At 37.4% G+C, this 72089-nt stretch overlaps 2 protein-coding genes across 2 annotated transcripts; both read right to left on the reverse strand.

Moving 5' to 3' along the window:
* Nucleotides 1-8757: 8757 nt before the first annotated feature.
* CCER1 (coiled-coil glutamate rich protein 1) lies at nt 8758-9984 on the reverse strand. The gene has a single exon (XM_047066397.1). It carries the CDS (start codon nt 9982-9984, stop codon nt 8758-8760), a length of 1227 nt encoding a protein of 408 aa, XP_046922353.1.
* An 8342-nt stretch (nt 9985-18326) lies between these two features.
* Nucleotides 18327-52375, reverse strand: EPYC (epiphycan). The gene is made up of 6 exons (XM_047064946.1): nt 52211-52375; nt 32005-32173; nt 26830-26988; nt 25044-25246; nt 23628-23723; nt 18327-18497 (listed from the first exon to the last, which is right to left on the reverse strand). Exons 1-6 carry the CDS (start codon nt 52373-52375, stop codon nt 18327-18329), a joined length of 963 nt encoding a protein of 320 aa, XP_046920902.1.
* Nucleotides 52376-72089: the final 19714 nt, after the last annotated feature.

Genomic DNA, 72089 nt, shown 5'->3' on the forward strand with positions numbered 1-72089 from the left:
TTGCCTCCTCTCATTCCTGATGCTTTCCTTATGGTGATACTTAGCTCTTACATTTGGACACTTCATTATACCCAAAGCTTTCAACTGACCTCCTGATATTGGCTACTGCCTGTATTTTTTTACACCGTATTCTATATTTTTCCTTAACCGTGGCTGCCATGTGGCAGCTCTTGGGCTCCTCCCCTGCCAGCAGCCAGCAATTTTCCATTTCCACCCACTTCCATTAGTGACAGCTGATTCCTAATTTAGAGAATGAAGAATTCTGCAATCAGAACGTGCTTTATACTTTCACCTTAAGAAGAAAGGGGAAAGGGGCCAGGAAATGGCTCTAATGATGTGAGGATTCTAGCACAACTTTGCACACTGTTTCTTTTCTCTCTTTAAAAACTTCTCCTCCCATAAATAATTTATCACAGAACCTTTGGACATCAACTACTGAGACTCAGCATTTTTCCAGGATGGTATTACAATATGCAGTATGACTGCAGAAGTTTGACTTTGAATATCCACTCTGAGTTATGTCCTTGACTAATCTGAGCTGCATTTAAAATTCCATCACACTCCCCTCCATTTCATGGAGTAGAGCAATGATACAAGGAAACAGACTGTGTGGCTTCCAACTTCAGTCACTTGTTAGCTTTGCAACCTTGAGTAAGTTGTTCAGTAGCTGTCAGCTTCAGCTTTCTCCCTGGGAAACTAAACCTATACTCAGGGCACAGGTCCTGGAACAGGGTAGGGACTCAGCCAATGTTAAGTTGAAACGTGGCAAAAAATAAGTATTTAAATTTCCAAACCTATTTAAATTGTAGAATGATAATGAACTTAAAATGTATTTTCAGGTGCACTTGAAGAGGAAGATCGTTGCTGTGGGCATTATCTAGGTGGCTCATATTCATGATTCTGTGGCCTAGCAAGCCTGAGTCAAGAGCTTCCTTGTGATTAAAGGACTTTGTGTTCAGTCCCTATACAGATCTGTTTTGTCCACAAGGATGTGCCTAGTGTATAACACAGAGCTCAGGGTGCGAGAGATGTTGTGCATCTGAAAGTGGTTGGTTTTAGTACACTCATCATGAATAAGTCACTGTGCTTCCCTATGAGAGCTACCTAATGATCACAGCTCATTTCATACATTTTGTTTCATTTTTTCAGAATAAATATTTTCAGAATATTAAAAACATTTATTGAGGGCTTTTTATATATAAGAGTCTGTATTGAAATAGAAAATCAGTTCCTTGCCCTGAGGGATTTTCTAGCTGGAGGAGAACCACAGAAAACTAGCTATAATTTTCAAAGGATAATGGAATTCTCGGTGAATTGAGTACCTGCTCTTTCCAGAGGTGCTCAGAGCAACTGATGCAAGTGTTATTAAGAAAGTTGTATACGTGGAAACTGCTTCTCAGGCTAAGGCAGAGCCAATCCTTAGCACTGACTTATGCTTCCAATAGAAGTGGTTAAGCAGCTGGAAAGAGCTGGAAATGGGACAGTAATAAAAATATTAATTATCCTCTGGATGCCAGACAAACAAATAAGCAGGGTTGTCTCTTTCCCTAACAAGTTGTGCTCTAAGGAGTGGCTGTGATCATTAATAAATGAAATGACGCTCAAGTCCCAGGAGGTAATTGACGATCACAAGTCCTGCATTTAAAACTAGGCCAAAATAATGTACCACTGCATGTCAGAGAAGTGGAATTAAAATAAAAACTTAAATTTTAGAAAAAAAATATAAAAATAAATAAAACTAGGCCAATGGGCACATAGTTTTATTTTTCAGGATTAAAGTATTAAGCATTATTTACTTTAGCAACTGGGAGTTAAAATTTAAGCATTGAAAAATAAATTCCAAATTTGTTAATTGTCTTCTCTGCTGTTGGTTTTAAGTCAAAACAAATATACTGTCAAAAATACATTGCTTGTATTAATTAGGGGTGTAAATCTCAAAAGGAATTCAAAATAGATTTATTATAGTAATATCTTTAGAGAAACTTATCAGCATAAAATTAGAAGTATAAAAATAATAATCCATGGAAATCCAAGAATCTTGTGGGTCTGTTTTCCTTCTTTCTTTTACAGTTTGATAGTTTATGTTTATGGCTTAGTTTCATAGGTCAAAAAGATGCTATTGTTAAACACCAAGATAGTTGGCAACATGTTCAAATAAATGATACAGACATCTTAATCAAGTCCTTGGGCCAGCACCTTTAAAATGTTCATCTTCTATGTATTAATATAGTATGTGTACCAGAAAAATGCATCTGTAAATACAACAGGAACGCCATGATCATTAGTTCGCATCTAAATGTTCAACCTTTGCCACTAGGTGGCACCTATATATTAATAGTGGTAGAGCATATGTCCTGCATCTGAAGGCAAAGTTGAGAGTATGTAAGAGAAAGGTAAGTTAGTTTAGCTTCGTTTTGTATTTAAATATTTGTGCTGGTATACACTTTGAGGTGATGGGTTTATTGCAGGAAATAATGTGGAATTCACAATTTTTTTTTCAGAAAAGGAAAACATTATTTTTTTAAAGAATAAATAAAAGATGAACATTGACTTTGGAAAATCCACTGGGGGTGGGAAGATGTACATCCACTTAGTCCTGACCTCAGCTTGTCATTTTATATTATCTCTCAGCTCAGTGGAATGTTACAATTGAAAGAAAGTTACAACAACAACAAAATATCCAATTATATATACCAGCATTATAATGTTGCTTTTGGTAGTGCTATTAATAGTAAATGTCGTATGAAGTCTAATTTAATAGTGATTTTTGTCAGAACCGGTAAATTAAATTAACATCAGTAAAAGGTCTTGAATTACTAACAGTGACGTGCTAAACTTCTAAATCTCTTCACAGGAGAGAATACTCAAATATTTCATGATAATAGAAGTATCAACCATTATAAAAAAGTCCAAATGCCACATGAAAACTACAGAAGATGCTAATATTAATAGTTTCTCTTTAAGAGTAACATAAGACAGAACCTTCAATGTTATAGTGTTATGAATGATATCCAGTATCTTAATACACCTACAAAATTACCTACAATTTTTGTGAATATTTTTCTATCATGAAAACATTGATTTTAATTATAGATGAGAAGCAATACAGTCACTAAAACTAAATTTTCTCAGTGAGGTGTTTTTTTTCCCACCAAATATGTGTATATTGACACGCACATGTATAAAATTATTAACCAACAGTGATCGTCATCATATGACTTACATAAGCTGTTAAACTAGTAGTAAGAATTATAACAGAGACAGGAATATTAGTATCTCTTCCTTAGGTGCCATTATCATCAACCCCACATCGAAGACAATATAATCTTTTGTACTCTCCTTGGAACTCAGGTCAAGGTTATTAAAGGAAATTTTGATTCTACCCAAGGTGTCTTAAATAAGACAATAGGGAGATATGTTCCAATAATACAGTGGGCCTATAACTTTAAACTCCAAACAGAGGACTTGAGTCCTGAAACATTTTACTTCTTTGCATTTCAGGCCCTTCATCTGTATAAGGAAAATAAAGCATTAGTTCACAGCGTGGCTATGTATTTCAATGTGATAATACATCTTAAGCATCTTGCATATGCTGGGGCGCCTGGGTGGCTTAGTTGGTTAAGTGTCCGACTTCAGCTCAGGTCATGATCTCACTGTTTGTGAGTTCGGGCCTTTCATCAAGCTCTGTGCTGACAGCTCAGAGCCTGGAGCCTGTTTCAGATTCTGTGTCTCCCTCTGTCTCTCTTGCCCTCCCCTGCCTCTGTCTCTCAAAAATAAATACACATTAAAAAATTAAAAAAAAATCTTGCATATGCTTACATGTTTTTTGAAGTATTAAGATCTCTGTTCTGAATAGTGTATGTTTTCCACCTAGGTGGCTTGTAGCAGGTATTTAATATTTATTGGAGTTTTCACTGTCTTAGGTGTAGCATAAGACAGAACCTTCTTCTTTAAGCATTACTATGCATGTGTTTTGATTTTGAAAAGATACATTGCCTCTCTGAAAAAAGAATGATCCTGACTGGGGTGGGTAGTTCTTAGCACTAGCCATTAGGGTATTAATGTCAGCCATAAGAAGGAAAGAAACATCACTGACCTGGCATTAGGGGGAGATAATAAAGAACAGAAACTTCTAGCTATATAGATTTGATTTTCGTAGTCCTGCACAACAGTAAGTACAGCTCAAAGTATGTATCTGATTACAATTATCCATGGGGAAACAAGGTAGTTAGTGAATCATTTTGTTACTTACCTTGTGGGGTTTTACATTTACAGTTGCTCTGATTACTAACAAGTGACTTTTAGACACCCCAGGATATGTCGATGGTCTCATCTGTGCATTTATTAAATACTTAGTATTATAACTAGTAGATATTGGATATCACTGTTCTGAGTGTTTGGTATGTATTGACCCATTTAACCTTCATAATCTCATTTAATCTCGTGAGGCAGATACTACAGATGAGGAGAATGAGAAGCCAAAATTTCAGTAACATGCCTGAGGTCACACAAGTAGTAAATAATAGAAGTTTTGAAGCTACAAAGTGCAGCCTTGATCACTAAATTCCCTTGAGGGCTCTCCAATGGCACAAAGCCCTCAACCACAAAGCTTCTAGGCCTTCACTGTGCAGGCATATCGTTTAAAGATCGTGCTACAAAGCAGATTCTAACTCAAAAGGTTTGGGTGGAGGCTGGGCATCGATAGTTCTAGCAAGACCGCAGGTAGACCCAATGCTGTGTGGTCCATGGACTACACTTTCAATAGCAAGGCACCAAAGCACTACATTTGCACACTATTTTACCAGAGCCAAAACCGAATTTCAAGGGCAGATTCGTTCATTCTTAGTTTAGTGATAACAACTAAAATATCTAGATATCTCAGTCCAACAGAACTGCAATGAGATGACACTTCATGAGCCTAGTTAATGAACGTAAACTGATCTCATGTTCAGAAATCGACATGATTTTTATGATTAGATGTAGTTTAGCGTCTAATTAATGGTGATGCAGGCTACACTGTACTTCTTAAATACTGGGTTATTTGATCTCCACAGTAGACTTGAGCAGTAATGGAGTATGACAAGTACCTTTGAGGAAACAGACCCAAGGAAAGTGGCTACTTAGGTACTCTTAGGCAGCAGTGACCACACACAGAGGCCCAAATTCTTCTCTTCCCTCAACTGACCTTGATGTCTGGCCGTGTTCCATTAACTGATAAAATGTAAATAGATGCAAATACAGAGTAAATGGATACAGAACAACAATAGTACCTGAAACAGGTAAGAGGCAGCCACATTCTGATTTTGGTTTAAATACACAGATAACCAAGGCCAAAGGAATTTGGAAGCATGAATATTGAGTAATTTTCTATTGTTATTCCATTCATATAAATGTAGCTAAATATGAACAACATAGCTGCATATATAATTTTATTATGCTGTTAAAATCAAAATTAAAGCTGTTTTCTTAGTCCTATTCACTCCCTCACCCCGAGACCACCTATGAGATGATATTTGTATTATTTCCTTCCCAGACTCTGTAGGTTTGGTGTAGCCATCAGGAAACTGGTTATTTCACCTTTTGTGTTAATTGTAATGGAACTAAATCTGTTGGAATTACTTTTTTCATAAGCAGATGTTAAAAATTTTATGAAACCATACTCAGAATTCAGAGTTGATCTCTAAATGTCAAACGTATTTACCATCCTTAGAAGACTAATATTTTCACAGAAAAAAAATCCCTTTGAGTTACTCTGGAGATGAAGTAGTGAAGATAAATCAAGAAATGCTGTCAGTCACTAGGAAAGGAAAATACCGGAATCTCTATATTTAAAAACACTTGCGAATAGACAGCAAAGATTCTTATCAAGCCTAGGCCTTCTAGACATATCTGTGATTTATAATGTTATCTTTCTTATCATTGGCAAGGGAAATAATACCTCCACTCTTGAGAGAATTGACTAAATGGCACCTCTTTATCGCCGTGTTCACGCATCAAGTTTGAAATGACTTTAAGAATGATAGACTTACTTTGGAAAATTGTATTTTCTTCGAGTGTACACTTAACTCTAAAACTAAAGACTAGATTTATTCTGAGTTCTTACTGATATTACTGAATCATCAAGTTGTACTGAACAAGCTGCGTAGAGGTTCCCCATGAGAATTGAGAACTACAGTGCTCCAAGCATGCTAAGCAACAACCCCTAGGATCCTGTCATTACATGGAAGTGGATGGGGAGAAGTCTGAGAAATGTAATGGTGGGGTATACTGGGGGCGGGGGGACTATCCCTCTTTCCCCCCCAGCATGATTTAATTATTTCATATTACCCTTTAGGATTAGAAAAGGGGCCATCACAACCTGGCTAATAAAACAAGAGTTCCCATAGAGAATCATCAGGTACTAATCATTTTCATCATTAATTTTTGCTGGTGTCTATTTCAGAAGATATGGGTTGCACAGAAATTAACAGATAACATAGCTTCTGCCTACCTCTGTCACTGTTCATTGGCTGCTCCTTTGGGACATTCTCGTATTTCTGTCCTCAGTCCCTTAAAGGCACCAAGCTCCTGCCAGCTCTCTGCCTTTACACTCATGGTTCCCTCTGCCCACAGTAAACATCCCCTTGGAAACCCCTGATACATACTTTGCTAGTGATGCATTTCCTTGGCATTGCTTGCAGAGTGACTAATTTGTCTAACTCCTCATTTAATGTGTCTTTTCTCCTAAACCATAAGCAACACGAGAGTACTGATTTTGTTTATTCACCATTGTATCCTTATCAGGATTTACATTGCTTGACCCCTAGGAGTGTTTTGAACAAAAGTTTGCGAAGTGGAGGAAATTCTTGAGGTTTACATCCTTTACAATGGCTAATGAAGAATGCCGCGTGCCTGTGGAGGCAATCATGTGTTAAATTTTTTAACGTAAAAGTAGAATCTTTTGTAGTAATAAACTGATAATTGTCCAGATGTGATAATGAAGAAATGAAATCCTAAATCCTTAATGAGAACATATTTATGACCCAGTGAATATTGTAATGTCTTGGACAAAGTATTCTATGAGCTTTGATTTGCAAGAATTTGTGGGTCAGTATCAGGAGCAAAACTCTTGATTTCCCTCTACAAATACATATTAGAATAGTAACAGTAATATGGCTGGCTGGTTATTTTTAAATTCCTTTATAGGTCACTCAGAAGCTGTATCTTGTGGAAAGTAATGATTTTTTAGAGTATTATTAAATGGTTGGTTATTCATTGCGACAGTTTGGAGTGTTGTCATTTTAAGATTCCTATAGTGTGTCGTTTCTTCTGTTCATCCTGTTGACAGCTGAAGTATTGCTGAATAGATTTCTGACATTAAATAATAAGTGAAAAGCCGAGGACTATCATTTAACACTTCAATTATTTTATTTTTCAAGAGCTTAAGCTTATCACCCCCAAAGCTATGTATGCTGGGATATGAGTAAAATTCAACATCCATGTAAGATACCACCATACAGTCTTCTCTTCATCAAATAAATACTAAATTGTGGTTCAAACTGGAGGTATAGTTTGTCAAAAAAAAATGTCATTTTTGAGAAAGGTTCAAATTCTTCATCTAGGGATATTCTGGAATATGCCATTGGTGGAACCTTTTATTAAGTTATTGGAATTAAGTGCCCAGAAGGAAATGTGTTACTACTTCCTAAAAATGTTTGAATAAAAGCTATTACTCTGAATAGTGTATTCTCTCCAGGTAATTGCTTAGACCTTAAAAAAACTAGCTCACATAGGCTTGCACTTACTCATCTTTGTTTTACTGTCTTTTGTAAGGAAGACAAACTGGGAAAGAAATAAAACATTCCACCCCCAATAGGCCAATAATCCTTTAAAAAAAAATCCATTGTGCAAAAACTATTTTTTCTGGCCCCTGTGAACTTATGACAAGGAATATATCCAGGAGCAAGGCTTCAAAACCTAAGCTATGTTCCATTGCTGGCCGTTACCTTGGATTTTAACTAGATGTACAAGTTGACTTCTGACCATGGGGAATCCTCTCCATGCATGGATTTATGGATTGTTGAGGCCATGGCAGATAACCAGTTCCACAGAAGCAACTCCATGTTCTTCTGAGGAAGATCCATAGCGCTGCGGAACAAGGAATATACATGAGCGATGCCACAAGACACTGCAAATGGGGTCATCAAAATACAACCCTCAAAAACGAACTCTGAAGGTGGAGAATCTACAAGGAAAAATATTTTTTGAAATGTAGGCATTTTTAAATGGTTTTAGTATTAAGAGCACTGATAGATGTTCACTAGCCATGGCATGTGCTTCTTAAACATGTAACAGCCAAAATATCTGTTGATTCCAAGTTTATTAAGTAGACAGCTGAATAAATTTGTTAAAAAAAAAAACCTTTCAGCATTGCCAGAATTAAGCAGAAAGAAAGAAAGAAAGAAAGAAAGAAAGAAAGAAAGAAAGAAACTTCCAGTGTCTAGAGAGGAAAACACCAAAAGAAACTATTCAAACTGCAGTAATAAAATATTTGGCCTTTAATCATTTCCAATTAAATTATATTTGAAAGCTCCCCCTCCCCCACCCAGAGTCATACACAAACACACCAATTTTTAAATGTTTTATAATGGTCAAAGGAGGGCTTTACATAGATACGTTTATTAATGGAACCCACTTTTTAAATTAGGTTTTAGTAAGTTGCTAATGCAGTTTAGCCTCAAATCAGTTCCATCTCATTCTCAATCCCTTTCCTGATGTCTAATAGTTAATGTCGTCTAACATGAAGAGAGCTTCCTGCGGCATTTTGGGAATTACCTGCGTGGGGCTTAAATAAGTACAGTTTATAAAGTTCTCTCTCTCTTCCTCAGCGCCCACTAGGCACGATAAAGGCATTTCCAGAGGTAAGTGATTCTCTTCCTCCCTCTGCTCCTCCCCTTCCACCCCCTCCTCCTCTTCTATTTCCTCGTCTTCTTCCTCTTCCGCCTCTTCCTCCTCCTCTTCCTCCTCCTCCTCCTCTTCCTCTTCCTCCTCCCCCTCATCCACACAGTCCGCCTCTTGGACCTCCTCTTCGTCTTCGGCCTCCGCCTCCTCCTCCTCCTCCTCCTCCTCCTCCTCCTCGCTCTCCTCTTCCTTCCCATCACACTCCTCCTCATCATACTCCTCATTTTTCTCCTCGTCCTCTTCCCCAGGCTGTGCTGTCGGAGACTGGTCCGGAGGGAAGACCAGAGGCGGGTTCTGCGCAAAGCTGTACAAAGTTTCCCGCAGCTCCGCGGCTTCTTCGCCGCCGCTGGGGGGCGCGTCGTTCCAGGAGGGGCCCTCCGGGGAGGCCGGGTCGCGCGCCTGGGCCTGCTGCGCCCGCAGCGCCTCCTGCTGGCGCTCCAGTTTCTCCTGCTGCCGCATGTCCTCGTAGATCTGGTTCATGATGAACTGGGTGGTGTTCCGCGGCGCCCGCATGCCGGGTGCCCGCCACCCGTACAGGTTGACCGGCCGGAGCAGCGTGCTCAGATCCACGGGCGGGCTCCTGGGGAAGGAGCGGCGAGGGTGGCGGCGCAGGCCGCGGCCCCTGCGGCCCCAGCGCTTCTTCCTGCCCGGGGGCCTGGCCCAGCGCGGGCTCCAGGGCCCGCGCCAGCAGGAGCAGCAGCAGAGGCAGAGCGGGTGCAGCCCGTACACCCGGATCACTTGCACTCGGCCTGGAGGCCTCCAGCATCCCTCTGGAGGTGGGCGCCAGGGCCCTCCCCAGCGCCCCCAGTTAGAGTACACCTCCCAGTGGGGCCGTCGGGGTGGTTGGAACCAGGGGCCCGGACCGTGCTGTTGCTTCCTGGGGGGCTCATACTCAGACTTGGGACCAGAGCGGTAGCGCCGCTTGTTTATTGGAGCGCCCCTGCGCCTTCGGTGCCAGGAAGACCAGGTGCCTAACGGGGCCGAGGATGTCCAGCCGCCGCCCAGGTTCAGAGGGTCCTCCCTTTTGTGGAGAGTCTGGGTCATCGTTCAGGGAGCTCCGGGAGGTCTAAATGGAAGCGTCCTGGTAGCGGTCAAGTTTGGCCAGATCCGAAGAGCTGAAGAGCCTCGTTAGTCTGCTCAGCACCACGTGCCTGCTCCTGGGATCACGCCTTTCTCTCCAAGAGGACTCCTCTTCTCCCTCTTCTCCGCTTGCTTGATCGCTCTTCCTTCGTAATCTCTTCGCACCCGAGTTGTCTTGCCCAGGTGGGTTGGGCGGGACTGGGGCTGGGTAAGGATGGTGGGGGAGGAAGGTGTTGGTGGGCGACGCACAGCGAGACCCGCTCCCGTGTCCCACACACACCCGCCTCGGCAGAGGCGCGGGCTGGGAACCGGGGAGGCAAGGGTTGCGCGTTACCTTGCAGCTCACTCCCAACCCAGGTGCTTCACCGTCGCAGTCCTGGTGGGACTGAGGGGCCGAGGCCAGAGGCAGCCTTTAAATACCGGCCGGAGCCGCCGCGTGCCCACCGCGTCCTTGGTTGCCCAGGGTGATAGCCAATTGGGGCCGAGGTCGTTCCCCTTGTGGTGGAGGGGGATTCCGGGTGGAACGAGGTGCCCTGTGAAGGTTCGCAGAGGGCTTGTGACGCAGTTTTTGAAGGAGGGTAAGAGGGCCCTAGGCTGGGGTTGTGCTCAACTCTGATAATATTTGATACCTTTGTACCCCCTGGACGTGCGAGCATATGGAAGCTGGACCGTTAGCTGAACCTCTTGGAAGGGGGGGCAGGGGGGTGGGGGCTTGTACATTGGAAAACTTATAAAGGGAAAGTGCCTAGAGTCAGAAAACTGGGCCCCACTCCTTCCCTTATGGCCTGTGCACACTCTTCTAACTCTTGAGAGTTATAGTGCGTCATGTGGGAAAACACTACCACGAACATTTATTGCGTGTGCCTGCAGCAAGCGTGGGCTCACGGCACGTAGCCCTCGCACCTCCCCTGTGAGGTAGGCATTGTTATCACACCTCACAGAGTAGGAAATTGAGAGGTTATTTTACCAAGGGGATTAAGCGCTTCGGGGCTGGTATTGAAACCTAGGTCTGTCTGGCCACAGAACCCACGTGCTTAACCATGTGACTCTCCTCAACTGCCCACCCTCCTTAAATAGGACTCTTGTGAGGAGTACATGAAATCCTATAGGAAAGCACTGTGCTAATTGTATCATAGCACGCGAATGTCCACTGATTAAATAAATAGTACCAGGATGTATATTCGTGAGAACACAAATATGCCAGTTATGTCTTTTCATATGTCCCTCTATCTGTACCAGAAAACCCATTCGTTGGGAGCGTTTATAACATTACATTGAAAATACGGGCTGTGATTTAAATTATCATGAATATACTCTGAGTGATGCTATAAGGGTGGATGTATGTCATTATGCATTCGTCCAAATCCATAGAATGGGCAATATCAAGACTGAACCCTAATGTGAACTATGGACTTTGGGTGATGATGATGTGTCACTGTAGGTTGATCGGTAGAAAGGAAAGTACCATTCTGGTGAGGGATGTTGGTAACGGGGGAGGCTCTGCATGAGTGGGGAGGGAGGTATATGGGAAATCTCTGTATATGGGAGATCTTAACACTCAATTCGAATGTGAACCTAAGCTGCTAAAAAACTTGAAATCTATTAAAAAATGTGCTTGAATTTCAATTTACCGATTATTAGTCTCTGTAAACCTCAGATTCCTTACCCATACCCAGAAAACAGTTATAATACCTATTCCATAGGGTTGTGTTAATGATTACATAGGGCACTTCATTAAAACAGCTAGTGCAGGGGCTCCTGGGTGGCTCAGTCGGTTAAGCGTCCGACTTCAGCTCAGGTCACAATCTCGCGGTCCGTGAGTTCGAGCCCCGCGTTGGGCTCTGGGCTGATGGCTCAGAGCCTGGAGCCTGCTTCCGATTCTGTGTCTCCCTCTCTCTCTGCCCCTGCCCCGTTCATGCTCTGTCTCTTTCTGTCTCAAAAATAAATAAAACGGTATAAAAAAAATTAAAAAAAAAAACAACAACAGCTAGTGCAGGTACCCATGAGCACTCAGTAGCTGTTAACTATCGTTGTCATACTAACTACTTGAGGATAAAGAAGTTGATTCAGTGTATGTAAAGATTAGTAACCCTGTGGGTAATGCCCAAATAGGTGTCCTTGCCCTGTGACTTTTTCTTGTTCCACTTTTCAGAAACATCAAGGAAATGCCCCGAAGCCTGATCCTAGAGAAAAACCATCTCGGAGTATATCCCTTTATTGCTTTCCTATGGTGGGTAGAATTGAGGAAAATGGAACGTTGCCCATTGGGAACCTGAATCTATACAAGCCCCCAGTAAATGGCAAAGAAGTAAAAAGGTGGAAGCTCCATGAAGCCTGCAGAGGTCATACAGGCTTTCCTGGTTGAAAACGGAGAACAGTGTGGGGATTCTTGGATCAGGACTTCAGCCATTGCCGTGGGACCTGCAGGCTCCACAGGCTTCATTCAATTTTGTTTGCTCTGTGGTTTGCTGAGACTACCCTGCTTGACTCAAAGTGCAGAATGCTGACACATTTAGCCTCCAGTGTGCCTTTCTGGATGTAGACCCAGACATTTGGCAGTTACTGTCCCTTTACTCTGCTTAATTCAAATTGGAATGGTGACACCCCAGATTTATTTTTTCTGAGGACCTATGTGGTATTAATTGGGAACTTTAGAAACTGACCATGGTGCCATACTGGAATTCTCACCAATGTCTTGTTTCAAAAAAGGTTAACTCAGATAATTAAGGACATTGTTTTTTGTACAATTGTTCCACGGTGACGTATACATTTCATATTAACTCTCCTTATTAAAGAACATTAATGTGGTATTGTTCTTGCCCCATCCTTCCTCTTCTTAAGAGAAACAGAAAATTATGATTTATGAGTTTTAGTTTTATCAAAAGATTGGCATTGTAATTCTGGCTGTTCATGTAATGGTAAATCACCCAAGAAAATTACTGCCTGAGTATGGTAAACACAGCTTTCAGAAGTGCAACTAAAGAATTTTTTAAGACATCTTTTAATGGCCCATGTTCTTTTTTTTTTTTTTTAGTTTTTTTTTTCAACGTTTATTTATTTTTGGGACAGAGAGAGACAGAGCATGAACGGGCGAGGGGCAGAGAGAGAGGGAGACACAGAATCGGAAACAGGCTCCAGGCTCTGAGCCATCAGGCCAGAGCCCGACACGGGGCTCGAACTCACGGACCGCAAGATCATGACCTGGCTGAAGTCGGACGCTTAACCGACTGCGCCACCCAGGCGCCCCTAATGGCCCATGTTCTTTAAATACTGTAATATGAGGTGTTCTAATTCATCATGAAAATATAATACACTTGCCATGGCTTAGTATGTTGTATTAGTTTTCTACTGCTGTGTAACAAATTCTCACAAACTCACTGAAACAATGTACACTTGTTACTTCAGACTTTTCGGGTGTTAGTTGGGTCCTCTGCTCAGGGTCTCACCAGGCTATGGCCAAGGCACTTGTCTGGCTTGGTTCTTATCTGGAGGCTCCATTTGGGAAAATGTTATTGGCAGAATTTGTTGTGGGTATACAAATTAGGACCCTGCCTTTAGGACCCTCCAGCTGTCTGTTGGACAGACAGAATTTTTTCTGGAGGATGCCCTGAGGTTTGGAGGCCACCCACAAGTCCTAGGGGTCAACAGCCATTCCTAGAGACCATTCTCACTTCTTTGCCATGGGAAGGCCTAGGCTCAATATGGCTATTCACTCCAATCAAGTCAGCAAGCCAGATCTCCCTGGTGCTTCCTAGCACAATGAATACACACACACGTACATATGTATCATAGCATGGGCTTGACATTGACATTTGTGACATCCATCATCTTTGTTATACTCTATTGGTTAGAAGCAAGACCCCATGTCTTACCGGCATTCAAGAGGAAAAGGTTCCACAAAGGCACGGATACCAAGAGGTGGGAAGTTAATTGGGGGATTACCTTAGGGTTTGTTCATCACATATACCAAGTAAATTTAGTAAAATATGTACTTCTTGGTAGCTAGTTATGATTTTATTTGGGAGACTTAATGACATTTTACATTTTGAAATTCCACTGAGTGCCACATGACAGCATGGGTTACACTAGGCTTTATGTACGCGAGACAGTATATTTTTAAGTTGAAAACACACTGCTATCTTAGTGTTGTTTTTTTGTGCATTTGTGTGAATTGAAAAGGATGAATTCAAACACTTGATGGCAGTAGTAACTCATTCAAAATTCGGTCAGCGAAAGCCCTGGTATACAAAACAAGCTATGAGAATATAGGTACTTCATTTTTATATTTATCACGAACACTATATTTAAACTATTCCAGTTTGCCAATATGAGTTACTAGATTTTAGCATTTTTTCAACTGGCTTTTAGAAAGCAAACCTCAGTTAATTAAACGTATAAAAAATTCTCTAGCTAGAAGTTGGATATACCTGATACATTTGGTCAGATAAATAAAATTCAACAAATATTTTTTAGATCCATCTTTGTAACCAATTAAGTTCTATGGCAAATGAAAAAACAAATAAATGGAACATATTTTATGCACTCTCAAGAACTTGCTTTTTGCCACCCTGAAGGTATCCATGCACAGGAAGTTGAAACCACAAGGGGAGGTGCCATCTATTGGTCTTAGAGGCTAAATGCAAAGTATTAAGACCAGCTTTCAAAGTGGGTGATGGGCATTGAGGAGGGCACCTGTTGGGATGAGCACTGGGTGTCGTATGGAAACCAATTTGACAATACATTTCATATTAAAAAATAGTGAGATACAAATTACTCATTGCTTTCCCCTGATAATTTGGGAAGTTCGGGGATAGTTGGCATATTGTGAGGCCTATTGTGCATCAAAGAATAACATTGTGGTGCTTTTCTACTTATGACTCCTCGTGTCATTTAAGTAAATTATGAAGAGAAAGTTAACTTTGTAATGAGATAACTACAAAGACAGTTTCTGCAGATTTAAAGAGAAGTAAGGATGGGAATTTTGTACTGGTAATCGTACTATGTGTAGGTATTATTTGTTATCACACTTTGAAAATATTACTAATCTTTTATTCACTCAAGATTTTCAGGGAATTAACCTGACGTACTGTAGTCATGACATCTGAAAAACATGTGTAGTCAGTAATGATTAATTAGGAATTATTAGCATGAAAATGTTTGTTTATAAATAAGTTTAAAGTACGCTGTATTGTGGGGCAACAGAATGAAGTGCCCCCCCCCGAAAAATGGCCTGTAATATTCGAGAAAAATAAACCTGTGTAGCAATTGAATAAAGAAAAAAAAGTTTATTAAAAAACACAGCATTTAATCAGGGGCCAGTTTTAGAATTAAAGCTTTCAATGAAGAATGTGACGTGTTGGAAATGGCCACTGAAAAATAGGATGCATTTACAAGGAATGCTAAAATGTTATCATCATATTGCATATTCCATATGAAATAAGGAAATATATAATCCAGGCTAGATTCATTACTGCATATTTATTATCATTATTATCATTATCTTGCTTTGTTTTATATTAACAGAATGAAGACATTTTTATAGGTCTCGAAAACCATTATGGGACTTTGGCAACTGTGAAATCCTTAGCTGAGAGCCTAATTGGTTCATGTAGGATTTCTGACCTATATAAACTGTGAGATAGTAAGATGCTAATTTTGTGCCAATTTTTTTAAAGCAATAATAGAAAACGAATATAGAGTTGCAAAGTTAGAATTCTACTTTTAGTCTGATTCAGAATCATGTATTGGAGTGTGTCTAAAAAGTCCAAACAAAAGCTCAATTAATTTCTAAATATCACTGTTTTATAATGATGGCTTGATGGTTATTCTTTTCTAAGGTTTACAACTTGGGGTATAGAAATTATGATTCACAGGGTGCATGATTAATTTTACCCCATATGTCTCAAGCAAATTAATATATATTTTTAATTATTACAGACATATTGGTATTTATACTTTTAAACTGAAACAAAGAAATGCTTACGCATCTACTGTGGAGAAACATAACAATTCTTTTCAATTGCTGAACTACAGAAGTTCTGGATTTAGCTATAATGTCTATAAATAATGGCATATGATGGATGGTATGAAATAATGAGAAAAATTTCAGAAAATATAGACGAAGAAATATATTTGCCTGAAAGAGATAGTTGAAAATAAAAATATATACTTTAAGTTTTTATTTATTTTTTATTTTAAAAATTTTAATGTTTATTTTTGAGAGAGAGAGAGAAAGAGCGTGAGCGGGAGAGGGGCACAGAGAGAGGGAGACAAGAATCCGAAGCAGGCTCCAGGCTCCAGTTTCTGGGCTGTAAGCACAGAGCTCGACCCCATGAACCATGAACTCATGAACCAGGAGATTATGACCTGAGCCAAAGTCAGACGCCTAACCTACTGAGCCACGCAGGCGCCCCAATATATTGTATGTTTTTAATTATTAAAGGTGTACTATTGCCAATTGTCTCTTTTTTTACTTTAATATATTAATTCAGAAATAGTTACGCAAGGGCGCCTGGGTGGCTTAGTCTGTTAAGTGGCTGACTTCAGCTCAGGTCATGATCTCACAGTTCGTGGGTTCGAGCTCTGTGTTGGGCTCTGTGCTAACAGCTCAGAGCCTGGAGCCTACTTTTCAGATTCTGTGTCTCCCTCTCTCTCTACTCCTGCCCCATTCACACTCTGTCTCTCTCTCTCTGTCTCAAAAAAAACCAAACAAACAAACAAAAAAAAAAAACAAAACAAAACATAAGAAACAGATTATGCAATGATGAAGAAGTTTGATATTAAAACATTTTTGTGAGGTATAGAGAATTGTGCACTCTCCCACACTGTTGGTGAAAGTATAAATGGGTGTAACATCTTTGTAGGCCAATCTAGTAATATTTATTAACATTTAAAATTATATGCTCTTCAACCCAGAATTCCACTTCTATGGTTTTATCCACAGATGTACTCTCACATGTACACAAAATTATTTTTGTTTACATAAGGCTAGTCCTTCCAATTTTAGTGTAAATAAAAGAACATAAAATGTATGCTCATGTAATGGGCTGATACGTGCTTTTCAGAATCAGTAGAGCCCTATGTGCTGATATGGAAAAATCATCGAGAAATATTTTTAAGTGAAAGAAGCAAGGTTTAGAATAGTGATTATTGTATTTAAAAATCCATGTTTACATGTATAGATGCATATATTATGGTGATATATATGTGTGTGTGGCACCTGCACGTGTATATTTGTAATAAAGAGGAGTAATTGCTTATGTACAAGTTTTTGTTTCTTACGGAAACTTTCACAAAAGTGCAAGAAACCATTGCCTGGTTTGTTCTTGGGAGTGGAACTTGAGGTTTGCAGCTGGAAGGAAAATCACCTTTCATTGTATAGTCTTTTGTCATCTTTCACTTTTTAACCATGTGCTTGTATTATGATCATACATTTCAGAAAGATCAACTTACCTTAGAAAGCATTCCTTAGCTTCTTCCCTAATGTAGCTCTCATATCATCCATTGTCTGTTTTCTAGTTTATAAACTTTATTTTGTTCACAGGCATAAAGATATACCAACAGAATGATTCGATAGTTATCTAGTTGTGTTCAAGGGATGAGACAAGCCTGAAGTCTTCCTACTACACCACCATCTTATGAGATATGCCAACAAATTTCCATTTAAGCAAGGTTCTAAAATGAGTTGATAGATCTTTAAGGTGATAAAACATTATTATTCAACAACCAAAGCCATGTGTTTTTTTTGTTGTTGTTGTTGGATATAGTTATTTGTATGTTGCATTATAGTGAATATTTGCCCACAAGGCCATTGTAGATTTCAAATACTTTTATTCTCTCTTTGATTTTCTTTAATAAATTTGGAAACAGAAACATGCTTTAGAGCAAAGAAAAAAAGGAAAAGGAAAGTTTAATTAAAAAATCTAAATCTTGACAATACACCTAAAGTGCTCATTTAAAATTTTTTCTTTATTATGTACTTAACTTGAAACTATATGGGACAGAAATCCTTAAAGCCTGCAAGTTACATGTGATTTTCAAGAATATCTGCGAAATAGATACATATTTTTTTTTCTCATTTGGTTTCACTCTTTCTGTACATCATTTGTTTTTATCCTTGACTTATCTGGTGTTTGCTTAAATTGATAAACTGTCATCATATCTTAAAACTTTTAGCTGTATTTTGTGAAATTATATCATTTTTCAGAACACTATTTGAAAGTATCATGCTGAGCTTTTGTTTCCAAAGAGAGCAGTAAGAATTGTTTCGTTATAGCAGGCATCATAATGCTAACCGTTATCCGCAATTAGACAAGACTCCCAATAGGCAAACGAGGTAGGCACATGTATGCTTGAGGAGTTTTGCTGAGATTGATAGGGTTTCCATCCAATCGAATATCCTCTAGCGCCTTACGGATATAAGTCAAATTTTTAACGTTGCAGAAAGTATCTTCATGCATCTCCAAAATGTTGTTATTCTAAAAGAGATGATAATAAATTATAAGACAAAATATAACATATGCCTAGTATTGATTAATAACAGTGCATTTTGCCTCACCCCCATTTTTATTCTTTTGTTCTTTCTCTTATCCAAAAATGCATGTTAGGGATCATTATGCATTGAACACTTTCTAGACAGTGGGGATTAAATCATTGAAGCACAAAGTAGACATGTGCTTGCCCTAATGGAGCTTACATTTCAGTAATAGAAATGTAAAATAAGAAAGCGAGAAAACAAATTTAAAGAAAATGTTATATCTAAAAATGATGAGTAGGGAAAAGGAAGGGTGGTCACTGTGGAAAGTCATCTTAAGAGGTAGCAATGGAGCTGAGAATGGAAAGAGCCAAGGTAGGAATATTGCAGGGAGAGAGAACACCATGTTCAATCTGAGTAATTACCATGGAATGTTCAAGAATGGGAAAAAAAGTCAAAATGGCTGAAGTCAATAAAGTGAGGGAGAGAGTGAGCAAATCTTAGGGAGATACGCAGGGCCCAGAAATATGTATTTAAAAATAGCTTTATTGGACATATTTTACATAACGTAAAATTCATTCACTTTAAGTGTGTGGTTCAGTGGTTTTTAAGATAGTCATGGAGCTATACAACCATCACCATAATTTAATTTAGAACACTTTAAACATCCCCCCAAATCCCATAGATGTTAGCAATTACTTCCCCCCCACCCCCCACCATTTTTCTCTATCTCTAGCCCCTGATGACTTCTAATCTACTTTTTGTTTTTATGGATGTTCCTACTTTGATATTTTATGTAAATGAAATCACATATCATCTTCTGTGACTGGGTTCTTTCATTTCCAATTGTATTTTAAGGTTTATGTATTTTGTACCATGTATCGGCACTTGTTTATTGCCTGATAATATTCCATTGTGTGGACATAACCACATTTTTACCAATTCATCAGTTACAGAAATTTGGATTGTTCATACTTTTGGCTTTTATGAATAATGCTTCTATGAACATTTGCATACAAGTTTTGTGTTGACAGATGTTTTCAGTTCTCCTGGATATATGCCTGGGAGTTGAATTGTGGGTCATACAGTAACTCTATGTTTAACATTTCAAGGAGGTATTGGACTGTTTTCCAAAGTAGCTGCACCATTTTAGATTCCCACCAACAATGTATGAGTGTTCCAATTTTCTCTGCATCCTAACCAACACTTGTAATTATCTGTCTTTTTTATTTTTGCTGACCAAGTGGATGTGAAGTGGTACCTCATTGTGGTTGAGTTCATTGCTAGTGTATTGAGCAATTGATATTTTATATTGATTTTATCACCTGCCACGTTGCTGAACTCATTTAAGTTCATTTTTTTTTAATTTTTTTTAACGTTTATTTATTTTTGAGACAGAGAGAGACAGAGCATGAGTGGGGGAGGGTCAGAGAGAGAGGGAGACACAGAATCCGAAACAGGCTCCAGGCTCTGAGCGGTCAGCACAGAGCCCGACGCGGGGCTTGAACTCACGGACCGCGAGATAATGACCTGAGCCGAAGTCAGACGCTTAACCGACTGAGCCACCCAGGCGCCCTGAACTCATTTAAGTTCAAATGGTTTAGTGGATTACTTTGACTTTCTGTATAAAAGATCTATGGATCAATTTGGGGATTATTTCCATCTTAATATTAAGTCTTCCAAACAATGAATATGGGCTATCTTTCCTTCATTTAGATCTATTTTTCCTCAGATAAAATTACATACATTGAAGGTATACAGCATAATGTTTTGATACATGTATACACGGTGAAATGATTACCACAATCAAGCTAATTAACGTTTCCATCACCTCATATGGTTACCTTTATGTGTGTTTCTGGTAAGAACACTTAAGATCCACTACTGTCAATAAATTTCAAGTACACAGTATAGTATTCTTAACTATAGTCACCATGCTGTATTACATTATATCTCCAGAACTTAATACATTCTGAATAACTAAAACTTTTTATTCTTTGACTAACATGTTCCCATATCCCCCAGCCCCCAAGCCCTGGCAACCACCATTCTACTCTGTCCTTTGAGTTAGACTTTTTTAGATTCTACATGTGACGTCTTATAATATGTGTCTTTCTGTGTCTGACTTATTTCCCTCAGCATAATGTTCTCACCCATGTTGTTGTAAATGGCAGATTTTTTTTTCTTTTTTGAATTTTTCTTTTTTTTTAAGTGTATTTATTTATTTATTTTGAGAGAAAGAGCGAGCTGGAGGGACAGAAAGAGAGAGAGAAAGAGAGAGAATCCCAAGCAGGCTCAGCACTGTCAGCACAGAGTCCGATGCAGGGCTCAAACTCATGAACCGTGAGATCATGACCTGAGCCAAAATCAAGTTGGAGGCTTCACCGACTGAGCCACCCAGGTGCCTGGTGAATTTTTTTTCTTTTTTAAAGAATTAATAATTACCCATTGTATACATATACCAAAATTTCTTTATCCATTCGTCCATTGAGAGACACCTAGGTTGCTTCCATATCTTGACAATTGTTAATAATGCTGCAGTGACCTTGAAAGTGCAGATACCTCTTCGAGATACTGATTTAGTTTCTCCCTTGAATATATATCTGGAAATGGGATTGATTGCTGGCTCATATGGTAGTTCTGTTTAACTTTTTGAAGAACCTCCATACCATTTTCTAGAATGCCTGTACCCCTTGCATTTGCACCAATAGCAGACAAGGGTTCCCTTTTTTCCACATCCTTGTCAACACTTGTTATCTTTGGTCTTATGGATAATAGCCATTCAACGAGGTGACATCTCACTGTGGCTTTGATTTGCATTTCCCTTATGATTAGTGATGTTGAGCATCTTTGCATATACCTGTTGGCTATTTGTATGTTTCCTTTTAAGAAATGCCTATTTAGGTACTTGGCCAATATAGTCGATATTTTATTGAGTTATTTGAGTTGTGCATATATTTTGGATACTAACCCCTTATCAGATGTATAGTTTGTAGATATCATCTTTCATTCTATAGATTATGTCCTCTCTCTGTTGATTATTTCCTTTGCTGTGCAGAAGTCTTTCAACAATATGTATTCCAACTATATATCTTGTACTTTTTTTGTGAAAATTATTCTTAGGTGTTATTATTTTGTGATTAATATAAAATGGAATTGTTTTCTTAATTTCATTTTCAAATTGTTCATTTATAGTGTATACATATACAATTAATATTTGTATATTGATTTTGTTACCTACTACCTTGCTTAAATCATTTATTGGATTTCTTTTTTAACTCATTGTTAATTAAGGAAAATGTTGTTAAATGTCCACATATTTGTAAATTTTCCCGATTTCCTTTGTTATTGATTTCTATTTTAATTCCATTATACTCAGATGTACTTTGCATAATTTCAATTCTTTTCAATTTGTTGTGGCCAGTTTTGTGGCCTACCATATGATCTATCCAGGGAAATGTTCTTTGAACACTTGAGAACCACGTATATTTTGCTGTTGTTGGGTAGAATGTTCTGTAGGTGACTGTTAAGTCTGGTTGATTTATAGATCAACCAGATGCTGCTAAGATCTTCTTGAACTGTTTCCTAGTTGATCTTATGACAGGCATTCTACCCATTATTAAAAGTGAAGTATTGAAGATCCAACTTCTTGTTGAATTGTCTATTTCTACCTTCACTTCTATTCATGTTTCACACAATTTGAGGCATACTGTTTATAATCATTATTATAATAATGTAATAATGATTAATAATAACATATAGGAATATATAATTATACATTGTTAGGTGCATATATGTTGATAATCATTTTATCATTCTGTTGAATTGACCCTCTTCTCATTACAAAGTGTCCATCAGGAATAACAGATTTTGTGCCTGTGTGCTATACTATTTTCTTTGATAGGTAATAGGTACCTGCTGTTAATAATAATTGTGCCTCACATGTAAGAACTTACCGTGTTCCTATAACTGTGGTGCAGGGAGGTTCAGCTATTTTATCCAATCTTTAGATAGTGTTGGGAGTAGAATTTCATCCTGGGGAATCTGCTTTTGCCAGAGCCTTCATTCTTAATTACTATATACATATATATATATATATATATTTGGCAAACATTTGAAATGAATCAAAATTGGAGATTTTTATATAAGCATTAAAAATAAATACAAATGGAAAACAATGTAAATTAAAATAGTTAGGAGTGTGTAGGTGGCTCTCTTCAAGCGTCTGACTTCAGCTCAGGTCAAGATCTCGTGGTTCGTGGGTTTGAGCCTCGCATTGGGCTCTACCCTGGTAGTGTGAAACCTGCTTTGGATTCTCTCTCTACCTGTCTCTCTGTCTCTTCCCCACTTGCATCCTCTGTCTCTCAAAAAAAAAAAAAAAACAACAAAAAACAACTTAAAGAAACACAGCTATATACTGCATGTTGATAAGGTGGTCATGAGAAGAGAAATGTTTTAAAGGGTGCACTTAATGATGCCCTTTTAAACCTTAGAGTAGGGTATGTGAAGCCAATTACTTTTTATTTTTTAATGTCATATTGTATATACAAATCCATTGTGTTTGAATGCAACATCAGAGACCCATTTACTTTGTAGGGTCAGTATTATCACAGGCAACAGTAATAATCTCTTAATCCAGAGAGATGGAAGTCTGTCATCCCTCAGCAGATAGGAATGTCCTAGGGTTGAATTTAATTCAATACATAAAACCTAAAATCAAGCGCTAAAATTGACATTTTTTTTCCTCCTGAAAGCCAGGAATTAAATTAAAAATTTCTTTCCGCCTTTTTCTCTTCCATTTCTAATTCTCACACATTTCTTCAGGAGATAAAGGTTTTGATTTTTTTTTTCAAAAGTAATTTCATGTGCCAGAAAGGTGTATTAGGATTTAATAAAGACTGAAAATCTTTAGAGACTATGGTTATCAGAAATAAATCAGTATAGACAGAAGCATGAATATACAAAGACCTTGCCCTCAGATAGAGAGTGAGAGAGTGAATAAAGGGAGAAGAAGAAGAAAAATGGTGACTGTGTGTCAACAGGACATTATAAACAGTTTTTGCATCCCAGCTTCCTCCTCTTTGCTTTTGTTTTCCATGGAGCTATTGAGCGTACCTTACTAGTAGAAGCTTACCTGGAGGTGAAGGGCCCGTAGGTTTTCTGGGAGTGGCAGAGGGATGTGGTCCAAATTGTTATCGGTGAGGTAGAGATGATGGAGATCATACATATCCTGTAAACATTCCAAATGTAGGGACTTAGTGGAAATTAGTGGTTTCACAGTTGTATTTTCCATTCCCTGTTCTTTCAACTACTTGTAAAATAACACATGCCCGTCCAGGTCTTGTTTTGCAAGGGTGAAGCAGATTAGTTCTCTAGTTGCTAGACAATTCAAATGAGTTTTGTAAGAATTAACTGTAAGCAAATCTTTCTTGATGAAAGTGTAAAGTGTTTCTGGATCTGTAGGAAGAACCTTGCTTTGTGCACTCTAACTTCTTCAGTTTAAGCAAGGCAGTGTCTTCCCATGGAAGATCTTCTGCAATAGGGTTTTGAAGATTTGGGTACGGTGTAGGAAGAAGGTCCTTTATTTTTTATGGATAAAGAAAAGAGTTTCTCTCCAACAATATCCTATTCTTTCTAGTTCAAATAACAGGAAGAGGGTAGCGTAACAAGATAAAAAACAAAAAACAAAAAACATTTAGACAATAAGAGGTCTACTCTAGCCAAATACTACAGAATAAACCGTGACTCACCATCACCCATGCCAACAAAAGCTGAATGGGGAGACTGAACTTTGACCCGTGGCAGACTACATACAATAAGGTGTCCTAACTCCAACGCCTACCAGGGTAATGTTATGGGAGAGCTAGTGGAGAACCATTTCGCCATTGCTTAGTGCTAATGGGTCCACACAGCTCTCTGTACTCTCCCTGGGAATAACATGGTGTCTCTTCAAATAGTATTTGAAATTTGTTTGTTTGGCATAGATTTAGAAGAGCAGCTTGAACAAAGAGAGGGTAAGAAAGCTGGTTGGTGAGTGTTCTCATACTCTATGCTGTTATTCTAGCCTCAGACTTGCTTCTTTCATTTAGAAAATAAAATTTCTAAGATTAACTGAATCCATCCTTTTTACAAGGTGATTTAGAAGACTTCTCTATTCAACGCAACTCCCTCACCCTGCACAAGTAGTTATCCTTTAAGCCATGTAAAATATTCACCTTGAGCGGAGTTCCTGGGAAATACAAATTGTCTGGCTTACACCATTTCTAGGTGCGCCTTGTAGACTGGTGTTCCAGGGAGCCACCAACTCTTTATTCTCACTCTGCTTTCTGTTCTTGTTGTTTGACTAGCCTCAGAACTTACCAGAACACAATATTTCCCCAAAACTTGATAAGTAGTACTTAGAGGTTTTGTTTGTTTGTTGTTTTGTTTTGTTTTTAGTAGTTAAAATCTCATAAAATTGACACTTTCCTTATGGAAATAAAAAAGCTAGTCAATGACAGCAAATGAAGTGGAAAGATTAAAGTCTTCCATATCCAAACTTAAAACTCACTTTAAACGCTTCTTGCTTTATTCCTTTCCTCCCCAGCCTATTGTTGCTAATATCAATAAATGTCAAAGTGTTTGGCAATTCTGGGAGCTGCCTTATTTTGTTGTCACGCAGGACAAGCTCTCGGAGTTGAGGTAGCTTTCTGAATGCATCCTCATCAATCTCAGATATTAGATTTGATGTCAGATCAATTCTTTTTAAGTCATCTAGAAGGAAAAATGAAAGAAGTAGTTAAATAGTGTTGAATATGTTGTGCTCGCATAAAAATATGAATATAAATTAACAATGAATTTAAATATCAATGGACAATTAATAAAATAATTATTTCTAACTACTTTACATACAAATTTAATTGCTTCCACCCAGTGCTATACATATTTCTTTATACACTTATAAGTAAGCATAACTTTAGGGGTGCCTGGGTGGCTCAGTCGGTTAAGCCGCGGCTTTGGCTCAGGTCATGATCTTGTGGTTTGTGAGTTCCAGTCCTGCGTCAGGCTCTGTACTGACAGCTCAGAGCCTGGATCCTGCTTTGGGTTCTGTGTCTCACTCTCTCTTTCTGCCCCTCCCTGACTTGAACTCTGTCCTCTCTCTCTCTCTCTTTCAAAACTAAATAAACATTAAAAAATTTTTTTAAAAAAGCGTAACTTTTTTTTTTTTATATTTTTATTTATTTTTGAGACAGAGAGAGACAGAGCATGAGCAGGGGAGGGGCAGAGAGAGAGGGAGACACAGAATTTGAAGCAGGCTCCAGGCTCTGAGCTGTCAGCACAGAGTCCGACGTGGGGCTCAAACTCACGGACTGTGAGATCATGACCTGAGCTGAAGTCAGACGCTTAACCGACTGAGCCACCCAGGCGCCCCCCCAAAAAAGCATAACTTTAACAAAAGTATTGACACATTATGTTTAAGATAACTTGTGCTTTCCCTATATTCTTCATAAGCTTTGTCTAGATTTTACCATTTAAAAGGTTTTCCTCACTGATGCCAGATTGCTGTATTTTCTAATAGTCATAGATACATTAGCATTAAAATACAAAGGCATTAAAAAGAAATTCTCAAATGATCAAACCACTTTATAAAGATACTTTATAAAACACTTTATAAAGTTTTGTAAAAACTTTTCTAAGTTGCCAAAATTATTAAGTCAGAATGTAGGCTTTTATGCATCAATCATAAAGCAACTGTGCTTTAATGGGAATCTATTCAAACAACCCAAATCCTAGTAAATATATGACCATGACATTTTATTCAATGTCATAACATGATAATGAATTTTAGCCTATAAAATATACACACTGATGATTCTATTTCTTGAAAATAGCTCATTTGAAAATATCAACTATATAGTTTCATAATGACCTTTAATTCTTCATCATTTTTAATATAATTAAAAATACCTTCAAATATTTAAATAAGAAAAGAGTTGTTTATGGGCCAATTTTCATATCCAAGGTTCATATTTATTTTTTTTTTTTTTAATTTTTTTTCAACATTTTTTATTCATTTTTTGGGACAGAGAGAGACAGAGCATGAACAGGAGAGGGGCAGAGAGAGAGGGAGACACAGAATCGGAAACAGGCTCCAGGCTCCGAGCCATCAGCCCAGAGCCTGACGCGGGGCTCGAACTCACGGACCGCGAGATCGTGACCTGGCTGAAGTCGGACGCTTAACCGACTGCGCCACCCAGGCGCCCCTCCAAGGTTCATACTTAGTACCAACATTTTATAGTGCAAAAATTTTGGAAAAGTCTGTAAAGAAGAAATGGTATTAATGCTGTCATCCATACTTAGGCTTGCAAAATCGTTTTTGTTGATCTTTTTAATTCTGTTGAAGCGGGAATAGAAATAAGCGGTGTTCTTGGGCAGCGGTGGAATAGCATCAAGTTCATGGTCATCACAGTATACGGTGGTACTTATACATGTACACAGAAGGCAGGTTGGAAAGTCTACAAGGTAGAGGCAAATAATTATGTGTCAGTAACAAAAGCAATTTCCAAGAAATAATGTGATTAGATGTTTGTTAAATAATATTAGGGTCTCATATAGACTACCCTGGGATATTTCATATTTTATCACATAGTTTTCTATAAATAGAAATTAAAGTCAAACGTACCAAGGAAAGCTGCCATGATAATTAGTATATTCTTTGTAATGTTGTAAATTTTATTTCAAATTACTGAGTGGATAAAGTGTGGTTGTTGCTTTTATGCTTATTAGAAATTCTCCTTTCGAATGTAAATAGTAAGACTGGTTTTCATAAAGTTAAAACATCACACATAATATTTTTATTAAGTCTTTGGTTTAATAATTAAACACCTCACTGAAACAAAATCTGCTTCAAGAAAAATGACACAGTAATGATCATTAATATTAATTCACTCAATATATTTATTGAATTCTTTCTATGTAAATGATACTATGCTAGCTGGTGAAATAGTGAGGAGCACGAGGAGACACAGTTCTATTTTATGATCTTCTATGTAAGATCATATATGTTTAATTTCCCTGCTGAAAACTTTCTGCTGGATACTTACATTTCCCTCTATTGTGTGCGTATCTGCATGTTTTTATTTGTAGCGTGCTCTACTACTCCTTAGAATGTTAGCTATGTGGTAAGAACATAATGTATTCATTTGAAGTATTGGCTTAGGATGTTAATCACACAAATAAATAAAATGGTAACTGTGAAAAATGTCATGAAATATATGAGCATAAAATAGGGGAATCTGACTCAGTCTGACAGTCATGGTTCTCTGAGGAGGTGATAACTGAGTTGAGATCTGCAAGAACAGAAGGAGTTAACCATCCAAGTGGGAGGAAAGAGTACCCAGGCAGAGGAAGCAGCATTTACAAAGGCCCTTCACTTTGGAGGGACTAAAAGATGGTCCATGTGTCTATAGCACAGACAACATTGAAATGTATGGGGCAGACCATGCAGAAGCCATATAGGCTGTGCTATTACAGGTTTTGTTCCTTATCCTAAGGATGGGCAAGTTATTACATGATCAGATTTGCACAGATTAAGAAAACACTCTGCTTGAAGTTGTCGTAGAAGACTGAGGGAGGGCAAGTGGACAGAGTGGAGATGACTTGCTGTCTAGATAAAAGATGATAGTTGCTTGGTTGGGGTCATGGTGACATGTTGAAAAGGCAACATATCCAAAAGGTATTTGTGAAGCTGCGTTATGTCTCAACACATTGATCTATATTTCTCTATCACATGTGCACACACACACACACACACATACACACACCCCTCCTTCACTCTCTGTTTAGTGGTCATGTAGAGGACAGTGAGCTTCAAAGGAAGACAGAAATGCAATGACCAGAAGGAAAGGAGCAAGATAAGATGGGGAGATATTATGGAGGCCAAATGGAGAGAGAGAGTTTAAAGGAAAAGGGAATAGAAAACATTCTAAAGCTGCTGAGATGTCAGGTAATTTAAGGACTGAAAATGTCTTTTGGGTTAGTTACTGCGGTGGTTATATACAACTTCAGTAACAGCTACAGAGTGATGGGGCTAGAAGCCAGATTAACAGCCAATTGAGGAGGGAGTTGAGGGTGAGGAAGTAGTTACATCAGATATAGACAATGCTAGTGAGATGTTTAACTGTGAAGGAGGAAAGAGAGATGGTGATAAGTATAAGCAAATATATATGCAGTGTGTAAATTGACTGAAGCAGGAGAAATTTGTAGAAAGAGATCCAAAGTAGAATTTGAAGATCAAAAGGATCCTGAGAGGGCGGTAAGACATGGACTCAAAGCCACAGTGGGCAAGATCGCATCCTGTATTTGAGAGGACAGTCTATCTGTTGTGAAAGGAGGACAGGGAGATAAGGTGTGTGCATGTCCATGTAGGTAAAGATTACATCTCAAAACAGAAAGACCAAGAGCTGCTGACCAGAAGATTGCATTTTCTCTGTTGAGCAAGAGGCTTGTCTCTCTGATGAGCTTGAAGAAAAAAGGGAGGAGGAGGAGAAGGGTGGTTAAGATGTGAGATGGAGAATGTGCAATAGCCATGAGAGAAACTAGACGAAAGTGATGGAAGAGCTTCCTTGCAATCGCTCAGTGATCAGTTCATCCCAGTTTAGCTGGGACTTTCCTGGTGTTAGCCTTGAAACCCCCCCACTATGGGACGCCTCACTCCCAGGCAGACCCGGACATTTGGTTGCCTTCGCGGAGGGATCTACTTGTGGTTTGTGATCAAGGATTATTAGTGCGCTTACTAAGGTCTTATTGTTATCATTAAGTAGGGAAATTATTTACAATAACAGCTCTGGGAATGAAAACTATTTTAGGAATGGAAATCTAGGAAAGAAAATTTAAGGGGAACTATAAAATATTGAACACTTGCTAATTTTCAATTCATTATAAATTAATATTTACCACATATATATCTTTTTAAAATAAGTATTTGATTCTTCTATATTTTCATTGCCTTGCTAATTTAGCAGTAACTGCTTAAGGTAATTTATATATATTCACACCAGTTACATTTTAATTCTAACTTTTCCACTCATAACCCAAGCCTATTTTATATGGCTTCAGAAAATTATTTTTAGAAATTTGTATTCATAGTAAAAAAAATGATAGTTTGATTAATACTCTAAATAGTTCCTTCCAAGCTATTGAGCTATGATGCATGTATAAGATTTAAATTTAATTTTAAAGTTTAGAATTTCTGGTGCTGATTTTTCTGTGGAAATTAAAATGTGAATTAAAATTTTAACTTCATCGCTTCTCAGCCTTTTGGCTAAGGTCAAGTGTAAAATTTTAACGTCATTACTCACCCTCAGACTACTTGGCAGATAACTTTTTTTTTTTTCTAAAGCCATAGATTTTTTTTTATGGGTTCAAACCTGACACTATTGAGCCATAATTTCAAAAACTAAACACAATTTTCAAAATCCAAAGCTTTTGGAAAGATTGGGCGTTATGTTTTTCTGTTGTTCCTGGCTTGGCCGAAAGACCTGAGTATAGGTAACAGTGCCAGATCAGTCAACGTCTGACGGATCTGAAATCACTTAAAAGTGAGTGACGTTCTATATATGTCTAATTTCCCTGCCGAAAACTTTCTGCTGGATACTTACGTTTCCCTCTATCGTGTGCGTATCTGCATGTTTTTATTTGTAGCGTGCTCTACTACTCCTTAGAATGTTAGCTATGTGGTAAGAATATAATGTATTCACTTGAAGTATTGGCTTAGGATATAGGGGTCGCTATTTGCATCTCAGCACAGCCAAGTACCACGGCCATGATCTTGCACAACTTTATCCTATGTTGGAGTTTTAGTTGTCCTATTTGTAAAGCGGAAATAATAATAGTACAGAGTATCATTCTGACTCTTCAAAGGGTTAATATACATAAAATGTTTTAGCGGTTGGCGTATAGGCAACATTTTACAAAAGACAATCTTTTACATCACTTACTGGTGAACAGTTAAAACCCGGTAGAGGCAGAGAGTAGGTTGGTGCCTACCAGGGGCTGGGGAGTTGCTGCTCAACACATGTAAATTTTCGCTTGTGCAAAATAAGTCAGCTGTTGAGGTCTGCTGTACAACATAGTGCCCATAGTTAGCAAACCTGTATTGTGCACTGAAATATTTGTTGAGAATTTTAAAAAATAAGCTCTTTTATCAATAGTGGAGTAACGAGAATAACATTTATTATGTTACTGTGGGTCAAGGCACTAAATTCATTCATTCAATTCTTACAACAACTCTACGAAGAAAGTTGTATTATTTGTTATCCCACATTTTGGATGAGGAAACTAAGGCAAAATATAGTGAATGTCTTGCTCAAGATTGTGTACCCAGCAAGTCCCAAAGCTGGGATTTGAATGCGCTCCCCTGCTTTCTCTCTCCATATGTTCTGTACAGCCTTTTGTCATATTACCTATTACACATTATTGCCTCTCCATTTGTTTACACGTCTGTCTCCCTGTACTGGACAAAAATATCCATGAAAACAGCAGTCCGTTTTAAGATAAGTTTCGTAGCTCCAGAAGTTTCAGTCCAGAGACACTCTCTGTACTAAATAAACCTTTGCAATGGGAACTCTGCTCATTTTTGTACACCCCCTCACTATGCCATTCTCTGTGTGTGAAACTATTCTGGTGTGAGTCCACTTGAGTGCCTCCAGGGGTGACATGGACGAATTCTAACAAGAAACATAGATCATAGAATCACATCTAGCCTCGGGAACTCCTAACGGCCGTGGCTTAGGTCACCCTCAGGCTGTACAAGATGGAGTTCAGGGCTATGGAATGCCTTCCTCTCTGCTGCTCCCTAGGACTGAGTGAGAGAAGAAGACTGTTCCAATAAGTACACAGACAAGAATCGAAACAGGCTTGCTTTAAACTCAGTGTGTGACACTAACAGCTGCATGATCTCCGACAAGTTCCTACCATTTTTGAGCTATTAACAATGAAAAGATTAATCCTCACACCTTTACACGCAGGTGGTGGTAGTCAAGTGAGAGAATATGAAGCGCTGAGCCTTATGGCCCACAGGTAGTATGTGCCCAGTCAATGTAAAATATTAGTATTATTGCCGTCAACCCAATCAGCTGTCATTACCTTATCACCCTGAACTGCTGTGGCCTCATCTGTCAGACATCGATTCTCATCTTGCTAACAGTATACTCTTTGTTCTAGAAATGCGTTCCACCACAAAGATTTTGAGTCACGATGCTAGGCGAATGTTTTCGTCCCCAGATTTGGCTATTTGATCATTTCTATCATGGCAAAGCTTATTTAATTATTAAATTAATTATCAAAACGGCTTTTTATGAATTATTAAAACTCCTTTACATTTGAATGCAAAATACATATCTCCTGCTTCAAACCTAGCCTGTAGCAAAACTTTCTCTGTGAGTCATGTGGACTGCCTATGGCCTTGGAGCTTGACGGTGTTGCGGTATGACCAAGTGGACTTCATTCACATCAGCTTTGATGGACCTGACCTTCATTGGTGTGTGGGCCCAGAACCCCAGTGAACTCAGGCTCCTGTGGGGAAGAGCCATCGATAAGTCTAGGGGTGGACTCCTCCTCCTCTTCTTCAGCCTCCTCTGGCTGTGGGGGTGGGGTGAGAAGCTCTCTGTTCCCAGAAGGCATCACTGTGGCTATTTCAATCTGGAAAAGAAACAAAATTTCACCAGGAAGCCTCAACCCCCCTGTGTGGTAGGGACCCAAATTTTAAATGTATCCATTTTTTTTGCCACAAGAGGGCACTGGTGTTCTGAAGTTCAACACTACAGGACAGCTTGCCAGGGAGGGCTCATGTGGTTCTAGTTACTGTTATTGTTGGGTTTAATTAATTTTGTTTCTCAAATCTTAGTAACAATTTCCAATGCCCATTTTTTGAGGGGGGGGGTGATTATCTTGCTCTTTAAAACATTCTTATATGATTATTTATTTTTTAAAAACCTCATTTATTGTTTTATAAATACATAGCATTGCAAGAATGCATTATTGTTGTGGAAGATTTAAATTAATCCAGGAGTGTGCAGAATAAAATCCCAAAGTCCCCTTCACCCTGAAGCCCCGATTCCACTCTGCTTGAAGATAATCACTATTAAGAAATTAATGTGTATGCTCCGGTCCTTTTCATCCTTAGTTTCCTAGATTCAAATATTCTGTTTCTTTACAATTTGCACTTCCAATAGTTTTACTGAGAAGTGTCCTTTCTACTAAAATGAAAAAAATATGTATGGATATATGAAAACGATATGATTTTATCATGTGCAATTTCTCATATACTTCCAATTTTAATTTGAGTAACAAGTATTACCAACAATATTTGGGTTTGTTAAAATTGGCCTTTGTGAGAGTTTTGACAATAGAAGGCATCTGTTAAAATGGAAAAAAAATACTCAAATATTTTTTCAGAGATTATATTTTAGATTATACATGGTGTTCTTTTCTTGCATATTTTAGGTAATGAGTTACTACTGCTTTTAAGGACACCATTTGCATTTAGAATAACCGCTTACTCTCAAATCCCTTCCCGTGTCTCAACGTCTATTCCTTTGCATTACTTAATAAATATCTACCTTCCTGACAATCTTATAACCTTAGGCAGGAAATCTGCTCAAGATAGTTCATTGGCAACATGAAGGACACACTTTGGGAGTCTACTTTCCTGATGGCATCCAGAAATCTCAGATTCTCCTTTTACTACCCTTATATGGCTGCTTGATTCTTCCCACCTTTCTTCTTTATTCACATTTATTAAATAAGCAAAAAAAAAAACCCACAAATTACCTTTTAATGTATTTAATGTCAAATGGTATGCACAATATTACTTTCATGTATGAAATAAGTATGTAATTAGACCAGATATTTTGGTATTTTAGATAGCTGTTTCAGGTAATCGTAATATACTTAAAATTAGATACATTTATTATTTAATGTTATTTTTAATAAATTTGAATGCGTGGCTTCACAGATGAAAATTAAAATTACTCTTTTAAAGGAACACTAAACTTTTTTGTCAGTTCACACTTCTGAATTGTGTCTTTTTCTGTTTCTGGAGAGTCTGTCCCTTTCAGCCCTTCTTCCCTGTATTGTAGTGACTCCACCAGTTTCCTGCCTATCCAAGCCCACTACATGGTACACTCTGAGTTACATATTTTATCTTTGTAACTCAAGGCTGTAGCATAATAGATGATCAACAAGTACTTATTAAATATAAGCTTGCTTGTCCAAACTATATCTAAGTCACAGCTTTATATTTAACTTTAGTGATTTTACTGAATGTGTTAATGCCCACTTTAATGCATTTTAAAGCATGAAATCAAACCAAAAGCGTCTCATACTGTATTTGGTGCATTAGGAAGCCATACGTGAAGATATTGTAACTCTTGGCCAGAAATCTCCACTTGAGAAGATTGGGCACACTTCCTTAAGCAGGGAGACATACGGTTTCCATCTGCAGAATCAGAATGAAGCAGATTTAGAAGGAATAGATCTGCAGAGACCAAAAGGAGGCTCCAGGAAGAGCGGAAATTGAGACAGATGTTTCATGGAATGGAGGCAGCCTAAAGGGAGAAACACATTCCAGACACGTCGCCTTGAATCTTTAGCTTTGTAGGAAAAATGTTTGCACATACTTTCTACAGATAATTGTTTTTCCACTGATTTGATGCGAAGCCGTAAGATCTCACTTGCCATCCGGTATAATGAGGCAAAAAACAGCTTTTGTGCTTATCAAAACCCGTTTTGTTCATGCTTACTTGCTAATAAAATGTGAACGTTGAACCATTTTGAAGACCAAGGGAAAGGAATGCCTTTTCAGTTCAGCAAAATTACAGAACTATAAACTCAAAGTGCTGTTCCTGGTAAGCTTTTCGCATTGCAGACACATTTATTCTCACTATTGAATAGAAATGATTTAAGCTTCTGTCTTTTTTCCCCCTTTCTTTTAACAATTTTCGTACTGCGATATGAAGTTGTGAGGCAATGCGTGCAAAGAAATGTGGCCAGGGAAGCACAGCCACCTGGCTCTCCATGTGGCTGACTTTTATGCTTATCCTGCAGAAACCTAAATTTGGGAATCAACACAAATAGCCAGAAAACATCCCTGCCCCTTTTTCTTAGGCTACAACTGGCAACACTCAAATGCAAATATAACTGAGCCTGTGATATAAATCTTCATTCTTCCCGAATGTTCCTCTGTTGTTTTTCCTTTTACCTCCTTGTTTTACTCTGACCTGTTGTTTTTGTTTGTTTGTTTTTCTGTTTTTTTTTTTTTTTACTGAATTCTTTTGATCTGTTTATTATGTTTACCTGGATTTTACAAACACAATAAATACAAAGGGTCACTCCTGCACATGGCCTCAAACTTAGCCACCACTGTGCTTGCATATCTTTTTTTTTTAGGTTTATTTATTTATTTTGAGAGAGAGAGAGGGAGACAGAGAGAATACCCAACCAGGCTCCACACTGTCAGCACAGAGAGCCTGATGTGGGGCTTGAACCCACGCCCTGTGAGAGCATGCTTTTCGCTGAAATCAAGAGGTGGACACTTAACCGACTGAGCCACTCAGGTGCCCCTATATCTTCTTGACATAACACCAGCAAGGCACGTCTCTGAGTTGACTGGGGTGCAGGAAGCTTTTTCTTTTTCTTTCTTTTTCTTTTTTTCTTTTTGAAAGAGAGAGAGCTCACACAAACTAGAGAGAAGGGCAGAGGGAGAGAGAGAGAGAGACAGAGAGAAGAGAGAGAGGGAATCTTAAGCAGGCTCCATGCTCCTCACAGAGCCAGACACAAGGCTTGATCCCACGACCCTGGAACTATGAACTGAGCTGAAATCAACAGTCAGATGCTCAACTAACTGAGCCCCCCGGGCGCCCCTAAGCTATCCTCTTGTTTACCTGGCTTTAGAACTGTAGTCATGGTGGACATAAACTATCTACATAAAAGAGTACATCTGTACCAGAGATGACAAATGCATAGCCCACAGGCAGTGACCTGGGTAGAGTGAAGTGTCAGCAGATGTCAGGTTAGAGCGATAACAGTGCCAAAAAGAGTCATCAGGCCTACCTTGGCCTCTGCACCTTTCACAGCCTTGACTCCATGTAAGCCCAATACAATCCCTGGGAAAAGGGGTCTGAAATAACTCGCAAGGGTCTTAGATGGGGTCCCTGCCCCCTGGAGACATAAGGACTCACAGTGAAGAATGATTCACTTACATTTCTTGGACCAGGTTATGTGTACTGAGACTTTTACCAGCAATATTTATCTCATTATCAATAATACTGTGAAAGATTTCAGACTTTCATTCTCCAATAATCAGAAGAGGTGTCCACAGAAAAATCTTCTAAAAGCACTCAGCACCATTTTAAGTGATAACATTTGGTTTTAAACAAATTTAATCAAATCCACTTGTCTCATCCCAAAGCACATCTAAATGACCTGGAGGAACATTGTTACCATTGAGTCTACTTAATGTATTTGTCTTAAGTTCATGGTAAAAATATGAAAAAAGAAGTGTGTTCGGAAACAAGAGCCACACTTCTCTTCCTAATTGCCTCCTTTGCCAGGAACCCCGTCACTACAGACTCTTGCTGAACATGCTGCTTATACTTGTTTAGGATGATGGAGAGTCATTTGCTGCTGCTAAGCATGTGTTTCAACTAAAAAAAACATAATGTATGTGTGTGTGTGTGTGTTTTAATATTTTGATATCTTTTGATCTCAGCACTTAAACTGAACTTAAGTTTCCAAAGAAGAACTTAATGAAAATGTCACTAATGTGTGATGGAAAGAATGCTATGAAAGAATTCAGGATACTCAATGGATTCCTACCTTCATGAATGGATGAAAAGATCACTGAATGAAAGAGTGAATTGTAAATGATGGAAGTTTTGCCAGTCTTTATGGTTACCTAATCAACCAGAATGAATGTCTATGCCAAACATTACATTTAAGTAATGATCATTATGTCCATTTTCCCTGTTAGTATTATTTTCTAAACATCTATCAATACCATTTTTTTTTCTATGTCTATCATTATGGCCAGAATCTAAGTTGCTACCTGTCTTGCCAGGAATACAGCAATAGTCTACTTACAGGAAGTTGGCATCTCCTCCATTATATGTTCACTCTCTAATGAGAATAAAAGCTCTTTAAAAGACAGAACTGATCACTGCCAACCTCTGCGTAAAATCTTTAAATGGCATTTTATTGTTCTTAATAGCCACAAGAACAGTGGCCTTGCAGAAGCAAGGTAACATATTGGTTTGACTGGATGAACTTGACTCTGGCCTATCTGTGAGATCTTGGGTGAGGGACTTTGCCTCCTAAACCTCAGTTTCTCTACCTGTAAAATCCTGGTATATATAGTATATAGTACAGCTGTGTTAGGATGAAAATGTTAATACACAGAGTAAGTGCCATGGAAATTTATTATTAATTGTATTTGCTATTTTTATTTTTGCTGTTTTTATTTTATGTTTGTTATTATTTTTTTAATTTTTAAAATGTTTTTATTTATTTTTGAGACAGAGAGAGACAGAGCATGAGCAGGGGAGGGACAGAGAGAGAGAGGGAGACACAGAATCCGAAGCCAGCTCCAGGCTCTGAGCTGTCAGGGCAGAGCCCGACGCGGGGCTCGAACTCACGGACTGTGAGATCATGACCTGAGCTGAAGTCAGACGCTTAACCGACTGAGCCACCCAGGCGCCCCTTATGTTTGTTATTATTAATAAAATAAATTCAAAACTCTCTGCCTCACAAGGTTCTGCATGGCTTTGCCCTTCTAGTGTTGCCTTCTTCCATTTCATACAAACTCTGATCTTTTTTGGCATTGCCCATCTTTAATTTCTTATGCTCCTTTTTCTAGAAGACGTTTGCATGTGCTAGTTGTTCTGCTTGGTATTCCCTCCATCCCTTAGCTTCCCCCCCCCAATATTATTTTATTTTATTTTTTAACAGCTTTATTGACACTACAGTAAATCCTGAAAGACAAAGAAAGCAAAAGCATGTGCACACTGAGATCCCTGGTGACTCATTGATATTCACTTAAGAATGAAGATATAATTGTTCCTATTGCAATACAAAAAAATAATGCATATTTTAGTGTAAATACTGATAGGGTCAGGGAGAGGGTCGCAGTGAGGTCTCCATTCCAAGAAGTCACTTTAGATTGTTCTCATGATATAAAACTGACCTTAAAAACGCGCAAGAAAAGACCGTTTCACCAAGGCTTTGAGAACAGCTTCCTGACTCTTGACTTTTTAGTGATCATAGTATAGCTAAAGAAAAAGTAAAATGAAGAGAGTGACAGCCTAAAAAAATCGAGTTCAGGAAAGAATGATTTGTTGTTGTGTCCAGCATTGTTTGGAGGAGAGAAATCTTAAATGTGTTGGCCATAAGCAGCAGTCACTAAAGAGATCATCTCTGGTATGGAGAAGAGAAGTTTTACTGGATCTCATAATCTGCTAGATAAAAATAACTGGCATGGACTGAACATTCACTCTATGTGAGAAACTGTTATGTTCTTCCCATTGATTCACATGTAATTATCAGAACAGCTCTTTGTAGAAGGTGCAGTAATTGTGCACATCTAATAGATTTGTAAACTGAGAATGGGAGATGGGAGGGCTAAAATGAATTGTCTGAGGTCACACAAATAGTAAGACCAGGATTTCAATCTAATTAGTCCTGCCACAAGACTGCTTGATTTACTTAATTTTGAACCTGTATTCAGCCAAATAAGTTTCTGCTGAATAATCTTGTTTCTTAGGAAACTTCCTTCTGAGAAAGAGGGGATCTGGATCAGGGAAGTGAGCCTTACCACTGGGAAATGGCTTCACCTTATACATTCATAAATGGACTATCTTGTCAAAATTTCAAGCCTCATGTAGTTTTTGCTGGGCATCATTCATCAACCTACAATCTGATTTGATCATCACTGATTATGTTAGTCAGTTGCTGATCCTGAAGGCGAAAGACAATACCAAGGCCACATTGCCCTGTGGGAGCTCTTGACAGTCATTCAATCCTCCCCTGAAATTGACAAGTGTGAGAAGCATCATATAATACCAACATAGGTGGATTGTAAAATTCAAGCAGCATTTATTGTAATTCTAACTTTTTTGAGAAATAGGTATTATGTCAGAATGAAGCTTTAGTCTGGTTAAACTTGATGGCTAAGACAATTCCATGCATTCACCACAGTTTCATTTTCCTCCTGGGCATTCAGCTAAAGTTCATTCTCTACTTTCCTTGACTCTAGATCGGGTCATGTCGTTCGTTCTAGCCAATTGAATGGGAAAAGAAGTAATGCACCACATCTGGTCCAAATTAGTGAAGCGCAAGTATACTTTCTCCATCTGTCAACAGAAGATACTAGTGTGACCTTGAAGTCCCAAGGTGAAGATGGTGAAGTTCTAGCATGAAGGAAGTTTGAATCCCTAAATAACTACTTGGAGGACAGTAAACCTATTGACCTGCATTGGACAGTCATGTCAGCAAGATATAAATTTTTATTGTGTAAAGCCACTGGGATTTTGGAGTTGTTTGTTACAGCTGCTAATGTAACTTGCCTTAACATAGATCTTTTAAATTTTTGTTTTCTTATCCATATCTTAATCATACTGAGGGAACAATTTTTAATATTGTTATGGGTTGATTTACCTGGCACAGATCACTGAAATTCGAAAACATAAACGCATTTTGTGTGCGTGTGTCACTCAATCCTCTCTGATTTCTTTCTTACAAACAACTGTTCTTTGATTTTGCTTATTTGGTAGAATACTTAATGAAATGGTATACTACCACATTTGAGTGAATTCACAATTATTTCAATTCACTTATTTTTAAAGCTCAGTATTTTATTAACTGGATTAAATCAGAGTTTATAAATATATATTATGAACAAATCTCTACAAGTCCAATATCAAAATTAGTTAATGGCTTTCTATTTACTTCAAAAAAGCATAAAATCATATTTGACATTGACTTGCTAGGATGTATTTATGAAAACATGTAAATTATTTCATGCTTTTAAAAAATCTATCCTAATAGATGGTGATTCATCATAAATTCATAACTCTGAATGGTAATGTTTCTTTGTATTTAATGCGATGTTTAGGTGAAAATTGTAATGCAAGAGAGATGAGAGTTGATGATTTGAGGGTTTCATTTAATAATATCCTCTCTAGTCTGTATCTCTTCTGGGACCACAGCATTTTGTTGTTCCCATGTTTATTTACTCATTTCCTTTCCTTATTGTCAGAAAGTGGCAATATTCCATTTTTAGTTGCCAGAAAAAAATTTCTACTTTACTTTTATCCCAGTTTATTAAGGACTCCATCCACCACCATTCCATTAGGCTCCAGAAAAACTTAATAGATTTTCAATATCTTAGTTCTCACAAAATGTATCATCTAGTTCTAATTGAATGTCTCCAAATAATATTGGAAGAGAACTTTGGCAAAGGCTTTAGAAACATTATCTAATAATAAAGTCAGTTCACATTCCCTTTCCCCTTACCTCCCTTATTCCCCAAGTAGGGATGCCAGAAGGACAATTTAGTGTAGGCTGAAATCAGTAATCTCCTGAGGATGGGGGGGGAGAGAGAGAGAGAGGTGAGAGAGGGAGAGAGAGAGAGAGAGAGAGAGTCAATCACAGTAATTGAAAACAAAGAAGTTGGACTGAAAACCAAGAGATTTGGAACCTTATAAACTCTAGCTTTTTTTTTTTGACAGAGCAATTTAGTAATATTTTAAGTTTTGATCTTTCCTATCTTTACACAAAGCAAATTATTCCTTCTAGCACAGACTCTATTGATTCACAAAGTATAATAAGCCATGCCTTTTAATACATAGAACTTATCTGCATAAAATTGCTATTCACTCATGGTGATGATGATGATGATGATGATGATGTATATATTACCAGAGGGTAATAATAGACATTTTGAATAGGAAAACATGTGCAGCAGGGAGGACCAGATAGCTAATAGCCAATTGCCTTTGAAATAGATAATTGTTATGTTATTTATTTCTACTGTTTAGTTCCAGTGGTAAAACCTTAAAAAATTTTTACAAATTTAGAAACCTGACTTTATCTTTTAGAGGCAGAATTTGTTTAAACAAATGCAAAAACTGAACTAGACCAGAATGCTAACCTGAAGGCACTTACTGCCACCAATATATCCCCTGTAGCCTCTGTAGTCTCACCTGGGAACCTAATCATGATCAAAAGATTGTTGTTGACCATAGCACCAGAACAAAAGACAATAGGTAAGCCAGCTTTGTAATAGCATAAGGCGAAGGAGGTGCTGTTTTTCTAGGGATCAAAATCTTTAAGTTTGTTGATGGCCATAAGTTTTTACTATTAGTTTCAGGATTGAATCATCCTGCCAATTGAAGGCTGTTAAGTAGTAGTTGATTGGCCTTGAAAATATTTGATTTGATGATCTTCCTTTCCTCTCTCAGTATCAGAATGTACTGATCCTTTTCAATCTCCTTTATCTCTCTCTATATTACAGATTCAGTATAGTTTTAGTAGGAGGATTTTTTTTTAATTTTAAATATCCTGGATTTGATTTCTTTCACATTTAATACTTTGATTCTCCAAAGATAACTTAATAAGATAACTTATGAGAAAATTTGATCCAGCCTCAATATCTTATATATTTATTTTCTTTGTTATTCTTCTCATATGTTAAGAAATGGAGTGTATAATATATATTTGCATCCATACCGTTTACCTCTTTAAAGCCCACACTAAATGTGAGCAGAGAGACTGGCATGATTCACTGTGATTACCCTTTAGATCTCACTTATTTGCATCTCATATTGGCTGAGTTGACATCAAAAGCTAGTAATTGTACAACCTAATGAGGGACAACATTACCAAGCGATAATTCTTGAACTATTTCCATGCCTGTGAGTGTGTACCTTAACAAACATAAGGTAAGCCTCTCTATTCCTAGCAAACTCAAGACCAGTTTAAGCAGGACTTGTCCATATGAATATAGGAAATTGGGGAAGATCTAGTGAAAATTAGGCATATTGAAAGAGAGCTAATCAAGACAAGAATAGGTCACTTTCAATCTCAGGTTAGAAATTAGTATGATGGGAGAACATGGTCAGGGTAGGATTACCCAACTCTAAAATATAAGATTTCCAAACTTTTTTTGAAAGATGTTATTTCTGGCATATTTATAATTTACTATTTTTTTTTCAACGTTTATTTATTTTTGGGACAGAGAGAGACAGAGCATAAACGGGGGAGGGACAGAGAGAGAGGGAGACACAGAATCGGAAACAGGCTCCAGGCTCTGAGCCATCAGCCCAGAGCCCGACGCGGGGCTCGAACTCACGGACCGCGAGATCGTGACCTGGCTGAAGTCGGACGCTTAACCGACTGCGCCACCCAGGCGCCCCACTATTTTTTTTAAATATATGTCATTATGTACGATGCCACAAGGCAAAATCTACAGGAGTATGTTAGAAAAGCAAAAGTTTGGACTGGAAAAAAAATGAGAAGGCATACATTGTATGGCACCAAAAATGTAAAATAATTTAGAAAAAGTAATTTAGAAAAAAATAATTTAGAAAATAATTTAGAACTATTAAAATAATTTAGAAAAAAAAAAAAACACCAACAAACCAGCAACTGATTCACACTTCCCAGCTGAGGGAAGTCAAACACTGGATCTGGGCCTATCCCAAGAGATTCTGATTTCAATAGTCTGGGGTGTGGCCTAGGCGTTAGGATTTCTAAAAGCTCTAGCAGTGATTCAAACATGTGGCCAAAGTTGAGAACCCCCACACTAAAGGGGAAATGTACTTCACTGAATAGCATGTAGGAGACAGAAATACTAATTAAGTCCTGGAACTTTGAAAGTTTAGTAAATTCTTGATGAGAATGTGGTAGAAGGATTGTTTTTCACTAGGCTCCCGGGGCCAGAAGCTTCACAAACATCCATGACAGTTCCAGTTCAAGAATCTGCTGAGGTTGATTCTCCAGCTGGGGAGAAAAAAAAAAAAAAAAAACTTGGGCAAGAAGGGAAAGGTCTCTGGGAGGTAAATTTCTTGAATTCCATAGCAGGAAGCCATGGATAAGCCACTGGCATAGCTTTCAAGCTGGAGAACACTACTGGCTGAAAATTCTTGTTCACAAGATAATCTGTCACCTGACAGAATACACAATGCAGAATCAGGTGCCAGAAACCCAGAATTTAGCAGGAAATTAGACACTCAAAGGCTTTGAGTATGCAAAAAGAGGAAGAAACTTTGATTGACCTGGTCACTGGGCCGGCCGCCATTGTATGTTTTAAAAAGATGCTGGAAAACAAAAATATCTCAAATGCTACTCTGAGAAAAGAGTCATTATTTTAGGGAGTGTTTCCTAGTTCAGTGCTGCTCAAACCACAGGTGCATCAGAATGACAGAGGAGTTAAAATCGCTGATTCCTGGCTCTCTCTAGAGTTTCTGACTCAGTAGGTCTGGGTTGGGACCTGAGAATTTGCATTCCTGACTAGCTCCCAGGTGATGCTGATACTGCTAGTTCAGAAACTACATTTTGAGAAAAGCTACTCTGAGAATGGTAAAACTGTGCCATAATTGAACTCCTGATGGAAGATTTCTCCCAGTGTTTGAGCTCAAAGTTGCAAACTAGGGACGATAAACATCAGCTGACCAACATCTGGATGAGGCTAAACCAAGGTTTTTTTGTTTTGTTTTGTTTTGTTTTTCCATCTCCTGATTTTTCTTAGGTAGCTCCAGGTTTCTTCTTGAGTATCTGCCAACACTATGTACTGGTCTGGGGGAATACCCTTTTGCTTGGAATAATTAATTTTGGAGACTCGGGATTAATTTGTTCTTTAAATCTGATGGGGGTTAGGGCCATTTTTGTGATAATACTGCATGCACACTTAATGCTTCATTCTCTTAAAATATCAAAGTCATGGGAGACTGTAGTGAGCTACTAGCAAAGTATGTGCTTCTGAAGGAACTACACCTGTATCTGGAAGAATTCAGTCATGGTGTTACCAAAAGAGTCCAGCTTGGCCCAGGTAAGATGAAGAGAAGCAAAAAGAATTAGGAAAAGGAAGTTCTTTGGCTTTTTCAATCAAGGTCAAACAATGCTGATTTTGTACTGTAATCTCTTTGGATTTAAACAAATTCAGACTTTAATTTGCAGGAGATGGATATTAATCTTCGGTCCTTTATTTTTCCACACAAGCTTCATAGAAGTAGGGGAAATATACACAGATTTGTGTTATCTTTATGTTTCTGGAATTTTTTTAATGTTTACTTATTTTGAGAGAGAGAGAGAGAGAGAGAGAGAGTCAGGGGAGGCATAGAGAGAGGGAGACACATAATCCAAAGCAGGCTTTACGCTTTGAGCTGTCAGCACAGAGCCCGACATGGGGCTCGAACTCAGGAACTGTGAGATCATGACCTGAGCCAAAGTCGGAGGCTTAACTGACTGAGCCACCCAGGCACCCTTGGAATTGTTTTACTGGAGTATATTTACTCAGAATTTCATTTCATTTCAGAGTCTTTCCTAAGCTCTATTATTAATGTGGCTTGATATAATTTTAGGTAGAACATACAAGTGAGAGTGAGATATCAATCTCAGGTGCAGGACGGCCTTTGAGATAAATTCACTGATGCTCTTGGATCATTTCAGAGCTTTTGGGATCAAAATCTACATTCTGCCATTCTGCCATACACGCCTAAGGGTACTGACTGTCATGGTGGTAGGTCTCATAAAGATGGGAGCGTGATTGTCCTAAAAATGGGAAAAGCTATCTTGAACTTAATAGTTAAGCCTAATGGCTTGAAGGCCACCATCCTGGGAGGTGAGTGCATCTTCTGTTGGCTCTTTCATTCACTCTTCCTGAAGAAGAATGACTAGGCTAATTGGTGGATGGCAGAAGATACTAGGACTGAGTGGTTCACCCTCCCTTTTGGGGAGAATTGTCTGCCTGTCAAGAACATACATTGCTTTGTCCCTCCATGCACTACGATTTACTGAATCAGGCACTAATATGACGACTGTGGTTAACCACAGTTTTGGGTTAATACCAAAGTTAGTGGTTTGTTACATTATTCTTTGTAGTGTGTGGTTTAATAATTTAAATGCCCAACCAAAGTCAGATTGGAAAACAAATGTCCTCACCTATGTATTCATTTTGATTAAGATCCTCACTCTGCCAGTCAATTCCTAACCAGTAAGTCCAGGCCTTCAGCAGAAAATATTTAAATTACAGATCTGCTTCTCATTAAAAAAAAAAAAAAAAGAAATCCAGAATGTTATTTGGATTTTCATATTTGCACAGAATAAGGTTTTTGTTAAACAGAATGGAATTTTAAATTTCTCTTTTCTCAAAATTGTCCCACATAGTTGATAAGAAATCTTGAAGCTATTCCTTGTTGTTACCATTATGTCAACAACTGGCTTCCAAAGGTGTTAAAAGGTTCTCATATATTCAGCCTGGGTTACTAGCGAAGCATTCGTAAGGATTTCATAGACTGGCATGTAGATATCTTAAGTGTGGTGGAATTCTCTAAATATCAGCCTGGTGTACAAATTGATTTAACTGATCCATATTAATTATCTAAAAGAATGTGACCATGGACACTGGCAATGAAAGCTGTATCTTATTTTCTATTTTATCTTGAAAATGGATGAGGAAGAAATGTGTTTGGCGAAGATTGCTCAATCCTCACATTTCTCACAAAGCAGCTTTCAGTTCAGAGGGATTGTCTTACCTCTTGCTCCCTTAAATACTTTGACAGCTAAGACAGATGCTTAGATATTGTGCTAATTATAATCACTTGAAAATTCTTGCTTTTCTGATTCTTAATAATCAAATTACTTAATCTCAGAGGAAAGAAACCTCAATATTGGACACAGCTAAAAGAAGTAAAGATTAAAGAGAAGAAGAAGGAAAATAATGGAAGCTTTTAATGCCAAAGTCTCTCTGGTTTGGCATTAAAACAATCTGGTTTAAATTTTACTCTGGAACGTACTAGCTGAATAACCTTGGGCAAAATTCTGATCTTCAATTGTTAATAATAATAATAATAATAATAATAATAATAGAATAATTTATCATTTCAAAGGATAGTTATGAGAATTAACTTAGGCTTGTGGTCTCATAAATAACGTATAATACAAACACAAATAAGTCACTGGCAAAGACTATCAGTGTTCTTTTGTTTCCTGATGAGCCTATATGATTGTATGTTTGTTGCATTTTCTTAGTTTTCAAATAGTTTTAAAATGAGATTCAAATAGTTTAACACTGTTTTTAAAAGAAGCATATGGAAAGTCAATCAGACAACCATATTAAAAGCTCATCAGCAAAATTCTACACCCCCCCCACTTTCTCCAGAGTGTCTTTGGTGAGGAGGGAGGGTGAGGAGAAATATTAGCTTTTATTTTTTGCCAAATTCTGAAAAGAACATTTAATTCAGGCTGAGTTTAAGTTACTTCTTCCAATAAAAAGTATTTTATATGCAAACCATAAGTTTGAAACTTTTAAATATATTTCATAAACTGGCCAAAGTGAGACATCATTCCAAATATAAAGGTAAAAAAAAAGATAAAAGATAGAAGTATTCCATATCTTTATTACCAGAGGAAATAAATAGTAGAAATATTACTAATTAATTGCTTTCTGTTCAGAAAATACAAAGATGTTATCTGTTAGCATTACCAAAGCTCTATACCAATTTATCATATTTAGATAACCTAATTAAAATACTTTTTATATATCATTATCTGAAGTGGACATTGATTCTATGAGTAGCTCAAAGTTAATGTCATTTTCTTAAGCAATTTCTAGTGTTAGAGGGCACCAACATTTGTTCTAAAATTATTCTGCATGGCATCATATTACCATTATGGCAACTGAAAAGAAACCATTGTTCAACTGTTCCTGGATACAACTGCCTTCACTGAATACTTGCCCATTTCTACAACTCCACTAAATTTAACTTTCATTCCTTTGATGAATCTTACCGCTTCTTCATCCCTGAAAGCTATTTTTTAAGCTTAATTCATTTCTTTCAATGGTGATTTTCTTTGGGATGATTTTAAATAAATTCACTACTTATTCTCCTTATGAAAAAGAAAACAATGGCCTAATTTTAAGATCAATGGAGAGTAATAGCAAAGAAGGCACCTTTCATTCAAAAAAATCCCTATGGGTCAATTATTACTGATATCCCTTTATTAGTTATTGCCATTTAGCTATGAATGCTTACTCCATCCTATTCCAGAAAGTATATGAGGCAGTTTTAAAAGCACGTATGGTAATTCTTCAAACAATCTACACGAGGAGATTAGGATGATGGGAAAGTAAAGGTGGGGGAAGTAATATAAAATGAGGAAAGAATGCAGCAAAAATTCAGGGCCCAAATTTCTGAGCAAAATGACAAACACAATTATTTACAAGATGTAGAGCCCAGAAAATAAGCACATTCCTGAAAATTTGCAACCCATTTGGGTACTGAGGCCTGAGAGAAATGTCTACCCCATATCCTCCTGAAGAGCATTGTATGGCATCACTGTAAGTGCCCCTCATGCTGTCCCACATTAAGTACAACCAAGTGCTCCACAGGGCTCTGTGATACAACATTTATGGTGTTTATTAAAGATGCAGAGACACTGCAGATGCAATTAAGTACAAGTAATTATATAAGACTAGAGTGAGGCAGGATAGGGGAGGGTAAATCTGATTGGATGGAGCCAAGGAAAGGTTACTGCAGGAACGGAAGTTCATATGCTCCATAAATACTAATACTGCCACTGAGTACTTTTCTGGGCAAAGGAAATAACTCATGGGCAGGCCAATGTTTTTCTGAGACCTAAGAGAAATGAGTAATCAATAACCCCAAAACTATACCATGGAAACAGAAGCATCAAATACCTAACTTATTCAAAAATACAGTCTCAGTTTAAATCACTCAAAGAATATCAAATTTTTAACTGTGTTCTGATGAAAACTTTAAGGCAAATAACAAAATGTTTCCGTGGAGTCTAAACCACCAAATATTTATGATTTTATATATCTATCTATATTTATATTTGTATCTATATCTATATCTACATTGGATGGATGGATAGATAGATGTTAGATAGATAGACGGATAGATAGATAGATAGATGGATAGAAATAGAGACATAGAGAGATAGCTATAGGCTATTCCCCATAGCATAGATATACTATGTTGGAGGATGACTATCTACAATTAATCTTTGAAGTAGTCTTTTTTTATTTTAATTTAATTTTTTTTTACATTTATTCATTTTTGGGAGACAGAGAGAGACAGAGCACAAGTGGAGGAGGGACAAAAAGAGAGAGGGAGACACAGAATCCGAAGCAAACTGCAGGCTCCGAGCTAGCGTCCGACATGGGGCTTGAACTCACAAACCACAAGATCATGACTTGAGCTGAAGTTGGACGCTCAACCTACTGAGCCACACAGGAGCTCCTGAAGTAGTTAGTCTTAAGCCATTCTTTCTTACAAGTTGGGTAAGTCAACTGTCTCTAAAATTTACTTCTAGATTACATTATTCACCCATAGAACAAATGCTTTTAGCAGTGTTGGAGCACCAGCATTCAGTTCTACTAAAACAAGTATCAAGTTAAAAGGACAATTTGGAAAATGGTAGAAAATGGAGGGAGGATAATATTTTTTTTATTAACCTGCTGGAAATTATTTTCTGATACGAGAAGATAATATCACTATAATTATATGTCATTAACAACTATGATCTTAATCAAGTTACTTAACCGCTCTTTATCTCAATAGTCTCATGTATTCAATGAAAAGAACAATATCACTTCCTAGTTTTGTTGTGAGTAAGGAGATCATGCAGGTGACAGGCCTAGAATAGTACTCAGCACATAAAAAGTGCTCAATCAAGGTTAGCTAATATTCATCAGAAAGCAAAAAGTTCATATTTTTGTCTTACTGCTTGTAACCAATTCTCACTTGTACCATTAAATTAAAATAAAGGCTAAGTAAAAGACTGAAAAAAAATTATGTTATACTAGCAAGTTTATCCATTATCCACTGGGTAACATAGAGCATTATGATGGAATTGCTGAGCCTAAGATCTGCTTCTAACACAGAATCCAGCAGATTCTGAATATTCTAAATCATCAGAAATCACTTAAGTCAGCAGTCTGGAATACTCTTCCTGCATGTCATTTTCAAAACTAGAAATTCTTTCATGACCCTTTCACTCACCAGGGAGGTAATGAATATACTACCACCAGTAGAAATCTACAAAGCTCTATTGAGATTCTAACTGTGGGGTTGGAGGGGTGGTTTGGCTCATTGCTAGATAAATCACTGGATTCACAAATGCAAGCCTTGCAGCAGTACAATTCAAATTTGGTTTTCAGAAAAAAACTTACATTATTACATATTGTATTAGTTTTCTATGGCTGCAAAGCAAATTGCTATACATTTAGCAGCTTAAATCTTTACCCATTTTTAACTAACAGTTTCTGTGGGCCGGAAGTCCAGGAATGGCCGGGAACGGTCAGAAGTCCAGGAACGGCCAGACATCTTCCCAGGGTCTCACAAGGCTAAAATCAAGCTAATGGCCAGGGTTGTGATCTCAGGTATACCTCTGGGTTCCTTATATCTATAGGACTGTGGTTTCCATATGCTTTCTGGCTGTCAGCCACTCTCAAAATTTAGAGACTTCCTGCATTCCTTGCTATGTGGACCCATCCATCTTTAAAGCCAGCAACAAATAGTTTTCCATTTCCTTGAATTCATTTCATGCTTTAAAATTTGTCCCTGACCTCAAGACACTGTTTTAAAGGACACATTAGTATAGATCAAGCCAACCAGTAGAATCTCCCTTTTTAAATTTCAGTTGTGCCATATAAAATAACCTAATTATAAGCCTGATATCCCAATATAGTTCTGATGTTGAGAATTATAGAGGGCATGGACACACCAGGGAAGGAGTCACTTAGGGGACATCTTAGATTTCTGCCTACCTCATATGTCTAAGGCCTTAAGGATAAATCATTCAAAGTCTAGAGGGTCTATTATATTGGCCCAAGATGCAAGTCTTAAAATTTGTAAGAAAGAAACTGGCATATATTTTAGAAACATTGCTCGGTTATTCTATAAACTTATAATTTTAAAATATAAACTTGACTTTTCTAGAAATGAAATAAATTCTAGACTAACATAGTCAGAACCACACTCTTGGGATTGAAGACATAAAAGAAAAGAACCTTATCTTACCATTCTCCATGTGCTTCATTTACCATGAATTTTTTTTATCAACTGTACCTTATATGGGTAAGTTACCAGTGTGTTCACTCAAAAAGTGTCATACAGGAATAAGAAAATGTAGAACAACTGTTCTTAGTTGATAAATATGAGATAAATAAGCTTATCAGGAGTTGTCAGAATCTGAATTTCCATGACTAAAGTTAAGAAATTCAGGTAATGAGGAACTACATTCTAGAATCCATGCAGCATGGCTGGATCTATTGGCTTCATTTCACATCTTCTCATAAGGAATTGAATATTAGTTCTTTGTTTGTAAAGCAATTTACATTAACAACTTGTTAAGATCTGAGCTTAAGTTCTGAATTTTATTCCTTGGTCATTTTATTTATTATATTACATTGTTTTTGTATTTTGTTTTTTCATAGGTGGTGGGTGGGTGGAATGGTGAATTGATTTTTGCTACTGGACCAACTTGGTAAAATTAAAAAATTATGCATAGTTTGTTTTCAAATGTGTTACATTTTCATTATGGCACAGGTATATGTGTATATGTATATCATCTATCTATAAACTGGTTTTCTTCATCACAAAAGATTATTAAATCAGGGATGACTTATGTATTTCAGTCATCAACAAGAGATTATTTTGTGGCTCTCTGGAGAGAGTTGTTAAGGATGCTGAGTTTGGCTACGTCAGTGTGAAAATTAAGCATATTTGAATGAGGTAACAGGATACAATGCCACATATTTGGTACCTTGCAAGAAGGTTGCTCTTCCAGAATAAGCAAATACTGAGGAAGGGTTGGATATGAAACCTTCTTTATAGAGATACATTTATCACCTTAAGCTTCTTGATGGCACAAAGAACTTCAGAATCTCTTGAGAATGTCTGTGCAGCAAAAGGGGATTCTGACATCAAGGAATGGCTTTAAAGAGGTCTACAGATAAAGCTCATCTCCTTCAAAATTTTATCTAGGGCAGCCTTGAGCAGTCTCTAGAACCCACTCCACAGGCCTACTCAAAACAGAGGATTCACTGATGATACTCATCAAACCTCTTTGATCCTATGAAATATCTTTTGGAGGAATGACAGTACATTTAAAACTAAAATATTTAGCTTGGTAGATAACTGCAGATACATACTGAATCTTTTTTTTTTAAAAAATATTTATGCAAAATGGGAAAAAGAGCAGAGCAGAGGAGTTAAGCACTAACAAAGTTTCTCCTTATATTCTAAACTGATGCATTAGATTGGAGATCTAGAGAACATGTATAGCAAGACTAGTGTTAATGACTATAAACTCTACAGAAAATTCCCTTAACATAGTAGAAGTCATACAGCAAAATGAATCAAACAATGTATAAAGACTTGGAAAACAGTCACAACCAAATGTGCAGAAGAAAAGTGGTCTTCTGTCAAGCCTAAAACTTTACTAAAAATAAGGAAAGAGGGAGACAGAGAAGGAATGGGGTGGGAAGAGAGTAAAAACAAAAGAGAGGAAGATGGAAAGGAAAATGGGGTGGGGAAGAAGATGTGAGAGTCATCGCATTGCAAAAATTTGATTCTTAAATTTCATAAGGCAACATAAACAATAACGAGAATGCATATCCTCTTAATAAAGATATAGCTACATTCCATACAATTTAAATAAATACTTTTGTCAAAATATTTTATTTCCCTAGTTACCAAAAGTAATTATTCTAACAAGACTTACACTTGAGTGACTGCCCAAAATATGTTATGATCCTGTAAAGGTGATGTAACTTCCCTTTTGGTTGATTTATGCTTAATTAGTTTTTGTCAATGTTGTACATTAATTACCCTCCAACATTTCAAGGTCTATTTGTGTTTTGATTTAAAAAATTAGTCTGTATCCTTTAGTTATGTAAAAAGTCTAACATTTAATTGGAAACATGTCATATCAGATTTATGTAATGGGCTGTAACGTTGCCAATGCCTACATTAGCTGAGAGATAATCCGTCATTTAGAAAAGCACACTCACTCTTGGAACACAGTGGAGTTCCAAATCACTGCCCTTTCTTTGCATTCTTATTTTATTCAAATTTATTTTCCTCTTTGTCCTTTGCCCCAAACTTCCCCAACTTCCTTATTATCACACGTGTACTATTTCCACTCTTCTCCTCTAATGCTCTCTGTTCTAACTTGAAAGAAGCTCTTTTTTGTTATTGTTGTTTTAATTTGTGAGAAGATATAAAGAAAATGAAGTGAACCAGGCGAAAGCAAAAGAGTGTCCCAATGTTAACTTCCAACAGATTGAACAGATTGTGGAGAAAGGGTTCATATGAAACCATTAAGCTAGAACATCTCTATTTATAAATAAACAAAAATCTATTTGAAGAGAACAAATCTCAATAACTCCCCATATTCATGCTTTTAAAAGTCTCAAGAGAGGCAAGAATCAGTTACCTCAGCTTGACCAATAGGTATGTTTTCATAGTTGTATAAATTATCCAGGTCGTCCAAAGTGGCATCGTAAGTTTCTGAGTCATAGTTGATGGGGTCCAGAGTGGGAGCAGTCACAGCAGCATCAAAGATGACAAGTCCCAGAATGAGTCTTGCTAACATTTTCATTTTTCAAGCTTTCCTAACAAAAAATACTTAAATGTATAAATATCTAATTGATAATAACTTAGGAATAGTTTCCACTAACTAGGAATGATAAATTCACAGTTCGACACTGTGAAACTCAAGCTGGTAGCTTTCTTTATATGGATCATTTATAAACATAACACATGAAATTATACGGATTCTGAAGGCTATTCATAGAAGATGTTCAAATTAATTCACAAACCTGTCCACATTTTTACAGTAGATATAGTCATTACAGCGAAATTAAGTTTCTTTCATAGAGAAACACAGGGAAAAAGGGGACACAGAAATATTGTGATACACTTGTTCATGAAAGCCTTTGCCTTAGAGTTTTACCTTTTACTAAACATTAAGTTTCTTTCATCAACTCTGGGATGTAGGAAGGAGAAGGAGGTGGCGGAGGACTATAACCGTAACTCCATTTTACAGATGACGAAACCAAGGCAGAGTTGACTAGCGATCTAACTAGGACTCATAAGTGTTTCTTGCACATTTAAGCTTATGGCTTTTTCCAGACAAAATAATGAAGGTTTTCTTTTTTTTTTCTTTTTTACTTCCTTGTTGCCTCTGGGTATCATTGATGTATGCATAATTTAATATGTGTATAATTTACTATTTCATGCAATATTTTCAAAACTTATTCTTAACCGAATGAGGCAGAAAATGATTTTTTCTTTAGTCCTTCGTGTTTTATTTCAGTTCTTCATAGCTGTCTAAGCTTTAAACTCAGAATCAGTCAGAATACATGCCTAAAAGACACTATAAGGCAAGATTTTCTTGGAGGAGGAGTTCCACACACATAAGATTAAGAAGTTTTTGTTTCGTAATTCTTTGTTAAGCACAATTCTTATTTTCCATGGTAACATCGTGGCGGGGGGGATTCGATCAAGATCTTACCATTTTAATTACTTTAGTTCTATATGTACTCCTTTGAATACGTTCTAGTTTTAGGGGGAAAAAAAAACCTCTCACGTTTAATTTTAAACATCTAAATTGGGCCTATCAAAAATGTTACCTGGTAATCATTTTTCGAGGAGGCAAAGAATCTGGAAAACTTTTCTTATCAAGCATGTCTAATTTTAAAGGTGTTGTATTTTGGATACACTTCTCAGGTTTACTTCAAGAACAGTGCCTATGGTGTTTTGTACCTATACACACGTATAAAAGGGAATTCATGATAAATATTACTTTTAAACTTGAATGCACTGGCAGACAAACTGACCTTCAGTTACTTGAAAGAAAGTCTTTATGAAGCAGGTTTAGGCAGAGGCATATGAAATTCCTCCGAGAATAAGAAGCAGTACAAGGAGCTCCTTTTTATTCCCTCCTATGATTTCTTCAAGTAATTTTTTTATCCATCCTGGATAAGCCAAGCCTCTATGTCACTTGCCTTTGCAGGGGTCTTTGCAGGATTGCAGATTTCGAACTGTTGTACACAATCACCAGCAAAGTCCTACTTAATCAAACAGTGTGATTTACAAATTTTCCACAAACCATTCTTCCATAGTCGAGTGGAAAACATTAACTGTGGACCCCACTAACCTAGAGAAAATCTTTTCTTTTTACATTTCCTTCTACATTTCTGGCCACTTTCATTGTTCAAAGTAATTATGTACTTGCTGATGATTTTTTTCTCACTTCAAACTATAAATGTGAGTATGTGTCTACATTCTTAGAGTTTATTTGCTTTGGGCATATCCCTCAAAGTTATCAGCAATGAGACAGTCTGTGCAAACCCCAGAAATATGAAGAACACCTATCTATGCTTAGTTTAAAAAGTACATTTCTTCCTCCAAGTAACTATACTAGTATTTAATGTTGTATCTTTGAACTTGTTGCCCACTTTATACCATTTCATGATATTTTGAAAATTATGCTTATAATAAAACTTTAAAATATATAGCTTATAAAGACATTCTAAATGCATAATTGCCTTATAATCATCAATATATTTTTAAACGCATGAAATCTCCCTTTTTCTTCTTTTGCATTATATTTCAATCAATGCTAATCAATAGTGCATGTCTATAATGGCAAGAAACATGGTCAATGTCAGGGCACTTGATTTAAGGAATATATTGGAAACTACTACAATTTTATTGGCATCTATCCTGGCTATTAAGATCAACCATTTTACTGTGTGTTATTAATTCCTGAGCTAATTAAAAATTTGAGTTTTCCAAGAGTAATATAAATGTAAAATAACAAACTTAAACCTAAACCATTGAATCAAAGTTCACCATGAAATATGAAAGCAAGTTGAATTACTTCTCAAAAAGTTGTTAGAGGAGAAAAAAAAGTATCTCACCCAAGAAGAAAGCAATTGTAAAAACTTACCTTTGGCTCCTACTTGGTGAAATGGCACGAAGTGACTGAGGACGCCGAGCCAGTAGTATGTGCCCCTGACCAATGGTTGTGAATTCTGGTCTGTGGGAGGTGGAATTTATAACACTCAATTTTCTGTTTGGGAAAGCTAACCTTGAGAAATGCTTCTCAGTCTTTAAAAACCCCAAATTACTTTATAGTCACTCAAAATAAGCAGTCGAATCCAAATGCCATAGTGTATAGAGTTCTTGAAATATGTTAAAGGAGTTCTAATTGCCAACATGTCGCCTTAAACATTTTAAATACAAAAAGTTGGTTTTAATATATTTAATCTATAACAAACTCACCAATTAAGAAAAAGTTAGTGTATACAGTGATACTAGAAATGGATATTTTAGAAATGTTCTAATAAGAAATAATTTTCCTTGCGTGTCAAGCGTTGCTTTCTTCACTTTTCATTAACGTTAAATGAAATTCAGTAAATGTGGCAAAAGCCTTACCTGTTTAATGCCGGGAAAGTAAAAAAAAAAAATCCATTTTTTTATTGCTTGGAACATTCTGAGAGCAAAGAAACAATAAACCCTTTGCGTTCCCATTTACAAAGAAAAATATGCCCTGAAACAATGCATAAATATGATCTGAGTGTTTTGGGAAAAAAAAAGTCTCCTTTCCCTCTCTTATCTATCAGAACCAAACAAATCAAATTACATAAAAACGTTTTTCCCACAGAATACAAGATTTGTTGTAGGCTCCTGGTACCTGACATGGTTTGTGAAACTGAGCCTTACTACAGGTATGGAGACAAAGTACATCTGTGTCAAATCTCCTCTCTCCACTTCCATTCACACTGCAAAAGTTCTAGGGGAAGATGAAACTTATGTCATTATTCTGGCATGCTTTCATAAATCCAGGTGTCTGCTTCTAACCTGTGCATCAGGAATTCTTTTTCACTCACCAGAAGTGAATAGCTGTATTGAATTTTGAAAGCAGGTGAGGGCAAACTGATGGAGGAAAGTCTGTCTTCAAGACTCTCCTCTTTCTGCCTTCCCTCCTGTTCTCCCTCCTACCCCCAACTTTTGGGGATTCAGGGCACAGTCAGCCATCCTCATCACGCACACCTGCTTCCACATGATCTGTTCTCAGTGTGAGTTATTTTCCTTGGGACCAGTTTTATTTGTAATGGAAGCAGTGATACTGGATAAAGTGCGGAATCTATCAAGACCTCTCCAATAGCAGAGAGGCCATCCTGGGGGGTAGGGACTCCTTCCCTGCATCCTGCAGTTTCACATCATGTGGAGGCTACTTTCAGAAGCATTTCTACAAAAAGGCATGAAGCTGGGTTCCTACACTGGCTGTGTTACAGCGCTGTCCCACAGTGTGTGCTAGACGAGTTTACCTATTGTTAACTCTCCCGACACGTTCTCGATCAGAGTAGTTCTCCATTCCCAGGTGAGTGGCACTCAATCATTTAATTCTCTAAGGTCACATGTGACACAAAGAGAAAACCAAATTGGGTCAAGTTCCCTGATGTTACTGAGCTCATCTGAGGGATATGAGTGAAGGTAAAAAGACAGTGGCATCTCTCAGTTTCTTAGATTTTAGGCTGTTTACCTGTCACCAGTTTTTAGCCTCTTCTAGGTGCTTTGGGATAAAAACAGATGAATAGACTATCCATGAAAATACCTAATTTTTTTCTTCTTCTTGCATTATTTAGTCTAATACTCTGCACACATTGTCAGGTGACAAAGGTGGCATCTATGGAGTCCCTTGTTTTCTGGAAGACTCTGACCGAACCTATAAGACTCTATTTTCAGAACTAATATTTTCACACTGTCCTTTGGTCACCTGTTGGTTTAAGTGATGCTGTCCTTGGGCTTCATAACACTGTCTACTAATGCAGTTGTTTTGTGAGAAGGCAATAACTAAATTACTTGTCCTAATATAGGATTGAACACACAAATGATCATTCCTGAGTCTTCTCTTTTTCCAAATAAGTAAGTGTTTCATTTTTCCTTATAAAAAATGGGCAGTTTTTAAGTTATTCAGCTTGGTCTTATTTGGGCTGTCTCCAATATTTCAAAATCTATTTTGAACTATGGGAGCTCAAATTTGTAACAATCCCATGAGGACCTAATCTCTGTTTAATAGTGAGAAGGATTAATTACCAGTTCCAGTCTTTCTTATCCTTGGTAAATATCTTTTAGTTTCATGATGATTTTCTTAATAGAGCCTGAGCTTGGTTATCAGAAACCCTCAGGGGATCAGTTATTAAGACTAGTTGCATTATCTAGTAACTAAGGCTTTCTGGCTTTATCTCTTTAAACCCCAAACATTTTACAAATCCTTTTGGCTACAACTCTTAACAAAATTAATTAAACATCGTCCTGCTTGCTTAAATGGAATTAATTTTAAACAGAATGGTCTTCTCTTAATAATTCTCTTTGTTCTGCAGCAGTAACGAACAGAAAAGAGCACTCTGAGGACAGCATAGTGCTGCCTGTCCTTGTCCTCAGTGCCAGAGGACCACATCAGTAAGAGCTATGTGAGGGTGTAGATATCCCGCTCCACCGATTATCAAGAATAAAAACAATACCTGAAGTGATTAGCTACCTTCCTAAGAATCTGCATGTTGCCATAAAGACTTTGAACTCAGTAATAGAAGTCCTGGAGTTTTAGACCATAAACCCATGTACACTGTGCTGATGTATCCCCTAATCTGATCTGATCATCTCCTCCAGAATCTGTCAAGGCTGACCTGAAATCTGAAAACTCTCCTTTGCCTTCTGTTTCTTTTGGAAAGTTTCCCTTTGCTTATTTTATCTTAAAGAAATCTAAACATCATAAAAGCCATATATGAAAGGCCTACAGCCAATAAGGGGAAAAACTGAGAGCATTCCCCTTCATCCTAAAGTCTGGAACACGACAGAGATGTCCACTCTAACCACTATTGCTTAATATAGTGCTGGAAGTCCTGGCCTCAGCAATCAGACAACACAAAGAAATAAAAGGCAAACCAAATGGCAAAGAGGAAGTCAAACTTTCACTCTTCACAGATGACATACAAGACACTGTATGAGGAAAAAAACGAAAGATTCCACCAACATGTTGGATCCACCCCCTGAAAGACTCCACCAAAAAACTGCAAGAACTGATACATGGATTCAGCAGTTGTAGGTTATAAAATCAACGTACAAAAGTCATTTGCATTTCTATACACCAATAATGAAGCAGCAGAAAGAGAAATCAAGGAATGGATCCCATTTACAACTGTACCAAAAATATAAGATAGCTAGGAATAAACCTAATCAAAGAGGTAGAAGTTCTGTACGCTGAAAACTATGGAAAGTTTATGAAAGAAATGGAGGAAGACACAAAGAAATGGAAAAACATTCCATGCTCACGGGTTGGAAGAACAAACATTGTTAAAATATCTATACTACTCAAAGCAATCTACACGTTCAATGCAATCCCTATCAAAATAACACCAACATTCTTCACAGAGCTGAAACAAATAGTCCTAAAATTTGTATGGAATCACAAAAGACCTCGAATAGCCAAAGTAATGTTGAAAAAGAAAACCAAAGCTGGAGGCATCACAATGGTGGACTTCAAGCTGTGTAACAAAGCTGTACTCATCAAGACGGTGTGGTACTGGCACAAAAACAGACACAGATGTCGATGGAACAGAACAGAGAGCCCAGAGATCCACAAAGGTATCGCTAACTAATCTTTGACAAAGCAGGAAAAGAGTATCCAATGGGAAAAAAAACACAGTATCTTCAGCAAATAGTGCTGGGAAAATTGGACAGTGATATGCACAAGAATGAACCTGGACCACTTTCTTACACCATACACAAAAATAAATTCAAAATAGATGAAAGGCCTAAATGTAAGGCAGGAAACTAACAAAATCCTACAGGAGAAAATAAGAAGCAACCTTTTTGACCTCAGCCACAACTTCTTACTAGAAATGTCTCCAGAGGCAAGGGAAACAAAAGCAAAAATGAACTTTTGGACCTCATCAAGATAAAAATCTTCTGCACAGCGAAGGAAACAATCAACAAAATTAAAAGGCAATCAACAGAAAGGAAGATATTTGCAAATGACATATTGGATAAAACGTTATTATTCAAAATCTATGAAGAACTTAAGAAACTCAACCTCAAAAAACAAATAATCCAGTAAAGAAATGGGCAGAAGACATGAATAGACACTTTTCCAAAGAAGACATCCAGGTGGCTAATAGACACATGAAAAGATGTTCAACATTACTCATCATCAGAGAAATAAAAACCAAAATCACAATGAGATACCTCCTCACACCTGTCAGAATAGCTAAAATGAACAACTCAGGAAGCAGCAGATGTTGGTGAGGATGCGGAGAAAGAGGATCTCTTTTGCACTGTTGGTGGGAATGCAATCTGGGGCAACCACTCTGGAAAATAGTATGGAAGTTCCTCAAAAAATTAAAAATAGAACTACCCTCTACCTTATGATCCAGCAATTACACTGCTGGGTATTTATCCAAAGGATACAAAAATGCTGATTCTAAGGGGCACCTGCATCCCAAAGTTTATAGCAGCACTATCAACCATAGCCAAATAACAGAAAGAAGTCAAATGTCCATCAACTGACGAATAGATAAAGAAGAAATGGTCTACATATACAATGGAACAATACTCAAAGATCAAAAAGAATGAAATCTTGCCATTTGCTACAACATGGATTAAACTAGAGTGTATTAAACTAAGCAAAATAAGTCAGTCAGAGAAAGAGAAATATCATGTGATTCCACTCCTATGTGGAATTTAAGAAATAAAACAGATAAACATAGGGGAAGGGAAGGGAAGGAAAAATCAGACAAAAAACAGAGAGGAAGGCAAACTGTAAAAGATTCTTAACTATAGGAACAAACTGAGGGTTGCTGGAGGGGAGGAACATGGGAGGATGGGATAAATAGTGATGGGCATTAAGGAGGGCACTTGTTGGGATGAGCACTGGGTGTTATACTTAAGTGATGAATCACTGAGTTCTACTCCTGAAACCAATACTATACTGTATGTTAACTAACTTGAATTTAAATAAGTAAGTTAAATAATAATAATAATAATAATAATAATAATAATAATAGAATCTGGCTGCCTCCTGGCAAAGTTTTCTGCTGCTGTCCTTTAAACTGATGTTTTCTTTTTTTTAATTCTTCACTCACATAACTCAAAGATGGGGGGATTTTACTTGTTTTAGATTTTCTCTTTCAAATGACTTGTCCTCTTTACTCTTGCAAAAATTTTGCCCATTCTGGAATTCATGGCATTTGTTTTAACTATCTGTAACCTCTCCCTTGTCATCAACTGCTTGATCTCCTAGCCAAACCCCTTGCTGTTGATGACTTCAGCTCCTGGCTCGCTCATACCCTCTATTCATACCCGGTCATCATCTCCAGTGATGCCAACCTCCATCTGTCCATCTATCCTCCACACGATCCATCTATCATGGTGGTGTGACGGCTGCTTTATCTCCTCAGATACAGGAAAGTTACCACATTCTTACCCAGCCACTCACCACCACTGTCATGCCTTTTAGCTCATCATCACCAGACTTTACTTAAACCTACTAATGGGGCCCTATTATTATTTTTTCTTTTTGCCTAATGAGGCCTTCTTCCATAGCTTCCATCACTTTCCCACAATTCATTAAATCTCCTGTTTTACTTCTCTCCTTACCTTTAGGTTGGATGCACCATTATCATATGCATACCTTTTCAAGTACTTTCTGCTACCTTTTTTTTTCTTCTTCTTCCCATCATACTCACCTGGGAAAACCTCAGCTTTAGTTGAACACAACTCCCAGCTTTCTTCTCTCCTGTATTGGAGCGGCTGTCTATTACCAGTGAATATCACACACAATGATGGGCATCACTTTAAATTCTTTAAACTAATCTTCAACCATACTATGTTTCTGATGATGATGATGATGATGCCCTTTCTGACATTCTAAGATGACTACTTTATAACATTTCCTCTGTTGTCAAACGTCCCATATTCCTTTTAAAACAGAGTGATGGTAAAAGTCATCAGAATAATGCTCAATTAACTTCGGCCATCAAATCGTCTTGCGTGTATAGGCACCCTCTGTTTTCCCTTCTGTGACAGACCAAGGCATTAAAAGTAAACCCCCCAAATGATGCCCAGGATCTTATACCCTTTCCTCCTTTCAAGGTCTGTGTTTCTTGAATTCTCTCCTCCCTCCCGGTATCTCCCTTTCCACTAGGTCAGTTCTACATACAGACACACATGCTCTGAACAAAGTTCAGGCAGGGGTTCCCTATAACACAAACGAACTGAATAAATGTCAAAAAATGATGGCTGTATAGTAGCATCTTTGAGAACACATGTGTAAAGCTAAAGAAATTTAAAATCAACTTATTTTAAAGCACTGCAGAGTCCAAAATTGTATCTGCAGACTTGATTCACCCTACAAATCTTTCGATTTTGACTTTTGAAATTATGCCTTAACTTAATAAAGTACACTTTCATCTTACTATGGTTTTATTTTCCTGCCTGGCCTCCTCCCCATCCTAGTAGACCCTCTTCCTTTGCATCCTACTCTAATGCCTCACTACAATTTTTTTTCATAGCACTTGCCACAATCTGTTATTATATTTTTCTGTTTTTGCATCTATCTCCCCTGGGTGAATATAAACACCACGATGCCTAAAATTTATTGGTCACATTCACAATTGCATCCTTAGTGTCTAAAATACTGCTTGGCCCAAATCCATGCTCAGTGTTATTTGAATGAATCAGCCAATTAATGATTGACTGCCTGAATCAAATGCACAGTAATTGAAAGTAAGACATAATTACTTAATAAACTATGATTTGCTTGGGCTATTCTAAAATATATATGATAGGATTACTTGCATTTATGATAAGTGGGTTTTGGCCTTTCTTCTCTCTCTCTCTCTCTCTTTTTAATTGCATCTTTCTGTTTAGCTAACTGCCAGGCTATCTCTTAACACTTTTCAAGCCACTGCCCACGGGCCTCATACAGCAAGGTTTCATGTTTATTTGCTGCTAATGCTTCCTTGTGTCACATACAAAGACATATGGTACGGACTTGTGATGAGAATTTGAGAGAGTTTCCATACCGGTTAGGAATCCTTCTGAATAGAGGTATAGAAATCCAAAACTCAAATTGACTTAGGAAACAGGGAATTCATTGACCCAAGTAACTGAAAAGTACATTTCTCTCTTTTCAGAGAATTTGCTTTTGGTTGACGTCATTCTTAGTGGGCCACCTAGCCAAGGAGGTGACTAAGTCTGCTCCATATCTTACATCTTTTCGGGTGAAAATCCAGTGGGAAAGGAGGATTCTTTAGTAACCTAAGAAAATACTACTTTTTGCGCTATTAATTCTGATAAAATCAATGCACATTACTTAAAAAAATGGAGTTGAGAGAATTTAGTGTCTATTCAGCTGAGTCCTTGCCTCATTTGAGGCTCAGCTCAAATGTTACCTTTACGGTCACTCCTTTTCTGACCACTCTGTCTAAAAGAGAGACAACCTTCTTCAGAACGCTTCTAACTATTTGACATCACTGCATAAATGATTACTTTCTTTATTTTCTTCTCCAGAATGTTATCTTCACAAAACCACGATATATTCGTTTTATCGCTGCATTTCTAGCCCATAATCACACAATAGGCGTTCAACAAATATTTGTTGAATAAATTAATGAACCAACCTAGACCTCCGGCCAAATGCTTTACCCTTGAGCCTGCAATGAACTGAGAAAGGAGGGGTTCCCAACAGGGACTAGTAAAAGACGAGTGAATAAATCATGAGTGGAGACAGTCTTTGAACATTTATGCATGGACTTTCTGAAAACTATTTTGTATGATCTGAGAGTTTTCTGCTAAATTTATTATTTTTATATGTCTTCCCAGCAAATTGATGTAAGGTATCAACAAATCATTGACAAACAACATGTGATAGTAGTACCATTAAATCTCTGCTTCATGGAGAGCTTATGGTAGATCATGTTTTCTGTATCATTTTCACATTGCTCAAGCCTAATCGGTAATACTTATAATAACAATTATAGACACAGTTGAGGCTTTTTTATCATAATTTGGACTCTAAAGTATTACATTTTATTTGCTTTTTTTATGTTGCATCTTTTTAAAAAGCTTATTATTTTGGTATAAATTATATATTTTTGTCATTATAAAAATTCAAGGACATTTTGAGAAAAAGGGAAGATAACCATCCAAATGCTCAGGGCCCAAAATGTTATCTCTGTGTATCTACAGATTAACAATGCTTTTAGCTACATTTGTTTCCAGATTTTTTTTTTTCCAAAAAAAACATCTCATATGTGCCAAATTCCCTGAGGCCTTGCATGTTTGAAAATGTCTGTGAACTTTTTACTCTGAGGACAAATTGTTTGGTAGGATATTCTTAGGTCACATTTTTCTTGGGACATTGAGACATTGCTTCATTGTCTTCTGGCTCTAAAGGTTGCAGTGGAAAAGCCTGAAGCCAGCCTAATCATTTTCCACTGTTTAGGTCATTTTCTTTTCTCCTCTGGAGGCTCATAAGATGTTTTCTACACCTTGAACCTTGGTAACATCACCAAATGATGGCTTGACATTTATGTTCTGTATTAATCTTTCCAAGAGAAGAAAGTGCATTTTTTACTTGCAGATTAGTTACTATTCTTAATTTTAGCACAAATCTCTTCTAGCTTACCTTTGAATTTTGATTTCTGTTTAATTCATTGGAATCATTTTTCTCAAATAACAAATACATCATATTGAGACATTTTGTTTTTTTCTGTCATCATCTCTTTTCACTCTAGTCAAAGTTATTATTTTTCCTGTATATGTCCTTAAACTGGCCACTCTTTTACTGTTTTTAGTAAATATTTTGAATTATGCCCAAAGGAAAATTAACAAAGGCCTGTTGTCCATGGGAAGCTACTTTACCAGAAGCCTCTCTGACTTGATGGAAGGGCAACCAGCCAACTCCAGCTCCTGTTAGCCTCTTTGTCCCACAGAGAGAGAGAGAGAGAGAGAGAGAGAGAGAGAGAGAAAGCACTAAGGCATACTTCCCAGGGACTAAGTTCTACTAAAAACCTGAGCTGTAACTATAAAAATATATAATGCTTACCCTCCCTAGCATCTTACCAGCACATCAACAGGGCTTCAACTTAAAAACAACAGATTGGAACTGAGAAATATTCAAGATGTGGAATCTATTTAAGAAGGCGTTCTTAGGGGAAACCCATAGGCAATGGGGGGAGGGAGTAAATGTCCAACAAAGAAACTAGAGAAAACTAAAGCTTCTAGCATCTACAGCCATGGTGAACATTAAACACAACCCAACTCTTGGCCGGATTAACATAAAACCTCACACTAAAAGCCTAATTACCCCGGTGCCTAATACCCAATGCATCATGCCCAGCTTTCAACCAAAAATTACAAGGTATGCTAAAAGACAAGAAAAACACAGTCTGGCAAGACAAAGCAGGTATCAGAACACAACTCAGATATGACACAGATTTTTTTTTATGAAGTTTATTGTCAAATTGGTTTCCATACAACACCCAGTGCTCATCCCAAAAGGTGCCCTCCTCAATACCCATCACCCACCCTCCCCTCACTCCCACCCCCCCATCAACCCTCAGTTTGTTCTCAGTTTTTTAAGAGTCTCTTATGCTTTGGCTCTCTTCCACTCTAACTTTTTTTTTCCTTCCCCTCCCCCATGGGTTTCTGTTAAGTTTCTCAGGATCCACACAAGAGTGAAACCATATGGTATCTGTCTTTCTCTGTATGGCTTACTTCACTTAGCATAACACTCTCCAGTTCCATCCACGTTGCTACAAAGGGCCATATTTCATTCTTTCTCATTGCCACATAGTACTCCATTGTGTATATAAACCACAATTTCTTTATCCATTCATCAGTTGATGGACATTTAGGCTCTTTCCATAGTTTGGCTATTGTTGAGAGTGCTGCTAGAAACATTGGGGTACAAGTGCCCCTATGCATCAGTACTCCTGTCTCCCTTGGGTAAATTCCTAGCAGTGCTATTGCTGGGTCATAGGGTAGATCTATTTTTAATTTTTTGAGGAACCTCCACACTGTTTTCCAGAGATGACACAGATTTTGAAATGACCAGACAGAGAATCTAAAATAAATATGATTACTATGTGAAGGACTCTACTGGAAAAAGTGGACAACGTGCAAAGACAAACAGATAATGTAGTAAATGGACAAGTAAAATGAATGGCAGCAGCGCTATAAAGAATGGGAGGAAGGAACTGAGAGCATTCTGTTTATAGCAGTTTTATTCATACTCGCCAAAACCTGGAAGCACTCAAGATATACTTCAAAGGTGAATGAAATTGCAGTATACCCATATAACGGAAAATAATTAAAATTATTTTTTTTAATTTTTTTTAACATTTTATTTATTTTTGAGACAGGGAGAGACAGAGCATGAACGGGGGAGGGTCAGAGAGAGGGAGACACAGAATCTGAAACAGGCTCCAGGCTCTGAGCTGTCAGCACAGAGCCCGACGCAGGGCTCGAACTCACGGACCGCGAGATGATGACCTGAGCTGAAGTCGGCCGCTTAACCGACTGAGCCACCCAGGCGCCCCTCAAATTATTTTTGAAAAATGAATTATCAAGCCATAAAATGAATTGGATTAAAATTGAATATATATTGTTAAATGAAAGAAGCCGATCTTCAATGTCAACATATTGTATGATTTCAACCATATGGCATTCTGAAAAAGGCATAACTATAGAAACAGTAAAAAGATCAGTGTTTGCCAAGTGTTTAGAGGGCGTGGATAGGGGTTAGCAGGTGAAGCACAGGGGATTTGGGGGGCAGGAAAACTGTTCTGTATGATACTGTAATGATTGATACATGACATTATGCATCTGTCAAAGCCCATAGAACAGTACAGCACGAGTAGCAACCCTTCATGTCAACTATGGACTTTAGTTAATAACAGTGTATTAATATTGGTTCATTAATTATAAGAAATGTCCCATACTAATGCAAGATATTAATTATAAAGGAATAGTATATGGGGCACGGGAGGTGGGAACCTGGGAAGTTCTGTACAAGCTGCCCAATTTGCCTGCAAATCTAAAACTATTAATCAAAAATCCAATCTTTAAAAAAAATTCAGTCTTTTCATTTCACCACACACACACACACACACACGATTAATATATTAATTGGCTCACTAATTTGCCTTATTTTTGGTGTACCTACTACAAATGTACCTCAGAGATACTGCAGGTATCTGCAGGTATTTGCAGGTATACTGCAAATAAGGCAAGTTAAATGATTTTTTTTTACTTTCCAGTGCATGCAAAATTATGTTTACATTACCCAGTAAAGAAAGAAAGAAAGAAAGAAAGAAAGGGAAAAAGCAATCACTGCGAAGTTCAATGAAGTGAAGGGCAAGAACATGAGGTGTGCCTGTGTACCCAGGCACTGTACTTGGGCATACAACTTTATGGAATTCTCCTGATGTAGGGAGCACCTAAAGTAAACATACAGTATTATACTGGATTAAGGATAGACCATATTTTAAAATGTGGTAACTATTACTATGGCTACTACAACTCCCACCGTTACTACCTCTGGTTATGGATGGGTTCCTGCATTAATCTGCAGGGATAACCCACACAGTGTGTACATTATATATATATGTATATATATATATCATATATCATATATATGAGAAATTTTTTCTCCTTTAGCAAATATTTTCCTCTAAAGGAAAACCATTGAAATAAAAAGAGGCTTTTCTCAGAGCAGAGAACTGTTGCACACAGTGCATTGATGGTGTTCTTACTACAGAATATAGCCTCGCTTCTAAGTTTATGTCTACACACGGATATAAATGCCAGCAGTCTTAACATTTTGCTCTCTAGTTTTCTGACTCTTCTGTTTGTTGGCTCTGTTACAGTTAACATCCAGTCTTCGCTTGGCTGAAATGACTTTATGTTGTCTAACTTGGTTAAATCAGTCGTTCTGAAATGAATAAGTTAATTCATGTACTTGTTTACACGACGATACGTTTTTCGTCTTGGCCTTCACAGCTCGTGTAGATGGCTTTTTGCTCCAAACTTGATTCTCATCCCAGAACATCAAACTTTTGCTCTTTCTGTGCTTTAAACAATTTTACTCTGATGTTTGCAGCTTGAGATAGCATTTGATACAGCTTTTATAAGTTGCTGCTATTTTTCTCTCCTTATAGTTTCCTTCGGTTATAATCATATTTTAGACTTCAGTTTTTTAATATATAATTGCCAAAGCCATTAACAAAATGATAAATGATAAAAGGAGAAATATATATACCTAAGAAAGAGAGTTAAAATGGAATTTTTAGGGGCATCTGGGTGGCTTAGTCTGTTGAGTGTTTGACTTCGGCTCAGGTCATGATCTTGTGGTTCGTCAGTGTGAGCCCCACATCAGGCTCTGTGCTGACAGCTCAGAACCTGGAACCTGCTTCAGATTCTGTGTCTCCCTCTCTGTCTCTGCCTGTCTCCCACTGGTGCTCTCTCTCTCTCAAAGATAAGTAAATAAACATCTAAAAAAGAAGATAAAATGGAATTTTCATAAGTTTCTTAATAATTGGTGAAAAATTTGTAAAAACAACTATACAGTATATTTGGTAATATGAATCCCAAACCTAAAGATTTAATTCTATTTAGTCTTTTTTATTGTTTTTTAAAGATTTTATTTTAGTTCCTGTTAGTTAACATACAGTGTGATATTAGTTTCAGGTGCACAATATAGAGATTCAGCACTTCCGTGCATCGCCCAGGGCTCATCACAAGTGTACTTCTTAATCCCCATCTCCTATTTAACATATCCTCCTACCCGCTTCCCCTCTAACAATCAGTCTGTTCTCTATACTTAAGAGTCTGTTTCTTAGTTTCTCTCTTTTTCCCTTTGCTTGTTTGTTTTGTTTCTTTTTTTTAATTTTTATTTTAGAGAGAGAGAGTGTGAGCAAGGAAGAGGGGCAGAGGGGGAGAGAGAGAGAGAGAGAGAGAGAGAGAGAGAGAGAGAATCTTAAGCAGGCTTCACGCTCAGCGTGAATCCCAATGCAGGGGTTCCCAACCCCAGGGTCACAACCGAAGCTGAAATCACAAGTCAGATGTTCAAACCCACTAAGCCACCCGGGTGCCCCTGCTTTGTTTCTGAAGGTCCACATATGAGTGAGATCATACGGTATTTGTCTTTCTCAGACTGATCTACCTAGCTTAGCATTATACTCTCTAGCTCTATCCATGTCATTGCAAATGGCAAGACTTCATTCTTTCTATGGCTGAATAATAGTCCATTGTATATATGTACCACATCTTCTCTATCTATTCATCAGCTGATGGGCACTTGGGATGCTTCCATATCTTGGCTATTGTAAATAATGCTGCCATAAAAATGGGGATGCGTGTATCCCTTTGCATTAGTGTTTTTGTATTTTTTGGGTAAATACTCAGTAGTGTGATTGCTGGATCATAGGATAGTTCTATTTTTAACTTTCTGAGGAATGTCCATATTGTTTCCACAGTTTGCATTCCCACCAACAGTGCACAAGTGTTCCTTTTTCTCCACATCCTCGCCAGCATCTGTTGTTTCTTGAGTTTTTTTTTTTTGTTTTTTTTTTTTAGTTTAGCCGTTTTGACAGTTGTGAGGTGATATCACATTGCAGTTTTGGTTTGTATTCCTAGTCTTTTTATTATTACTTAAAATACTAAGTAAATGCCTCTAGGAATCAAAAATGCTTCTCTTTTATAAGAGAAAACACAATCAGTTTCTTTAAAACTGTCTATAATGCATCTTTTCATACTGTTGTTCTTTTTAAAAATCTGCTGACAACATTGTTTATATCTACAACAAAGCAATGACACTTTCTTGTGCTTGGAAATAAATAAAACATCATTGATGTAGCTGAAATATGCTTTCTGTAGAGGCTTGGTACCTTTCCAACCTCATCCTGTCATGTTCCTTTAAGATTCGGTCACATTAATCTTTCACTGCCTCCAATATACCAAGTTCTTTCTATTTTGACTTCTTCACCGCTATCATTTCCTTTTGTCTCATATGTACTTTCCTCCCTCTCTCAAAACACCCCTGTCAATCATTTGTGTCTCAGAGAGGCCTTCATGATGTCTCCAAACCAAAATTCTTATTGTTATTATTATAGAATCTTGCTTTCATTTTCCATATGTTTTCTTATGAATATTTTGTGTTTATTTATTGTCCTCTTTAATTCCCACAAAGCAAACTTCCATAGGGGCGAAAATCACGTTTTGTTTTCCTATCTTTGGATATCCACTGTCTAGCTCTGTCTCTGGAACAAAGGAGGACTCCAATAAATGTAGGGCTAAAGAAAATACAGTTTCAAAATTTATATCGTGTGGCCATTTGGTTTCATTGAGTCAAATTAGTATAGAACTAGGTCAGACCCAAGTAAAATACAAGAAGACCATCTGGAAGACTCTTTCCTCATGGGGTCAAAATGTCTATTGGTGGAAACAGTAGTTGGTAGTGGCCATTATTCAGTATGTCTTGTGTCAGCTTTTGAGCTGGTGCCTCTTAGTGACCAGTCGGTTGTATGACATACTGTTCTAGCCACTCAGTGGGTGATTGCTGTTGAGTTTTCCTGACTTCCCTCTTACTCCGCATTTCATAAAAGCCTGCTCTCCCTTCATTCAAGAAGTCTTTATGCGGTCCTGATACGACAGTCACCCATAAGTATTAGGGAATACAAATTAATAAAGCTGACAAACTTCAGAGCTGAAGAGGTCGACAGAATGGACCTCTTGAGAATACTCTACCAATTCCTCACTCTGCTTGTGCATATTTATACACCATGTACATGTGCATGCACATGCACATCCAAGACTGGAGGGAAATACATCAAGATATTATTCATGTTTATCTCTGTGTGTTAAAATTACAGATAATGCAATATTTTCTTTCTTTTTTTCAGGTATGCAAGTTTGTTTTATTTTTGTTTATATTTTTTATTGTAGTTGACATACAATATTATATTTGTGTCGGGTATACAATGTAGTGATTCTACAGTTCTATACATTACAAAATGATCACCCTGATAAATCTATCATCTGTCACCATACAAAGGTGTTTGGTGCATTATTATTAACTGTATTCCCTATACTGTACATTTCATCCTTGTGACTTATTTATTTTGTAACTGGAAGTTTGTATCTTTTTTCTTTATTTTGTATACAATTTTTTTTTTATTTTTTCAGAATTATTATCTCTTAAGTTAAAAAGTGTTATCTCTCATCAGTCTTCACTATCCCTGGGTAAAATGTCTTTTGAACTATGCTATCTGGAAACACCAAAGCCCTTTAAGTCAGCTTTTATGATTATAATTTATTAGAGTATTCTTATCAACATTAAAGTGAAAATGCTGGCAATTATGAAGTATTTTATCAATATTATTTATCATTATATTAGCAAATGTGATGTTTTACCCTTTTGTTTGATTTACTCTGTAATTGTATCTCTCAATTACTAGCAAGTGTTGTCAGATTTAGGAACTAAAAATATAGCAACACAGTGAAATTTGAATTTCAAATGAATGGCAATTTTTAAAATATAAGTATGCCTCATGTAATACTTGGGACATTTTTATACTAAAAACTTGCTCATTGTTTGCCTAAGATTTGAATTAACCGAGTGTTCCATATCTCATAGTCAACTCTAATTAGTTTAGAATTTAAGCAGTGAAAAGGAAGAATGGATCTCTTCAAATTCCTACAAGTCATTGCAAAGATTCCTCATCGAACTTCAGAATCTGTAGAATGGCAGGTACCTCAAAGGTCATGAAGAAAAGTAAAATGTGCAATACTAAATACCTCTCATTGGGTATTCAGATGAGGTTTCATTGAAGGCATCTGAATCTACCTCACTCAAGAAGAACTTGGGAGCGTGTGTGTGGGGCCTTGGGCCAATGTGAATGCACCAGGGTAGGTTTATTTATCCTTTGAAATCTAAGGTGATAATCTTGAAGCTCCCTGAAATCTTAAAGGCATATGCAGTTTCAAAGTGGAGCTAGGATTTTTGAAAGTATGCATGAAGAATTTTCTTTGGTTTACAATGGTCATCACATAAGATGTCATGTATAGGTGTTGCTATGGCAGTCTATTTTACGCAAGTTCTTGACCCACACCTCACCTGAAGTGTTAGCTGTGCACACACTGTAAGTTAGGGCAGGTGTCAGTACCCCGAGTATTAGGGTTCTCCAGAGAGACAGAACCAGTAGACTATGTGCACATATTCCATAGAAATTTAGCTCACACATTGTTGGGGGGGGGTGGCAAGGCCAACATTCCTAGGGCTAGCCCTCAAGCTGGAAATTCAGGTGGTGGTTAATGTTGTAGCCTTGAGTCTGAAATGTGTAGGGCAGGATGGTAAACAAAGCCCATGCTAGATTTCTCTATTTCAGTCCTGAGACTGAATTTCTTCCTCCCTTGGAAATCTCAGTTTTTCCTCTAAAGACCTTCAACTGATTGGATGAGCCCCCCTCACATTATCAATGGTAAATCTCTTTTACTTAAGGTCAGCCAATTGTAGATGTTAATCACATCTACAAAATATCTTTACAGCAACACCTAGACTAGTATTTGACCAAACAACTGGGTGCCAGAGCCTAATCAAGTTGACACATAAAATGAACTATCACATCCCCTTTTAACTGATATGCATTTAAAGGTTTCAAAACATTTCATTCCTCACACAGTGTGAAGAATCTTGGCTTTGGGGTTAGATGGCTCCTAAAGTCAGCATTTACTGGCTATGTACCCTTGAAAAGCTCATTTAATCCTTCTTTATCACAGATTATTGTTCTGTAGAACAAGAAAAGCAAAACCCTTATAGGATTAACATGAGGATCGTATATTTAAATGATCTATTGAATGTAAATGCATATAGCAAATTTCCAATGTACGGGAAGCATTCGGCATATATAGTAATTTTTGTTTACTTTGATAGCTATTGTAATTATTTCATAATTCACCATGGGTTTTATTAGAATTAATGCTGTTCTCTGGATTCCTTAGCTAGATATCCAAGGGATGCTGACATTCTGCCTTGACCACCATTCCTCTTCCTAGTAGATTTTCTTTTTTTTTATTTTTTAATGTTTATTTATTTTTGAGAGAGAGAGAGACAGAGGGTGAGTGAGCTGTCAGCATAGAGCCAGATGCAGGGCTTGAACTCACAGACTGTGAGATCATGACCTGGCTGAAGTCAAACTCTTAACTGACTGAGCCACCCAGGTGCCCCTTCCTAGTATTTTCTA

This window comes from Lynx rufus, unplaced genomic scaffold (assembly GCF_022079265.1).
Source record: "Lynx rufus isolate CCGP_SWC_20201006 ecotype Redwood Valley unplaced genomic scaffold, mLynRuf1.p SCAF_7, whole genome shotgun sequence".
Taxonomy (NCBI): domain Eukaryota; kingdom Metazoa; phylum Chordata; class Mammalia; order Carnivora; family Felidae; genus Lynx; species Lynx rufus.

Excerpts from the sequence above, each read along its gene's own strand:
- EPYC (XM_047064946.1), bottom strand. The coding sequence starts at position 52,375 with ATGAAAATGTTAGCAAGACTCATTCTGGGACTTGTCATCTTTGATGCT. Across the intron at positions 32,174-52,210 it reads TACCTATTGGTCAAGCTGAG|ATTGAAATAGCCACAGTGAT; the intron begins GTAACTGATTCT and ends TTTCTTTTCCAG. Across the intron at positions 18,498-23,627 it reads TACGGGCCCTTCACCTCCAG|AATAACAACATTTTGGAGAT; the intron begins GTAAGCTTCTAC and ends CATCTCTTTTAG.
- CCER1 (XM_047066397.1), bottom strand. The coding sequence starts at position 9,984 with ATGACCCAGACTCTCCACAAAAGGGAGGACCCTCTGAACCTGGGCGGC.